The sequence below is a fragment of the Nomascus leucogenys genome, chromosome 7b (assembly GCF_006542625.1).
Source record: "Nomascus leucogenys isolate Asia chromosome 7b, Asia_NLE_v1, whole genome shotgun sequence".
Taxonomy (NCBI): domain Eukaryota; kingdom Metazoa; phylum Chordata; class Mammalia; order Primates; family Hylobatidae; genus Nomascus; species Nomascus leucogenys.
Genome location: NC_044387.1, coordinates 76,653,195 through 76,725,283, shown reverse-complemented (window position 1 = coordinate 76,725,283; position 72,089 = coordinate 76,653,195). Strand labels below are relative to the sequence as shown.

The window sequence follows — 72,089 nt, the reverse complement described above, 5'->3', positions numbered from 1 at the left end:
AGCTGGAGAAAATAAAATATTATTAAGAAAATTATAAGGAAATATATTTAATATTCATTAAATGGAAGTGGATCGTCATAAAGTTCTTCAACTTTGTTGTCTTCACATTGAGTAGGCTGAGGAGGAAGGGGAAGAGGAGGACTCTGTCTTGCTGTCTCAGGAGTGCAGAGGTAGAAGACAATCTGCACATAAGTGGACCCATATGGTTTAAACTTGTGCTGTTCAAGAATCAGTGGTTTATGGCATTATGGAAAAGACAAAATTATAAAGACAGTTAAATGATCAGTGGTTGCCAGGGGTTGATGTGGCCAAAGGATTAACAGGTGGGGCACAGAAGTTTCTCAGGGCAGTGAAAACACTGTGCAACACCCAAAGGGAACCCTGATGTAAACAATGTGCTTTGGGTATGTAGTCATTATGATGTGTTAATATAGGTTTATGAATTGTAACAGATGCACCACTCTGGTAGAGGATGTTGATAATGGGGGAGGCTATGAATTTAAGGGCAGAAGGCATATGGGGAACCGCTGTAATTTCCTTACAATTTTGGGGTGAATATAATGCTGCTCTAAAATAGTAATAAATTCTATCATCATCATCATCATCATCATCATCACCTGAAAGAAGGCAAGGGCGCCGTGGCTCACGCCTGTAAACCCAGCACTTTAGGAGGCTAAGGCAGGTGGATCACCTGAGGTCAGGAGTTTGAGACCAGGCTGGCCAACATGGTGAAACCCCGTCTCCACTAAAAATACAAAAATTAGCCAGGTGTGGTGGTGCATGCTTGTAATTTCAGGTACTTAGGAGACTGAGGCAGGAGGATCCCTAGAATCCGGGAGGTGGAGGCTGCAGTGAGCCAAGATCACGCCACCGCACTCCAGCCTGGGTGACAGAGCGAGACTCTGTCTCAAAAAAAAAAGAAAGAAAGAAAGAAATAGAAACTTTCATTTTTTATAAGAAAAAATTGATAACAGGGGAATGACTAATAAAGTGTTTTGGTGGATTTTGATATAGATATAAAATTTTTAATATATTTTTAATCAATAGTAAGTGGAAAAACATACAAAATTGTTGTTATCCTATAATTACAAATATAAAAGACTTGTGTATAAAAATAGAGACATGCGGCCGGGCACTGTGGCTCACGCCTGTAATCCCAGCACTTTGAGAGGCCGAGGTGGGCAGGTGACCACCTGAGGTCAGTACTTCAAGACCAGCCTGGCCAAGATGGTGAAACCCCATCTCTACTAAAAATACAAAAATTAGCCAGGCATGGTGGTGGGTGCCTGTAATCCCAGCTACTCTAGAGGCTGAGGCACGGAATTGCTTGAACCTGGAGGCAGAGGTTGCAGTGAGCCGAGGTCACACCACTGCACTCCAGCCTGGACAACACAGTGAGACTCCATATAAAAAAAGAGACATGCTGGAAATACAGAAAAATAGAGTTAATGTGTTAAAATTTTTCAGTTGAAATGCTTAGAAAAGCCTCACAAAAATTGATGTAAGAAATACTGAATGTTTAGGTTTGTGGTGAATAAGTAAATGTAAGACTTATGAGGCAAAATGCAAAATGGGGTGGCTGTTACCTCATGACAGTTGGTATCAAACAAAATATTTATGTAGGCCCTATATTAATTATGGGTTGCCAATTAGAAATCTTTGTCATAGAAAAATATAAATTGAAAGCAAAAGAAAACAAATCTACAAACACTTAACCAAAGCTTTATACAGCAGTTTCTCAGTTTGGCTGTAGACTGCTGATTCAATAATAAATGTAAGGTTTTACACAGCATCCATCCCTTTTTACCCCCTGCTTTCTGCCATGTGAGCACATAGCAATAAGGTACCATCATGGAAGCAAAGAGACAATAGCCCTCCCCAGAGCCAGGATCAAGGCTCTAGCAAATTCCATGCCCTAGAATTTGCTAGAGCCTTGATCCTGGACTTCCCAGCCTCCGCAATTGTGAGCAATAAATTTCTGTCATTTATATATATCTAGTTTAAGGTATTTTGTAATATCAGCATGAATAGACCAAGACACACCCAAACGCTAATCAATGGATTATGGATAAACAACTTGCAGTTTATGCAAACAACACATTACCAATCAGTCATAGAAAGGAATAAAGTACAAATCATGCTACAATGTGGATGAAACTTACCTTATGCTAAGTAAAAGAAGCCAGACACAAAACGTTACATATTGTATGATTCAATTTATGCAAAATATTTCTAGGAAGAAAAATTCATAAAAAGACTGTAGGCCAGGCACGGTGTCTCACACCTGTAATACCAGCACTTGAGATCAGGAGTTCGAGATCAGCCTGGTCAACATGGTGAAGTCCCATCTCCATTAAAAATACAAGAATTAGCTGGACATGGTCGTGCGCACATGTAATCCCAGCTACTCAGGAGGCTGAGACTTCTTGAACCCAGGAGGCAGAGGTTGCAGTGAGCCAAGATGGTGCCACTGCCCTCCAGCCTGGGCCACAGAGTAAGACTCTGTCAAAAACAAAACAAAACAAAACAAAACAAAAAAACAAGAGAAAGAACATAGATTAGTGGTGGTGAGAGCATTCTAGGATAGGGGAATGGGGAGTAACTGCTTAAAGGGCATGGGAACTGTTACATTAAGTTTACACTAAAGCTGCTTCCTTACATATTTTAAGTTCAGCCTATAGGTTTCTTCATACATACTGAACTGTAACCAAACAGGATGTGTAAACAGACTGTACCCCACTCTGACAATCATGGAGTTTCAGCCACTCACAGGTGGCCAATGATTCAAACCATGTTCAAATGAGGCAAATGCCAAATTTAACCAATTGGTTCTTTCTCTACCTGACTTCCAATTTCTAAAAGTTGCTTTTCTTTTTCTACCCATAAATCTTCTTTGACCATGAGGCAGTGCTGAAGACTCTCTGTATCTATTCTGGTTCAGGGAGGCTGGCTGATTTGCTAATTATTCTTTGTTCAGTTAAAATCTTTTAAATTTAATTTGTCCAAGGTTTTTCTTTTAACAGATCCCTTTCGGATGATGACCATAATGTGGAAGTGTAAAGAGATGGTGTTTATGCAACATTCTAAATATACTAAATATCACAGAATTGTTCACTTTAAAAGTGGCTAAATAAGTAAATTTTATCTCAATTAAAAAATAAACCTAAAAAAGTCATAGGAAAAACAAATATATTAGACTAATTGGTCAGAGACTTGCCAATGGAACTCAGAGTCTCATGGTCACAGGTACCATCTTGTAATTATTGTAAATCAATTTATTTTTTGCTTAAACTAATCCTAAAAAGTACCAGTTTTCTCATGAGATCTAAACCCCTACATTTATGAAATCTTTTTTTTATTATTATACTTTAAGTTTTAGGGTACATGTGCACAATGTGCAGGTTTGTTACATATGTATCCATGTGCCATGTTGGTGTGCTGCACGCATTAACTCGTCATTTAGCATTAGGTATATCTCCTAATGCTATCTCTCCCTCCTCCCCCCACCCCACAACAGTCCCCTGAGTGTGATGTTCCCCTTCCTGTGCCCATGTGTTCTCATTGTTCAATTCCCACCTATAAGTGAGAATATGCGGTGTTTGGTTTTTTGTCCTTGCGATAGTTTACTGAGAATGATGGTTTCCAGTTTTATCCATGTCCCTACAAAGACATTAACTCATCATTTTTATGGCTGCATAGTATTCCATGGTGTATATGTGCCACATTTTCTTAATCCAGTCTATCGTTGTTGGACATTGGGGTTGGTTCCAAGTTTTTGCTATTGTGAATAGTGCTGCAATAAACATACATGTGCATGTGTCTTTATAGCAGCATGATTTATAGTCCTTTGGGTGTATACCCAGTAATGGGATGGCTGGGTCAAATGGTATTTCTAGTTCTAGATCCCTGAGGAATCGCCACACTGTCTTCCACAATGGTTGAACTAGTTTACAGTCCCACCAACAGTGTAAAAGTGTTCCTATTTCTCCACATCCTCTCCAGCACCTGTTGTTTCCTGACTTTTTAATGATGGCCATTCTATCTGGTGTGAGATGGTATCTCATTGTGGTTTTGATTTGCATTTCTCTGATGGCCAGTGATGATGAGCATTTTTTCATGTGTTTTTTGGCTGCATAAATGTCTTCTTTTGAGAAGTGTCTTCACCCACTTTTTGATGGGGGGTTATTTGTTTTTTTCTTGTAAATTTGTTTGAGTTCATTGTAGATTCTGGATATTAGCCCTTTGTCAGTATACTACAAGGCTACAGTAACCAAAACAGCATGGTACTGGTACCAAAACAGAGACATAGATCAATGGAACAGAATAGAAACCTCAGAAATAATGCTGAATATCTACAGCTATCTGATCTTTGACAAACCTGACAAAATCAAGCAATGGGATAAGGATTCCCTATTTAATAAATGTGCTGGGAAAACTGGCTAGCCATATGTAGAAAGCTGAAACTGGATCCCTTCTTTACACCTTATACAAAAATTAATTCAAGATGGATTAAAGACTTACATGTTAGACCTAAAACCATAAAAACCCTAGAAGAAAACCTAGGCAATACAATTCAGGACATAGGCATGGGCAAAGACTTCATGTTTAAACACGAAAAGCAATGGCAACAAAAGCCAAAATTGACAAATGGGATCTAATTAAACTAAAGAGCTTCTGCACAGCAAAAGAAACTACCGTCAGAGTGAACAGGCAACCTACAAAATGAGAAAATTTTCGCAACCTACTCATCTGACAAAGGGCATTGATGAAATCTTAATACAATTTCATTTTTTTTAATTTTTTTTATTATTGTACTTTAAGTTTTAGGGTACATGTGCACAATGTGGAGTTTTTTTACATATGTATCCATGTGCCATGTTGGTGTGCTGCACCCATTAACTCCTCATTTAGCATTAGGTGTATCTCCTAATGCTATCCCTCCCCCCTCCCCCCATCCCATGACAGTCCCCAGAGTGTGATGTTCCCCTTCCTGTGTCCATGTGTTCTCATTGTTCAATTCCCACCTATGAGTAAGAACATGTGGTGTTTGGTTTTTTGTCCTTGCAATAGTTTACTGAGAATGATGATTTCCAGTTTCATCCTACAAAGGACATGAACTCATCATTTTTTATGGCTGCATAGTATTCCATGGTGTATATGTGCCACATTTTCTTAATCCAGTTAGACCTAAAACCATAAAAACCCTAGAAGAAAACCTAGGCGTTACCATTCAGGACATAGGCATGGGCAAGGACTTCATGTCTAAAACACCAAAAGCAATGGCAACGAAAGCCAAAATTGACGAATGGAATCTAATTAAACTAAAGAGCTTCTGCACAGCAAAAGAAACTACAATTTCATTTTAAGGGCTCATTCTGTTTGTCTGAAACTAGCAATAAACTTGTCCAAAAAAATGTTCACATCTTTGAGCTTAAATAATTCTTATTTTGTTTTATTTTTCCATGTTCTTCCATTACATAATAATGAATTAGGTGAGGGAAAAAACTGCTATAAGAATACAAAATGTTGGTTAGCCTATAGTCACTATGTCAGCTCATTTTTTATGATATTGCTGTTTCCTATGCCAACAAGGCTTTGCTGCAATTCACTAAAAGGCAGAAAAACTGTAACACTATAGCCTTTATGCAAAGACCTTTAAACAAATTTTTTTTAGTATTTTGTTTGTTTGTTTTTGAGACAGGATCTGGCTCTGTTGCCCAGGTTGGCTCTGCCACCCCCATCTCTGGGGCTCAAGCCATCTCCCACCTCAGCCTCCAGAGTAGCTGGGACTACAGGCATGCACCACCACACCTGGCTAATTTTTCTATTTTTCTTTTTTGTAGAGACAAGGTTTCACCATGTTGCCCAGGCTGGGCTGGTCTCCAACTCATGGCCTTGAGTGATCCACATGCCTTGGCCTTCCGAAGAGCTGAGATTACAGCATAAACCACGTCACTGGACCCAATAATAATTTTAAAGTGACAAAAACAACTAAGACAATAAATAATTTTTTCCTTTGCCAATTTAGTGAAGTGCATTAAAAACACACCCTAAATTGTCAGAATAGGTAACTTTTTGTTTTGTAATTGATAAATATGAAGAATAATCAACTTTAAACCTGCTATTTAATAGCTGCAATTATGTTATTTTTATTTTTTATTTTTTAGCAGACTTAGGACTCTCAAAGAATCAGGAAAAGAATAGTTTCCACTTGGCTATTTTATTCTTTTCACTGAGAGATCTCAAATCCACTTGACCTGCATTAATTCAACTTCACGAAACCAATTTTGAAGTTCTGTCAAGGTTAAAGCTTTTCTTAGCAGGGAACAAATTCCAGACACATTTATGAATTTTATCCCTGTTTAATTGTAAGAAGTAAAAGTTGGTTTAGCTAAGAGGTTATATGCTTTTAAATGATCAGTTTGGGGAAGATTAATATGAGGTAGCCCAAGGAACTAGACTTATTTATTTTTTATTTTTAAATTAATACTTAATATTTGTACATATTTACAGGATACATGTGACATTTTGATGCATGCATAGAATGTGTAATGATCAAGTCAGGATATTTAGGATATTTATCACCTTAAACATTTATAATTTCTTGTGTTGCTAACTTTCCAAATTCTCTCTTCTATCTATTTTGAAATATACACTGTTGTTAGCTATAGTCTCCCTACTGTATTATTGAACATTAGAATTTATTCCTTCTATCTAATTGTATGTTTGTACTAATTAACTTTTCTCTCTTCATCCTCAACTTCCTGTTCCATAAACGCACCCTTCCCAGCCTCTAGTAACCATCATTCTACTCTCCACCTCCATGAGACCAACTTTTTTAACTCCCACATATGACGGAGAACATGTGACATCTGTTTCTCAGTGTCCAGCCTACTTAACAGAATGACTTCCATCCGTGTTGCTGCAAATGACAGGATTTCATTTGTTTTAAGGCCAAATACTATTCCATTGTGTGTGTGTGTGTGTGTGTGTGTATACACACAATGAAATATATATATACTATATATATTTATATATAAATACTATATATATTTATATATAACATATGTAATTATATAATAGAAAATGTGGTATGTGTATATATATTATACACATATGTGTGTATACACACACATATGTGTGTATATACACACACACACACACACACACCACATTTTCTTTATTCATTCATCCATTGATGGACACTTAAGTTGATTCCCTATCTTTGCTATTGTGAATAGTGCTGCAGTGAACCTGATATACTGATTTCCTCATCTTTGGGTAAATACCCAGTAGTGAGACTGCTGGATCGTATGGTAGTTCTACTTTTAGTTTTTTGAGAAATCTCCATACTGTTTTCCATAATGGCTGTACTAATTTACATTCCTGTCAACAGTGTATGAGTTCTTTTTTCTCTCCATCCTCACCAGCATGTTACATTTTGTGGTTTTGATATCTTAAAACTGCTTGCTATCCAACTTCTACTGGGCCCTCCTGGAACCCTTTGTTTCCCTTTATTAATGTTCCATTCTTAAGTTTAAAATGCCAGCTGTTGCAAATCTTTTACTCAGACCTCCAAATTGCTCTGTTTCTCCCCCTCTTAAAACACTCTGGCCTCTACTTTGGCCAGTTTTCATTCTGAATATACACTTAGTCGAAAGATAACTGATCCTTGAACCTTCATTCCCACTGCAACATATACTTCTGATTTGTACATCTCAGTCTTTCTTCAGAGTCTTGTAAGATTTTCATCTTTGGGAGTCTCCTTACAAATACATTATCTTCAGTTTCATTGCATTTCTCTGACTTTTCCTTATTTAATAAGATTTTTATTGCAAAAGTTATACATGTTCATTGGGAAAAATATAAAACAAGTGAATAAAACAAAAATGTTAAAGCTATTAGTCAGAGATTACTACTGAGAATAGAAAAATAGAATAAATAAATGTCTTCTTTCAAACCCCAAATCCTGTTCTCAATTGTGTTCCACTCCAAAGAGGCCTCTGAAGAAACATATTCATAAGAGATAAAGAAAGGCTAAGAAAAACATCCTGTTGGGCTTTAATCTACTGTACTGGGTTGTTCTTGCATTGATATAAAGAAATATCTGAGACTGGGTAATTTATAAAGAAAGGAGATTTAATTGGCTCACAGTTCTGCAGGCTGTACAGTTGTGACGCTGACATCCTTCAGCTTCTCAGGAGGTCTCAGGGAGTTTTAACTCATGGCAGTAGGCAAAGTGGAAGCAGGTAAATCACATCATGAAAGCAGGAGCAGAGGGTGAGGAGGTGCCACCTTCTTTTAAATGGGCAGATCTTGCAAGAACTCACTATCACAAATACAGCACCAAGCCATGAGAGATCTGCCCCCATGCTCCAAACATCTCCCACCAGGACCTACCTTCAGCATTGGGGATTACAATTCAATATGAGATTAGGGCAGGGCAAATATATAAGCTATATCACCTACCCAAGCTCCAGGTATAGCTTGAATAGAGCAGGGCTAGAGGACTTTAGTTGCCTCAGCTATTGGCAGTTTTGGAATAGATGGACAAAAATCTAAAAAGATGCCTTGTAATAGTATCATGAGTCCTGTATCCCTTATGTTATCATCATTCTAAAACACCAGAGACTATTCAACACTCTGGTTGTATTGTAATTTAGTAAATCCCATTCTATTATTGTAAAACTAACTCTGTGGTGACATCCTAATGTCTAATGACATGACTAATAGGTGACACATGTACCTATTAGTCTTAGATTTTGGAATAAATTCCTAGAACTCGAGATTAAGGGCATGTACACATACTGGTTAAGACCCCTTCTGTTGCCAGTGAAAAACAAACCAACTCATTGGAAAATTGATTGGCTCATGTAACTCAACATTTTAGAGGTAGAATTGACTTTAGATGTGTCTTTATGCTGAGTTGAAACAATGCCACCAGAATCCAACTCAGCTTTGCCTATTCTGAGTTATTGGCTTAATTCTCAGTCTCCTTGTGGTAAACACCCCCTCCACTCCAACCACCTGAGTGGCTTCAGATTTACATTATGGCAACACCAAATCTAGCAGAATGGTTAGTTTCCTTGAGATTATAAAAGAAATCCTTAAATTAATCTCAACAGGTCTGACATAGGCTGTGCCTATCTCTGAATCAACCTCTTTCATCTTGTGGGCTGTTATCATTTCTTTTTTTTACTTTATTTTATTTTATTTTTTTGAGACGGAGTCTTGCTCCGTCTCCCAGGCTGGAGTGCAGTAGAGCCAGCTCAGCTCACTGCAACCTCCACCTCCCGGGTTTGAGCAATTCTCGTACCTCAGCCTCCCAAGTAGCTGGAACTACAGGTTGTGCCACCACGCCTGGCTAATTTTTGCATTTTTAGTAGAGACAGGGTTTCATCATGTTGGCCAAGCTGGTTTTGAACTCCTCACATCAAGTGATCCACCCACCTCGGCCTCCCAAAGTGCTGGGATTACAGGCATGAGCCACCATGCCGGGCCCGGGCTGTTATCTTTAAATTTATCAGCTGAGAGTGAGAGAAGGGTGATTTCCTAAAGGAAAATCAAGGGATAGTCCTTAGAAGGAGGAGTGAATTAATCTGTGGGACCCTAACAAATGTCCATGACAGGATTGCTTTGTGAGCTTTAGAAAACATTTGACACTAATATAAACTGAATTACAGTCAACATGGTAGTGAAAAAGAGAAACTTTAATTTTCATTGGCCCTGTATTTGAAGCATTGTCCTTATTTGAAGGGTTCGAATTTCTTTTTATCTAATTTTTTAATTACTTGCCCATTCCCGTCCTTTATTCCGCTATGGTTAAGGTGTTTGGGGTTTTGACTCTGTTTGGTTTTTGTCTCTGTTTGGTTTTTGTCCTGCTATTTCAGGCTTTGAGTGTTTTTTCTCATTCTCAGTATTAGGATGCTGTCTGATAATTGTCTAATTTTATTCATTTGTAGCATGCTTTTCTTTCTTTTTAACTTTTATTTCTGCCAAGAATCTCATAAGATTTGTTATTCTTGAAGTAAAAGTTTTTGTAAAGGTATGTCTAGTTTTTGTTTTGTTTTGTTTTTCGTTTCTTTTAACACTTTTCTCACCCCTATAATTGTACCTGGTACCTATTTAACTTTGTAGATCCGCAAATAGAAGTCAATATTCAAGATTCTCTCTCACATCCTGTCCTCAATCCACTGCTTATGTCTCTGAATATTTGTAATATTCCATTTTTTAATTTGTTTCTTAAGAAGACTCAATTAACCAATTAGGTATATAGTCAGTATTTCTGTTGTCTTCTCTCTACATAGAAATATATTTATTTTCATCTTTGTCTCTTCCCCTGAGTTCAGAGAAAATTTATCATTTTTGTCCTTCATATCACTCATTTAGTTTTTACAGGGTCGGTTCTGCCCTTTCCTGTTCTGGATGTATTTAAAAATCATAATTACTTTTTCTACTATAATAGATTTCTTCCTTATTCCATTTTAGGATTCGTTTATATTTCTGCCTATCTCCTTCTTACCTCCTATTTTATCACCCCTCTTGTAACATCATTTTTTTTTACTAATATAAGCCACATTTCCTTGAATTTCATCAAAAGCTAAAAGCATTGCCCACCTAAAATACTGTTCTCTTTTCTATACCTCCTTCTTTATCCTCCAGAACTCTTTACGCTTTTTTTTTTTTTTTTTTTTTTGAGACAGAGTCTTGCTCTGTTGTGCAGGCTGGAGTGCAGTGGCACGCTCTCAGCTCACTGCAACCTCCACCTTCTGGGTTTAAGCAATTCTCCTGTCTCAGCCTCCCAAGTAGTTGGGACCACAGGCGCACACCACCACCCCCAGCTAATTTTTGTATTTTTAGTAGAGTTGGGGCTTCACCGTATCCGTCAGGCTGGTCTTGAACTCCTGACCTCAGGTGATCCACCTGCCTCAGCCTCCCAATTGCTGGGATTACAGGTGTGAGCCACCACGTCTAGCCCACACTTTTTATTTAGGTTTTTTTTTTTTTGAGATGGAGTCTCGCTCTGTTGCCCAGGCTGGAGTGCAGTGGTGCGATCTCATCTCACTGCAAGCTCCGCCTCCTGGGTTCACGCCATTCTCCTGCCTCAGCCTCCCCAGCAGCTGGGACTACAGGTGCCCGCCACCACGCTTGGCTAATTTTATTTATGTTTTTTATCATTCATTTTATTTATTTAGCCTGAAACTATCCAAGCTAACGTTACCTTTCAAATCAGGATGAGTGGATTTTCTCAGATATTCTTATTTTCCATTTGGACAATTTTAGATATCTTATTTATGAATGTAACCTGAAGTAATTGTTATATAATTTTTTTTTTAAAGTACACTGAAAGGCATAAGGATTAAGCCAGGACAACAGGGAAAATAATGGACTGGGAAACACATTGCTCAGTTTTGTCTCTGTTGTGAGGCTGGACTCACTGCGTATGTAGAAGAGGCACTACTGTTTCATCTCATCTTTAAAAGGTATTCATCAGTGAGCACAGTTCACTGTGATAATCCCTGCTCCCGTAGGACCACTGCCTGATCCAGGGACTCGACCTCAGTACAATTAGGATTGATCATTACTTCTTCCACCAAAGACAGCTTTGTGAACTTGTAGAACAAACATTTTCAGAGATGTCACCATGACTATTGTAGATAAGTAATAAGTAAGCTTGTATTCTGAAGCTGACCGATAATAACATGCCTTATCATTTATAACATATATTAATAATGAATCAATTAAAGAAGATTCAAAAGATTTTCCTGCCCTTCTTCCAGGTTCTCACTCTAGCTTTTACCCCAAGAATGTATGTTATATGTGATATTCTTTACATATTTAGGGCTCAGAAAATGATACCCCCAAAATTTGGTGCTTTGACATACTGAACATTTTGAACTAAAATTGGAAGGCCTTAGACACTGCTTCAGAATCAAAGTTTCTCTCTGACCTTCCCCCACCCCCTAATCTCTCTGATCTTCTTTCTTTCCCAGAGCACCAGGAGGGATTCTCTCTGGAATTTTTTTATCTGACCGGAGAAACTTATTTCCAAAAGAAATGCAATTTTCTTAAGACTCCTTCCCTAGGGATCTCACCAACTAACCAGGAAAGATTAACCACTGTAGAAGAGAAGTGACTGGAAGTTGTCACCATGTGCAGACAGACTTTTCATGTATTCTTATGGGGGCAACTCTGAAACCTTACCTGGGAGACTTTATCTGTATAATAAGACAACTTTGTTCACAGTGAAGTTCTATTCTTCACCTTCCACCACCTCCCCCAGAGCTTAGAAGAACTTTATCCCGGGAAATTGTTCTTTGAGCTCATTTATTTCCTGTAAAAAATCATTTACTACCCTTCTAAAATTTCTTATAGCATCCCACTTCCCTCTCTCCTGTGAAGAAGGTATATATAAGTCTCAGTAATTTGGCCTTTGAGTCTCATATTTCTGTGACTCTCATGTCCACGTGCAGATTAACAAATTTCTATGCCTTTTTCTCCTACTGACCTATTGTCACTGATTTCAGTGAACCTCAGTGGGCAGAGAGGAAGCTCTTCCTTCCCCCCTACACATTCATGCCTCTCTAACATTATTGATCCAGATAAAAACAACTGGCAATATCTATGACATTTTACAATGGAATTTGTCTTGATTCACTGATTCTACCTCTAAGGACATACACATGGGTGCTTTGTTTACTCATTCTAATATTTTTATATCAACAAAGTCTCAGAAACACTCTGTTTATCAGTGGAGTACAGGTAGACTGATTAGGGTATATCCATGGAGAAGGAGCTGTTAAAAGGCACAAGGTCAAATATAAGAAAATGTAACCTTTATATAGTATTAAGAATTTTTAAGAGAGTTACAAAAAACAGAATATAATAAAATGATATGCATATAAACATATGAAACTGTCAAGTGCATCTGTGTGAAGAGACCACCAACAGGCTTTGTGTGAACAAGACGACTGATTATTTCACTTGAGTGCAAGTGGGCTGAGTCTGAAAAGAGAGTCAGCCAAAGGAGATAGGGATGAGGCAGTTCTATAGGACTGGGGTAAGCAGTGGAAAGTTACAGTTAAAGGTGGTTATCTATTGTCAGCAGAGGAGGGGGTCACAAGGGGCATGGTGGGGAGATCCTAAGACTCATTGTCCAGAAGAAGAATGTCACAAGGTTGATCGATCGATCAGTTGGGGCAGGGCAGGAACACATCATAATGGAATGTCATAAGGTTCATCAATCAGTTAGGACAGGAGCTGGCTGTTTCACTTCCTTTGTAGTTTTCGGTTGCCTCAGGCCATCTGGATGTATACGTGCAGGCTTAAGCTCAGAGGCCTGACAGAAACATCATAGATGTGCTCATATAAACCCTGAAAATATCTGAAAAATAAATGCCAAACTTGCCGCCAACTAGGAATGAATAATAGATAGGAAAGTTTGGGAGCATTTCCTCTTAATATCATACAATTCTGTTTTCTGATTTTTCTTTGCTTTCGTAAACTTACCAAAAAGATAGTATCTAGAAGTTAACATTATTCAAACTGGACTATATTCCTTACAATCTCTTATTGTCAGTTATTCTCACACCTGGTCTATTAGCCCATTCTCACACTCCTATAAAGAAATACCTGAAGCTGAGTAATTTGTAATGAAAAGAGGTTTAGTTGGCTCACTGTTCCACGCTGTGCAGCAAGCATGGCTGGGAGGCCTCCGAAAACTTACAATCACGGTGGAGGGCAGAGGGGAAGCAGGCATGTCTTCACATGGCTGGAGCAGGAGAGAGAAGAGAGCAGAGAAGGAAGTGCTACACGCTCTTAAACAACCAGATCTTGTGAGAACTGATTCACTATCACAAGAACAGCAAGGGGGAAATCTGACCCCATGATCCAATCACCTCCCACTAGGCCCCTCCTACAACACTGGGGACTACAATTCCACATGAGATTTGGGCGGGGACACAAATCCAAACCATATCACTTGGTTTCATGAATTCACTCAAGTTTTTCCCCTCCTTTATATGTCTTTCATTTGTCCAAATTCTATCCAAATCCCTTTCTTGTAACTCAGTTCAAATTTCGTATCTCTCAAGCAGTGTTTCCTAATAAGTAACTGCCCTTTATGAACTATTTAATCAAAACATTCACCCCACCGAGGATCCATAAAATGGACCTTATTCTAATAATATGACACTATAGGGAAAGAGAAATAATTTTCCCTCTATACTTCACAGTTCCTTTCACAGCTGTGTGAAAGGAAAGTAAATCTTGGCAAACCTACCTCCCTTTTTATTTCTAAGTAAGATAGCTACGAAGATTTAAAAAAAAAAAAAAGCTATGTACTTTCCTCACAATTTGTCCACAAGGAAATTTCTTGTGGGCTTCAAGATTTTTACCCTAAGGCAGTTCTGTTGAATTTCACCCTGGCAATGTAAATTGATAGCTTATCTTCACAGGTGCAGGACAAAGAACAAAACTCAGTCATCCCTGTACTCACCTGAGACAAATGTGTATCTGAGTGCTTCCTCCACCCTATTGCTTATGTAAAAATGCAGATTCACTGAGCCAGACTAAGGCATAAGCGACGATTCCTCTACCTGCCTCTCAAATGTAAATTGTGTATTCACTGAATGGCTGATCAAAGACCCGTGAATGGCTGATCAAAGACCCGAAAGAATGCAACCTTTTGTCTCTTATCCACCTATGACCTGGAAGCCCCCACTTCAGGTTGTTCCTCCTTTCTGGACCAAACCAATATACATCTTACACATATTGATTAAGGTCTCATGTCTCCCTAAAATGTAATATGCCAGGCTGTGCCCTGACCAACTTGGGCACATGTTGTCAGGATCTCTTGAGGCTGTGTCCCGGGTACAGCCTTACCTTTGGCAAAATAAACTTTCTAAATTGAGAACTGCCTCAGATAATTTTGGGTTCACAGCTGGCACTCCTGTAACAAAAAGACAGATTCACAAGAGAAAAATAAATAGAATTTTATTAGCATATATTCCTCATGTATGCATGGGAGATGTCCAGGGAAAATGAGTAACTCTCAGAGGTGGCTTAGAATTCAGGCTCAAATACCATCTTCAGTTAAAGACAAAAGAGAGAAGGAAGTGGAGGACAGTTACGGAAAGGTGTCCAGGAAAAGTACGCTAAACAGCAATAAGGTTTGTTATGCAGATTTGAATTGGTGCCTTCTCCACTGATTCCCTGCTGTATCTCCCGTAAGTTAGTCTTCCTTCTGTTTCTGGTAGAGAGAGAGAGAGAGAGAGACATCCTTACAAATGGAAATTTCTTTATAGACGTAAATTTCTCTTGCAGAAGGGTAACTTCCACTTTGTTTTCACAGCTTCTATGTCAATGTCTACAGACATAGTGTCTATGTCATAGATATATATATAGATATATAGACACAGTGTCTATGTCTGTTGGGTCTCAAAATAATCAGCTCAAAATCATCCTTATGCCAAAAAGCCATATTTGGGGTGATGTATCCTTGTCACAACATCTTATATTTCTCCCTACTGCTCTTTAGTTTTTCACCAGATATTAGTTGTCTAAAGAAAAATGCCTGGATCAAAGACTTCTCAGTTAACCCTTTGAATATCCACCACATCCTGTGTAGAGCAGGTACCCAGTAAATGTTGATTAACTAATAGCTTAGTAAGTAAAATCACTTTGACTTCACAAGTACTTTTGTATTTACAGGTTTGCTTTGTGTCCTGGTACTTTTTCATAGACAAAATGATGATCGGCCATCAATTTTTAATATTATTTTCTTTGTTCAAAATGAATGCTAAACTGGTAATTAGCTTCAAGAATTAAAGTAGATTTAGTGACGATTTTTATATACAAACTCTTCCTGTGGGCATTTCCCCCATTTTTATACATTACATTTACTATTAATAGAACTCATAGTATCTCTTTTCATGCGTTCAATGGCTTTTATGTCAGCCAGAGTATTGAAGTGGTTTCCTGCAGTACTGTCAAAGCTTTTCGACTTTTTTTTCTGGCCCGCTCATCTTTTTCCAGAAAGCAGTGTGATGGCCTCCTACAGTGCTGCTGTGTTTATTCCAACAGTCATACAAGAACAATCAGCTAGATAAAGGAAAGCACATCATACGAAATTTTGTTTTGAGTTTAAAGAGCACTCCTGGACATTCACACAAAGAGATGCTTTTCCCAAGAGAAAAATACATTTATTATCTTCTTTGTAAGGCTTTGCCTCTAACCTAAAATGGTGTTTGAGCAACAGCTGCTCATCTCTGTTACAATTTTGAGTCACTTAGTTTCCACAAATCCTAGCCTATGAAATACTAAGGAGGCTATTCATCTGGATCTAATATTTTGATATTCGTTTTGTGCATTTAGTTTTCACTGGAGGTAAGTAGTGTCAATGCAAATGAACACATTCAAAGTATAAAGGCTTGAAAGCTGAGACCTTATGCATTGAAATGGAGTGAGCCACAACTATTGGAGCAAAATATCTACCAATTCACCCTAGCTGCCTTTCACATAATCATTCCTTTATACTAACGCACATGAACTATAGGTAGGCTCAATAAAATTCATCAATTAATGGGGCCAAACAGATTAAAAGTTTTGCCAACTACCTTATACAATGTTGACATCAAAATATAATAAGTATATAATCTTAAACATTAAATGCTTATGTTCAGCCAATTTAACTTCAGAAAAAAATGATTTAATTTCTGCAGATGAGGTAACAGACTGATGAAAACTTCATACTGATCAGCAGTGGCTAGCAGACCAACATTAGAAAATCACTGATCTGGATCAAATCTTTTAGAGATTAAGAAACAAACCCAGCACTGTTGAATAACTTGTACTTAAGAAATTGTGGGATTAGTTAGTGTTTGGTGTGGAATGAAAGAGGTTTTCTTTGTTAGAGGCAAGGTCACGGGCATGCATGTTGATGTCCTTCTAATGGTAAGGTTCAGTTTATCTTCCATTCACAAAAGTACCTTTTTCTTTTCCTTTCTTTTTTTTTTTTGAGACGGAGTTTCGCCCTTGTTGCCCAGGCTGGAGTGCAATGGCATGATCTCAGCTCACGGCAACCTCCGCCTCCTGGATTCAAGCGATTCTCCTGCCTCAGCTTCCCAAGTAGCTGATTACAGGCATGCACCACCATGCCCGACTAATTTTGTATTTTTAATAGAGATGGGTTTCTCCATATTGGTCAGGCTGGTCTCCAACTCCCCACCTCAGGTGATCCGCCCTCCTCAGCCTCCCAAAGTGCTGGGATTACAGGCGTGAGCAACGGGGCCTGGCCTAAAAGTGCCCTTTTAATGGTCAAATGATTTTGATGGTTTAACGAATTTCCAGAAGTTGACTTTATTTCTAGAAAGCCTATGATTAAGGATAATACTGCCACTAAACGTTTCACCTTGGCAACAATAACAATCCTGACAGTTTTGGGAATTACCAAGGTCAATTACCCTCCTTATTTCCTGTGCAACCACGAATGACAATTATTTATCTAGATGTCACTTTGGAAAAGTCTTATAATTTAAAATCAAATGAATAGATCAGGAATAGGATGACTGTACAATTTATTATCACAAACCAGGACATTTTGAGAGTGAAAGGGATGCTATTAGTAATTATGCCAAGACAACAGAGGCCATCTGGATAGTCTCAGACAAACTGGGACTTATTGTCACACTGGTCACACTTTCCATGTAGTTTTAAGACAAAAATCCAAATTTGAGAAAATAAATGATTTTGAAATTTTCTGTGTCCCTGAAGATGGTAAAAATATGAGTTATCAATAAATCATTTTGTAATGTGAACAGCAAAAGCTATAGGAAGTCTTATAGAGTTATAAAATAAAAAACTAGAAATAATCTTTCAAAATTATTTTACTTACCTATATTGGGGCTGTTGTATCATGTATTTATTTCCTGACTGCAAAGAAAAAGCTTTATTTTATTTCCAAAACATGTGAACTCATCTAAAACATCAAACATTAGAATATTTAATGTGATTATGTATTTACCAAAAAAAACCTAGGCAATATATTATTTACTACAATCATATGTGAAATCCTATAATAATAATAAAGGCATCCCAGTGTCCTATCCAGGACATGTGGAATGATATGTGAGAAAAACAGAGGAAAGAAGGATATGAGATACATTCTTGAAAACATTTTTTAAAGAGCAGAGTGTCAAGAATGAAAACACATATGAACTTAGAATTCACTGAATCCAATTAAACACTAATTTTTGTTAATATACTTAAATGTTCCTTTTTTGGGTTTAAAAATTTTAATCAGGAGTTTGACAGTTTTTTGACTATGATATTATTGATAGAAAGAGTGACTTAACGAATATTTACCTTGATTTATGTGACCCTGGAGTCTATTGTACTCAGTCCTACATGTACTGTGATAGCCATAGAGAGAATTCGATGAATCCTTTTCCTTTCATTTTCTTTCCTCCCTTTCTTTTTTCATTCTTTTCTTCCTTTCTTTTTTTTTTTTTTAACCAAAAGTCAGTATATAAACAATTCTTTGTGTGAGATTGTCATGTCCTTAGTGCAGGAGGCAGTTTTCAGAATACTTGCTTGAGATGCTAGTCACATATCGTGGGGTCCCAATATTTGATGAAACCTTCTACTGTTAAATTACAGCTGAGATTTGAAATGCGACTCAAAGGCTCTGTATAATGAATTTTGAATGTCAATTTTGTGAGTCTTTCTGCAGTACACCACATGAATTTTTAAATTGCCTTTTAGGTCTATCAGAAACAAGCAAAACTAAAAAACCCAGCATTTTTAATCCTAGTACTAAATATCAGAGACTGATACAGACATTATTCATCATACTTAATAAATGCATTATGATTTCAAGTACTGTGTCACCATTAAGTACACAATCATCTCAAAGAACTAAATGTTTAACAAAAAATAAACATTGACCACATCAAATCAGTATTTTAAATAATTAGATAAGATTACCATTTAAAAATAGTGTTGAGCTATTTAATATTCAATATAACATCATTAGGTTCATGCTGATGCTCCTGTAATAAAAGACAAATTAACAAGAGAAAAGCGTAACATTTATTTAATCAAACTTTTACATGACATGGAATTCTTCAAAAATTAAGGTCCAAACACCCTGAGGCACTGTGTATTTTTATGCTATGTCTGATGAAAGAAGTGAATAATTGTAGAGAAATATGATTGGACAAAAAAGGAGATATGATCTAATTTAACAAACTGGGGGGCGGTGCCAGCAGTTGGGGGGTGAGCTCAACAAGGCCTGTTTATTCACATTCTTTTGGTTTCTTTGTGTAGTATTCATTTCTCCCGAGAATGGGGCAGGACACTTGTCACATGATGGTCTTACACCCTACTCTCAGAATAGGTAGGTCAGAGCGTAACCTTCCTAGGTTTGATGGTTTGCTTTGGGGAATAGGTGGAAGAAGGTCAGAGAGACTTTCTTGCTTTCTGAGGCCCATCTGTCTTCTTCAGCTTGGAAAAAAAAAAAAAAAAAAGCGTCACACTTTGGGTATCTGTTCTGAGCCCTGACAATACCAAAGGTTATATTCAAAGAAGCGTCACTTCCTTCATCCTTTCCATTATGTTTCCTTCCACCACACCAGCCCCACCCCCATCCCCACGTAGGTTAAAAGGTACATCCTAGCCAGGTGCAGTGGCTCATGCCTGTAATCCTAGCACTTTGGGAGGCCCAGGCGGGTGGATCACGAGCTCAGGAGTTCAAGACCACCCTGGCCAAGATGGTGAAACCCCGTCTCTACTAAAAATACAAAAATTAGCAGGGCATGGTGACACGTACCTGTAATCCCAGCTACTCAGGAGACTGAGGCAGAAGAATTGCTTGAATCCAGGAGGCGGAGGTTGCAGTGAGCCACTGCACTCTAGCCTGGGTGACAGAGTGAGATTCCATCTCAAAAAAAAAAAAAAAAGTGCATCCTTAGTTTCTGGTGTGTCCCCCTTCTGTTTCTTTTGACAAAAAGTAGCAGATATATGTTTATATTCTTATAGCCTCTTGTTTCTTTCACAAAAGTAGAATATTATGTAAACTCCATGTATTTTACTTTCTTAACTCATCAAAATATCCTGGAAATCTTTTCATATAAGTTCATAGAGATTGTTCTCAGTCTTTTTACAGCTAAATATATTCCGTTACAGCTAAGTAGATGTCCATTCAACTAATTGCAGGGTAGGAAACATCAACAGTGGAAATGTTGATTTTCATTTTCTGTTTTTTTTCTTACAGTAGCTTTGTATCATTGTAGCTACTTTTTTCTTTGCAATTTCTGGACAGTTTGACAGTTTGCAGTCATTACAATATTTCTGCTTTAAGAGTACTCACTTCTATCCGTATAGGGCGGTGCATTTTCTTTGATGGGTAACCTATTTTGGTGGTTGGGAGGGTTTGATGTGTGTTAGTGTTCTCTTTTGTTCTTGTGTGATTCTTATTTTCTACTTATTTCCCACTTTTTTCCTCCTCCTTCTTCTTCTTCTTCTTCTTCTTCTTCTTCTTCTTCTTCTTCTTCTTCTTCTTCTTCTCCTTCTCCTTCTCCTTCTCCTTCTCCTCCTCCTCCTCCTCCTCCTCCTCCTCCTCCTTCTCCTTCTCCTTCTTCTTTTTTTGAGACAGAGTTTCGCTCTTGTTGCCTAGGCTGGAGTGCAATGGCACGATCTCGGCTCACCACAACCTCCGCCTCCTGGGTTCAAAGGATTCTCCTGCCTCAGCCTCCTGAGTAGCAGGGATTACAGGCATGTGCAACCATGCCCGGCTAATTTTGTATTTTTAGTAGAGACGGGTTTTCTCCATGTTGGTCAGGCTTGTCTCGAACTCCCGACCTCAGGTGATCCGCCTGCCTTGGCCTCCCAAAGTGCTGGGATTACAGGTGTGAGCCCCCAAGCCCGGCCCTTTCCTTCTTCTTTACCATCATATCTCCAACAGTACCTCTCTCTTTCCATTTACTTACTCTCCTGGAACAAAATCTCTGAGACTGCCGCTTCAGAACTTTCCAGCTTCCTCCACACTTAGCAGATTTTCCTCAATAGCCATACTATGATCTGAACTATTCTAGACCACTTTTCAGTGTTTCATAAATAATGTTGGGTTTTCTCTTTTCTCCTCCTTTCTGTGCATTTTTCTCAAACTCCAACCGCTATGCTCTCATTCTTTTAAGTTAAGCTCTAGAGTTAGCTCTAATAAAATATTATATTTATTTCTTATTTGCAGGTAATAATTTGTGGATTTATTTTGCTCTCTTTATTGTCCTGTGGACAGATTCAGATGTATAAAGCTACCATTTTCCTAGAAAAATAGAGGTTCTTATCCTACAGCAACCAGAAAATTATTCCCTTCTAAGAAATATTTTTTGACTAGTATAAAAATAGGCAACCGTATTATGTGATACTTTTTTATTTTTTATTTTATTTTTTTTATTTTTTTGAGATGGAGTCTCGCTCTGTTGCCCAGGCTGGAGTACAATGGCGTGATCTCGACTCACAGCAAACTCTGCCTCCCAGTTTAAGTGATTCTCCCTGCCTCAACCTCCTAAGTAGCTGGGATTATAAGTGTCTGACACCACACCCAGCTAATTTTTGTGTTTTTAGTAGAGACAGGGTTTTACCATGTTGGCCAGCCTGGTCTCAAACTCCTGACCTCAGGAGATCCACCTGCCTCAGCCTCCTAAAGTGCTGGGTTTACAGGCGTGAGCTACCGCGCCTTGCCTTATTATGTGATATTTAAAATGTTGGTTAAACTATCGTCTGCCTCCTTGGAATTTTAGTCAAGCTCTCTTCGAAGAAGGAGGTTTAGGGAACTTAATGCACACTAAATGCTTCTTGTAGCTTCAGAAGTTATTATCATAAATTAATGTTGAATTTTTGAAGGCCTTTTCTGCTTCTAAAAAGATCATTTTTTGAAAAATAATCTGTTAAGTGCAATGAATTATATTTTCAGACTTCCTCATGTGGAGCCACTTTTTCAACCTGGATAAAGCCAACTTGATCATTCTGTATTGCTTTATTTGTATATGACTGCTTTTTTGCTAGTAGTGTATCACTGTCCAAAAAGTAGCAGTATCAGTGTTAACAAGGGAGTCTGGACTGTTTTCTTCTTTTCCCTCATAAACGGATGAATGTAATTATCACAGGAGTGGGTTTGTTGTTGTGAGAGTAGTTTGTTATAAAAGCAATTTCAGCTCTTAATTGCTCTCTCCCGCTCCTTGGCCTTCTTCCTTCTGCCACAGGATAATACAGCAAGAAAACCCTCACCAGGAGTGGGCCCCTCAGCCTTAGGCTTCCCGGCCTCCAGAGCTGTAGGAAGCAGCTATCTGTTTTTGTCTGTTTGTTTGTGTTATAAATTACTCAGTTTGTGGTATTCCATCACAGAAACACAAAATGAACTAAGACAGCTGTGGGTAGTCACACTGGCTGATAACTGTTCATAACATTAGCACAGACACTTAGACAGTACATGTCACTTTACAAATATTGGAATCTGCTTAATCTATTAATTCTTAAAGAGATGTATTAAACCCACTAGTTTAGTGAATTCATCTATTTCACCTTTTACTTCTGATAGTTTTTCATTTACCTATTTTGAAGTTACGTTATTAGGTGCACAAAGGTTTAGAGTCTTCCTGTTCCTATAGTGATTTTGTTTCATTACTGATTTACTCCAACTTCTAACGTTTTATTTCTAATTGTCTATATTTCTATGTTTCTCCCCACCTCTCTTACTTATATTCAGTTGAACTGATTTATTTTTTGTTTGTTCACTTCACTTTTACTACTCTGGAAGTTATACTCTTATTTCTGGTCTTTTACTAGATATTTTTTTTTTTTTTTTTTTATTATACTTTAGGGTTTTAGGGTACATGTGCACAATGTGCAGGTTTGTTACATATGTATCCATGAAGGCTAGAAATAACTAAAATCAGAGCAGAACTGAAGGAAATAGAGACACAAAAAACCCTTCAAAAAATTAATGAATCCAGGAGCTGGTTTTTTGAAAAGATCAACAAAATTGACGGACCGCTAGCAAGACTAATAAAGAAGAAAAGAGAGAAGAATCAAATAGATGCAATAAAAAACGAAAAAGGGGATATCACCACCGATCCCACAGAAATACAATCTACCATCAGAGAATACTACAAACACCTCTATGCAAATAAACTAGAAAATCTAGAAGAAATGGATAAATTCCTTGACAAATACACCCTCCCAAGACTAAACCAGGAAGAAATTGAATCTCTGAATAGACCAATAACAGGTTCTGAAATTGTGGCAATAATCAATAGCTTACCAACCAAAAAGAGTCCAGGACCTGATGGATTCACAGCTGAATTCTACCAGAGGTACAAGGAGGAACTGGTACCATTCCTTCTGAAACTATTCCAATCGATAGAAAAAGAGGGAATCCTCCCTAACACATTTTATGAAGCCAGCATCGTCCTGATACCAAAACCTGGCAGAGACATAACCAAAAAAGAGAATTTCAGACCAATATCCCTAATGAACATTGATGCAAAAATCCTCAATAAAATACTGGCAAACCGAATCCAGCAGCACATCAAAAAGCTTATCCACCATGATCAAGTGGGCTTCATCCCTGGGATGCAAGGCTGGTTCAACATATGCAAATCAATAAATGTAATCCAACATATAAACAGAACCAAAGACAAAAACCACATGATTATCTCAATAGATGCAGAAAAGGCCTTTGACAAAATTCAACAACCCTTCATGCTAAAAACTCTCAATAAATTAGGTATTGATGGGACGTATCTCAAAATAATAAGAGCTATCTACGACAAACCCACAGCCAATATCATACTGAATGGGCAAAAACTGGAAGCATTCCCTCTGAAAACTGGCACAAGACAGGGATGCCCTCTCTCACCGCTCCTGTTCAACATAGTGCTGGAAGTTCTGGCCAGAGCAATCAGGCAGGAGAAGGAAATAAAAGGTATTCAATTAGGAAAAGAGGAAGTCAAATTGTCCCTGTTTGCAGATGACATGATTGTATATCTAGAAAACCCCACTGTCTCAGCCCAAAATCTCCTTAAGCTGATTAGCAACTTCAGCGAAGTCTCAGGATACAAAATTAATGTACAAAAATCACAAGCATTCTTGTACACCAATAACAGACAAACAGAGAGCCAAATCATGAGTGAACTCCCATTCACAATTGCTTCAAAGAGAATAAAATACCTAGGAATCCAACTTACAAGGGATGTGAAGGACCTCTTCAAGGAGAACTACAAACCACTGCTCAATGAAATAAAAGAGGATACAAACAAATGGAAGAACATTCCATGCTCATGGGTTGGAAGAATCAATATCGTGAAAATGGCCATACTGCCCAAGGTAATTTATAGATTCAATGCATCCCATCAAGCTACCAATGACTTTCTTCACAGAATTGAAAAACTACTTTCAAGTTCATATGGAACAAAAAGAGCCGCATCGCAATCAATCAAGCAAAAAACAAAGCTGGAGGCATCACTACCTGACTTAAACTATATACAAGTACAGTAACCAAACAGCAGTACTGTACAAACAGAGACATAGATCAATGAAAAAAGAGCCTCAAAATAGCCATAGCTACAACTATCTGATCTTTGAAAAACCTGACAAAAACAAGAAATGGGGAAAGGATTCCCTATTTACTAGATATTTTATATATACTTTACTAGATATTTTTACACATTTTACTTAGGGAACTCCCAATTAATAATTGGCTTTATATTACTCTTCTCAAAGTACAGACTCAAATAAGTTCTAATTCTGCAATTTGTTGTTTATCTGTCTTTCATATCAGGGCTTTTTTGGTCAGGTGTTTGTGATTCTTGATTGCAATCACACACTGCGTGGATATTTTGTATCAGAATTTTTGAGGCTATTTTTAAAGTGAATTCATTTTAAATTCCTCACGTAGTAAGATACAGCAGATTTCCTAGAGCAAACGTGAGCTTCGAGTTTTTACTTCTCTATAGTTTTATTTACCCATCCTTTCTGCATTCTTATTTGTCTTACTTTTAATTACTATCAATGATTTTAAAATATTTTAAGTATCCTATACAGTATTTTTAAATGCACTGTACATCTAATTTGCTGCATTGATAGAAAAGGGAATCAATATATACACATGCTCTTGGAATTATGTGATTTGGTACCAATAAAGCCATCATAAGATGAAAAGATCCTCAGTTGAAAACAAGTTTAATACACCTAGACTACCAAACATTACAGCTTCCCCTAGCTTACCTTAAATGTGCTCAGAATGCTTACATTAGCCTACAGTTATGCAAACTCATTGAACATAAAGCTTATTTTATAATAAGGTTATTATTATAATAATAACCAAAATTCAAAATTTAAAGTATGGTTTCTACTGAATGCATATTGCTTTCATACCACTATAAAGTAAAAAAAAAACCTAAATTTAAACATTATAAGTTGAGGAATGTCTGTAATTCCTTTTCTGAAGCAGTCATTAAAGACTACAGAATGAGATACAAATAACTCAAAAGGATTTTTAAGCAAAATCTGTTGTTGTCTAAGAGACAATATTACATAATAGTATTGCCTACAGAGTTTTTTCTATCTTCTGCTGTTGAGATTTCTCTTTTGTTCCTGACATTTCAGCCAATGAAGAGCTCTACCATTTTAAAATGGGCAGACAAAAGGGAAGATTATTACCTAGCCAAGCTCTGATAGATAACTGCAAAAAGGATCCTTCTTATACAAACCAGACAATCAGTGGTTGTGAAACCCAATTGCTATTCTTTTCACATTCAAGGCACCGAAAGCCAACTTGCTGTTGTTTTCTCTTTCCTTTTCCCTGGAATAAAATGAAAATATAGGAAGTATACATCATTATATACGTTAAAATGTAGTGTTTTCTAAATTTTAGTGTTTATACACGTGTGTATATAAATATAGACAGAGACAGAGGGAGATGTTTTCTTCCATTTATTAAGTACATAAAAATTATCTTTTTAGCAGAATGGCTAGAGCCTTCAATGACCATATATCAAAAGCAATAGGACAAATAATGAATTCTCTTCTCAGGTGAAGAAAGAATTGGAATGGTGGAAAAATATCTAGATGCCTGTCAATCTGCAAGAAGATCATCCAGAAACAACCGTGCTTAAGATATTTCTACCTGAGCAACAGGAAACAATGCTTTCGCTTCCAATGGGATCATGGGTCCTAGTAAGGATGTTGCTGGAGTTGCTTGTGGAATTATTTTCTAGTCAGTGAGAGCAGCTCCTCGCAGACTGAAAATACCATGAAGAAGCCAAGCCAGAAAGTTGAAAAACAAAGACTAGGTGATACCGCTTATTTATCCATGCCTCAATATAGCACTTCATTCAATATTTAGTTCCACAAGGCAATATATTTCCTTCTCCTTTATTCTTATTTTTTCCTTTTGTTTCTGTTACTTTAAAACAAAATCAATCATGCTAACAAAATCTTCCTTTCATAGTCACCCAGCAAAAGGTTTATACACATTAATTTTTCTATATATAGCAAAATTTTATATATTATAAAATTCATAAATGTTAATTTTGTTATATATAACAATATTAATGTGTATAAACATAAGTTAACATTACAGATATCTACATGTATAAACACACATATACTAGTATATGTACATACAGTACACACATACATATCAAGCAGTCCTCCCACTTTGACCTCACAAAGTGCTGGGGTTACAGGCATGAGCTGCCATACCGGGGCTATATAATTTTGGATCTATCTTTTCATTTGTCATTATATCTTTTTAGGTCTATTCATACAAATCTAATTATTTTCAAAAGTAAAATGAAGACCATAATGTATTCAGTAGTTTCCTTCTTTACAAACTTTTAATTTCCTTCAGGTTTTTTATAGATTGCAAACCATGCTGAAAAACACTAAATATGGCATTGGTTTTAACAAGGTAGGTAAGTACTGGAGTTTACTCAGGAAAGAATTTGGCAATAAAGTAGAAGTAGAAGTTGATATCAGACTATGATAACTAGCTTCACCAGCTTAAGTAATTTACTAAGATTCCTTGATCCTTACTATAGTAACTTAAAATTAGATATTTAAACTATCAAATACAGTAAATAAGTTTCCAATCCTTTGCACTATTGGCTTATTGAAATACTGTATTAAGAGAGATTCTAAAGTCATATTTTTCTACAGCAGAAAATGTGTTATAAAATAAGAAAGAAGTGGCAAATGTGGCATATATGTGTCACCCAGTTCCAACTTAACATTTTATTACTGTAACTTAAAAGATGGTATGAGAACTGAAATGTTATATGAAAGTCGTTTAAAGAAACTATTGCTGTTCAGCTTAGGAAAAGAGAAAACTAGAAGAATATATTCTTTCAAATATTTGATTTGAGTTCCTTAACAGAAGAGAACTAGAATTACTTGTTGGAAATTGTGGTGAGATTTTGACTTCAAAAAGAAAAAAAATTCTAGTAATAAGAATGTCTGCTAATCAAACAAGATGCTTTTTTGTTGGATTTATTGGTGAGAAGCTAGCTCACTATAAAGGCTGCTCCAGAAATTACTTATATGAGAACAATAAAATAAAGAATATTTACTACATGTCAGACACTATGTTAATAATTTTCACATACATAAAATGATAGTAGGTGATTAGAATCAATTTTCACACATAACAGACACTCTGTATCCATCATGGTGGAGTAGAAGGGAAAAGTTATTGATCAGTCTGAGAAGACAATAGTTTTGAATGCATTTTCAAACTAATTTATCCCCATAAATAAGCCAACTTTAATTAATTCATGTACACTTTCAGTTAATGTTCTGACAGAATTTCTCTTACAAAGTTTCATCTCAAACCCTGTCTGACATATCAAGAAAGAGAAAAGCAAAGCTATGAGGTAAAACTGAGTCAACCAGCTGCCAACTTTAATACATTTCTTTTATTCTCAAATGGTCTTAGCTCACTTAGTGAAAAACTGCAGCAAAAGAAAAATAGTCCACTAGGGAAAAATAATGTTGCAAAGCATTAAAGTCTTCAAATTTCAAAGGAAAAAATAGTTATTTATATTAAATAGAAATACTGGTGTGTTTTTTGTCACAAATATGAGCTAATTTCTTTTTAAGCCTTTATTCTTTCTTTTTTGTTTTATTCTTAATTGACACATAAAAACTGTACATATTTATGGGATTTAGTATAATGTTTCAATACATGTATATAATATATGATATTAGGAAAATTAGCATATCAATCACCTCAAACTTAATAATTTTTTATGGTGAGAACATTTAAAATCCTCCCTTCAAGCTATTTTGAAATATACAATGGATTATTGTTAACTATAGTCACCCTACTGTGAAATAGAACCTTAGAACTTATTCCTCCTATCTAACTGTAACTCTGTACCCATTTCCCAACATCTCCACTCTTCCCCTACCCTTCCCATTCCCCGGTAGCCACAATTCTACTCTCTACTCCTATTGGATCAATGTTTGTAGATTTCACATGTGAGTAAGATTGTGCCATATTTGTCTTTCTGTGACTGGCTTCTTTCACGGTAAAATAATGTTCTCTAGGCTCATCTATGTTGCCAGAAATGACAGGATTTCATGCTTTATTATGGCTGAATGGTATTTAATTGTGTAAATATTCTATATTTCCTTTTTCTATTCATCTGTTGATAGGCACTTAAGGTTGATTCCATATCTTGGCTGATGTAAATAGTGCTTCAACTAACATAGGAGTACAGATGTCTCTTTGACATACTGATTTCATTTCCTTTAGATATGTACCCACTAGTTGGGGTGTCTGAATCATATAGTAGTTCTATTTGTAATTTTTTGAGAAATCTCACACTGTTGTCCATAATGGCTGAATTAATTTACATTCCTACCAACAGTATATACGTTCCCTTTTCTCTACATCCTCACCAGTATTTGTCATTTTTTGCCTTTTTGATAGTAGTCATTCTAACTGGGATGAGATGATATCTCATGGCGGTTTTGATTTGCATTCCCCAAATAATTGGTAATATTGAGGATTTTATATATATATATATATATATATACCTCTTTGCCATTTGTATGGTTTCTTTTGAGAAATGCCTATTCAAATCTTTTGCCCGTTTTTTCTTTTGGGGGGTTGGTACAAAATTTTTTTTATTTGAAGGAATGAAACAGATCAAAGAACTTAAGTGGATGTTTTGGTACAACTTACAAAAAAGGTAAAGGAAACCCCAGGGTGCGTGCACTCCCTTGGTGACCAGGGAGGTTACCCCATGGCTATGGGGAAATTAGCCTAAGGCTTAGCTCTCATTGTCACTGTCTCCCAGGGTGTGCTTGTCAAAGACATATTCTGCCAAGCCAGATTTGGGTACTCCCATGTTGTGCAAGATGGTCACTGTGGTCACCCAATTCTTTAATGGATTTCACCTGCTCCTTCAGGTGAAAATCCATCCAGGACACATTTGTCTCCATTAAGTCACACAAGTGGAGGTCATTTTTGTCAGTGGCCAGTTTGTGCAGTTCCAGTAGTGACTAATTTATGTTTTTCTCCAAATGTCATGCACACTCCATCTCATTCAGCCAGTTCTCCCAGTCATCGCAGTCTGGTTTCTTGATATCTTGAAGGAAGATTGGCCACCTCGTTGGTTGTGCAGCTTCATCAGTTCCTTGGCATGTGCCCTCTCCTAGTGAGATTGGTGAAGAAAGTATTTGGCAAAGTTATTCTAAGCCACATCATCGCGGTTGAAGTAGTAAGACATGGACAAGTAGACTTAGGAGGTGTAGAGTTCCAGGTTGATCTGGCGGTTGATGGCAGCCTCTGAGTCCTGGTGGTAGTTCTGGCACCTGCAAGAATGCCGATCCTCATGGCGGGGGCTAAGGAGAGGCGGCGGCCACAGAGGCTGCGCAGCGCTGGAGCCCGCGGGGCCCTTGGGGCGGTCCCAGCGCGGTGAGGAGGTGGTGGAAGGCTGGCGGTGAGCCACAGGCCAGGGTGAGGGACAAGCCCCGGTTCCTTCAAGCACTGTTGAAGCAGGAAACCGCGGAGACTCTACGTGAAGACAAAATCAATGGATTTTGTTTTCTTTGCTATTGAGTTGTTCGAGTTCCTTATATCTTCTGAGTATTAATCCCTTGTTGGATGGATCATGTGCAAATACTTTTTCCCATTTTGTAGGTTTTCTCTTCATTCTGGTGATTGTTTCTCTTGTGTGCAGAAGCTTTTTAGTTTGATGTAATCCTATTTGTCTACTTTTGCTTTTGTTGCCTGTGCTTTTGAGGTCTTATCCAAAAAATCCTTGTCCACACCAGTGTTATAAAGCATTTCCCCTGTTTCCTTCTAGTAGTTTTATAGTTCTGGATCTTACATTTAAGTCTTTAATCCATTTGAGTTGATTTTTGTATGTGGTGTGAAATGGGAGTTTAGTTTCATCATTCTGCATGTGAATGTCCAGTTTATCCAGTACCATTTATTGAAGAGATGGTCCCTTCCCCAATGTGTGTTCTTGGGACGTTTGCAAAAATTAATTGGATGTAAATGTATGAATTTGTTTCTGGTTCTGTATTCTATTTCATTGCTCTATGAGTCTGTTTTTACGCCAGTCCTTGATATTTTGGTTACTGTAGCTTTGTAGTATATTTTGAAATCAGATAGTGTGATGCCTCCAGCTTTGTTCTTTTTGCTAAAGATTGCTTTGGTTATTCAGGGTCTTTTTAGGTTCCATACAAATTTTAGGATTGTTTTTCTATATCTACGAAGAATGTCATTGATATTTTGATTGGTATTATACTGAATTTGTAGATCTCTTTGGGTAGTTTCATCATTTTAACAATATATTCCAATACATGAACATGGAATATCTTCCTATTTAATTGTGTCCTTTTCAATTTCTTTCAACTTTTTATAATTTTTATTGTAAATAGATTTCACTTCATTGATTAAATATATTCCTAGATAGTATTTTTGTAGCTATTGTAAATGGGATTGCTTTATTGATCTCTTTTTGAGATAGTTCACTATAGGCATCTAGAAACACTTCCTATATTTGTATGTTGATTTCATATACTGCAACTTTACTGAATTGGTTCATTAGTTCTAAAAGTTTTTTGACAGCACTTGTAGATTACACTGTCTGCAAACAGGGACAATTTGACTTCCTCCTTCACAATTTGGATGGCCTTTCTTTGTTTCTTTTGTCCAGTTGCTCTGGCTGGGACTTCCAGTGATATGTTAAATAAAAGTGGTGAAAGTGGGCATCTTTATCTTGTTCCATATCTCAAAGGAAAACTTTCAATTTTCTCTCATTCAATATGATGTTAACTGTTACCTATAGCCTTTATTGTGTGGAGGTTCATTCCTTCTATCCCTAGTTTGTTAAAAGCTTTTATCAGGAAGGAATATTGAATTTTATCAAATGCATTCTTTGCGTCTATTGAGATGATCATTTGGTTTTTGTCCTTCATTTTGTTAATGTGATGTAAGGTGTTTATTGATTTGCCTGTGTTAAACCATTCTTGCATCCCTGAGATGAATCCCACTTGATCATGGTGAATGATCTTTTTTAATGATCAAAAGATCAGTTTGCTAGTTTTTTTACTAGAGTCAGTTTACTAGTATTTTGTTAAGGATTTTGCATCTACATTTATGTAGGAATAAATTTAATTGATGAAGAGAAATGTATTTACAATAAAAATTATAAAACATTGATGAAAGAAATGGAAAAGGACACAATTAAATGGGAAGGTAGTCTATATTCATGTATTGGAATATATTGTTAAAAAGATGATACTACCCAATGTCAAAGATATTGGTTTATAGTTTTCTTTTTGTGTTGTGTTCTTGTCTAATTTTGGTATTAGGGTAGATTCTTAACTCTAAGAATTCAAACTCTAGAATGAGTTTGGAAGAATTCCCTCCACTTCAATTTTTTTGGAATTGTTTAAGAAGGCATGCTATTAGTTCTTTAAATGATTGGTAGAATTCAGCAGTGAAGTCATCAGGTCCTGGGCTTTTCTCTGATGGGAGGCATTTTTATTATTGTGTCAATCTTGTTACTTATTATTGGTCTTCTCAGGTTTTCTATTTCTTCATGATTCAATCTTAGCAAGTTGTATGTGTTCAGGAATTTGTCTGTTTCTTCTAGGTTTTCCAATTTGCTCGTGTATAATCATTTTTAGGGGCTCTAATGATTCTTTATTTTTCTGTGGTAGCAGCTATAATCAAGAGATTCAAAAGCCCAGGAAAGCAAACAAGAGACCAAAAATTGTAACCAAGTCGAGATATTTTAACAAGATGCAATAATCTCATCACATAAACTTAAATGAGTTTTCAGACCAGGTTTTAGGAGAGAAAAATTTAAATACTGTTATTCAGTTTAAAAATATGAGAATTTCAATACAGAAGAGTGACAAAAGAAAATATTGCTCTATTTCTAGCAATTTGGTCAGGTTAAGTCTGAATGATAGCGTTAGTACAGTATTTTTCTAGAAACAATTCTCACCCAGCCCCTATTTTCTCAGATGATTACAACTTCTTACAAATCTCACCACCACCTAATCCCCATCTAATTTACATACAGAAAAAAATAAGTTAACATTATTTTATTATATTGTTCTACTGTTTTAAAAACCTGGGTACCTCTTTATACTCTTGGGAGGATCAGCAATCTGTGAATCATGTGTGCAAAGGTGTTATGAGAGACTATTATAAATGGTAGAATGAAGACTTTCTCTGGACAATATTATGAAGTTCCCAGAGGTTATATCTTCATTCTATTACTCCCTTTCCCACAGTGTTCATTTTTTCTCTTCTGGGTTATTTTTCTCTTGCTCCAAGCGATTTTGAAGCAGCAATAATGAACGCTTATTTCAGCTCTGCCTTTCTCTGACCTACTATGCAGTGGGACTATGGCACTATGACCCTCAACAGTCAAGCATTGATTCCTTCTGGTGGGTTCATGGTCTTGCTGACTTCAAGAATGGAGCCGCGGACCTTCATGGTGAGTGTTACAGCTCTTAAAGATGGCATGGACCCAAAGAGTGAGCAGCAGCAAGATTTATTGTGAAGAGGGAACGAACAGAGCTTCCACAGCGTGGAGGGGGACCAGAGCAGGTTGCTGCTGCAAGCTGGGGTAGCTAGCTTTTATTCCCTTATTTGTTCCCTCCCATGTTCCGTTTCTGACCTATCAGAATGCCCTTTTCTCAATCCTCCCTGCGACTGGCTACTTTTAGGATCCTGCTGATTGGTGCGTTTTACAGAGTGCTGATTGGTGCATTTTACAATCCTCTTGCTAGCTACAGAGCACTGACTGGTACGTTTTTACAGACCACTGATTGGTGCATTTTACAATCCTCTTGCTAGCTACAGGGTGCTGATTGGTGCACTTTTACAGAGCACTGATTGGTGCATTTTACAATCCTCTTGCTAGCTACAGAGTGCTGATTGGCGCGTTTTACAATCCTCTTGTAAGACAGAAAAGTTCTCCAAGTCCCCACTCGACCCAGGAAGTCCAGCTGGCTTCGCCTCTCATTACTAGTTTTCTCATTTGTTTGGCAAGTTTTGGTTTTCAATTCATGTTTAAGAATGGACTTCTGGGTCATTATACCTAGTTAGCTGTGTGAATTTCCTTCTTTAGACCCTTCAAGAACTTACATTGTCTGAAAGCTCCATGTTTTGTTCAGCAGCTTCCTATCTGTGATAAACAGGTGGTAGGCAAAACTGTTTTTGGAAAAGCTCCATCAAAATGCTACATTTATCCCTTAATTTCTAGTGTCTCCTCTAGAAGCAATAGTTTTTTCCAGTGAAGTCGCCTTTTACTCCCTTTAAAGAAAACATTTCTAGAATTTGCTTGTTGCGGGGGTAAATGCCTGATTCCTAAGCTCTATGGATTTGGGGCTGCGGCAGTGCCAGGCAGCTTGTCTCATCCTCCTGTAATTTGCATATAGAAAAATCTTCTATTGACATTATTTTATCATATCCGTTGTTTTAAAAGCCATGATGCCTCTTTATATTATACTTTAAGTGTCAGCAATCTGCGTGGCAGGTATGCAAAGATGCCATAAAAGATTATTCTAGTCCGGGTGCAGTGGCTCACACCTGTAATCCCAGCACTTTGGGAGGCTGAGGCTGGCAGGTTGCACAATCAGGAGTTCAAGACCAGCCTGACCAACATGGTGAAACCCTGTCTCTACCAAAAATACAAAAATTATCAGGATGTGGTGGCCCACGACTGTAATCCCAGCTACTCTGGAGGCTGAAGAAGGAGAATCACTTGAACCCAGGAGGTGGAAGTTGCAGTGAGCCGAGATCGCGCCACTACACTCCACCCTGGATGACAGAGCAAGACTCTGTCTAAAAAAAAAAAAAAAAAAAATTATTTTAAATAGCAAAATGAAAGTTTACTCTGAACAATATTATGAATTTTTATCAATCATCTCTCTATCTTTTGGAAATTTATTAAATTATCATATCTTCCCCAATCTCTAATTTTCCTTTCTTTTATGCTTGTGTGATTTATTCTTTTAATGTCACTTTATTGGGGCACTAGGAGTAAGTGGAAACCAATGCCCAATAATGCTGAATAATGACTACTTATATTTATATTTACATTTACAAGTGTTACTATTTTTAGAAAAATGAGTTGAGAACATAAGTTTTCATTAAATTGCTCTAATGCCATTTCTTTTACCAAGAAATAAAATTAGAGTAAATACACTTTCTCACCATACAAGAGTCAATGTAAAATAGCTTTGAATTCACAGAAAACTTGATTTGAACTGTAGCCCAACCAAAAACTTACATATGTCTTTTGGGAAGATGTATGATCTCTGAAGCAATGCCTATTTCACAGGTATATACATGTATTAAAAAAAAACTTGAAGTATGTGTGATATACAAAAATGTCTGGAATAGAATAATAAGAGCTCAATAAATATTAATATAGACATAAGTATAGATGTTGATATACAGATATAGATATAGGCATAAATATAGATGATATAGATACAGATATATGTAGACATATACAGATGTACATTATAGATATAGACATATAGATATAGTTATATATAGATGATATATATGCATCTATATACACATGTATACACACACAAACACACTACACCCACACACACACATACACACACACACTGACTGCTAAATGCTTAGGGCTATACTAGATCCTGAGGATGGAATAGAGAGAAAGATAGACATGGTTCTTGTTTTCCAAAACCTTTCAGGTAATTAAACAAGCAATTGCAACGAAGTGTAGTAGCAAGATAGGAGAAGTGGAAGTTTGTTTTAAAATATTGTGATTGTATGTGGGTGAAAAGTTTTCCAAAAACATTTCCAGAAAATTCTTCCAATGCTTCTCAGCCATTCGAAAGACCTCAGACCTCAGACTGCCTATTTGTAGGCTGTAATACCGCATGGGGCTCATCAATTCAGCAGAGGCAGGCTGAATTATTTATTAGATTAGAGACCTAAAAAGAGAACACCCAGTGTGAGTCAGGGGGTGCTGTTGCTAACTCCAGGGGTGCCTGCTGGCTCTTTGAGGCTTTGCTGAACCCGCGCCCCGGTGTGGGAGGGCCAAGACAAAGGATACAGACGAGGGGGATATTCAAACACCACAATTCAATTCTCTTTCATTTTTAAGAGCCACAGTGTTGTTTTCTTCCTGCCTCAGGGTCAATCTGTAATGATGTTTCCTTCTACCACAGAGAATGTGATGCTAAATCAAGAAACTTAAGCAAAAGGAAACTGGAGCAGCTTCTCCTGTCTTTCCCATTGAATCTACCCTGAGGCATGAACAGGAGTCTCTCTCTCTGTCCTTCCTCTTTTCTCAGTGTTCCCTTTTGACACGTTTGTCCCCATCCCAGACTGCATCTCACTCTGACACTAGAACTTAGAATCCCTTCCTGAGAGATTGCGCTGAATAAAAAATCTTCTGCATGTTAAGCCAGTACAGAGAGCAGCTGGAGAAAAATCAATATAGTTAAAATGGAATCGGGAATTTAAATGATTCAGAAATGATACATTCTAAAACAGCATCGAGATAAGCACGTTTCTGGGATTGAAAATAGGGGGACTGGCTCTGTTGGATTAAATATTAAATAATGAAACTAAATAAATATAGCAACTGGTTTTTAAAAAAAATGCAGCATATGGCCAGGCCTTGTGGCTCACACCTGTAATCCCAACACTTTGGGAAGCTGAGATGGGTGGATCACTTGAGGTCAGGAGTTTGAGACCAGCCTGGCCAACATGGTGAAACCCCATCTTTACTAAAAAAGAAAAATACAAAATTATCCAGGCATGGTGGCATACACCTGTAATCCCAGCTACTCAGGAAGCTGAGGCAGGAGAAACTCTTGAACTCAGAAGGCGGAGGTTGAGGTGAACTAAGATCATGCCCACTGCTCTCCAGCCTGGGCAACAGAGTGAGAATTCGTCTCCAAAAGAAAAAAAAAAGCAGCATAAAATAATACAAGAAGAAACAAAGTCTAGTAAAATGTCAAATATGTCTGGAAATGACTTTCTGCAGATTGAAAAAGAAACCCACTCAAAATGTAGGTTTTGTTCCTAAACATGTACTGTCTTCTGTCTCTTTCAGCCCAGTATCCACAGGCCATCCCTCTAGCTGCACGTTAAAAAACCAGATGAAAGTGCTTTTCTACAATGTCAATCTAATAATGCCCTTCTAGATTCACTTTGCTAGGCTCAGTGCTTCTAATTTTTTTTTTTTTTTTTTTTTGAGATGGAGTCTCGCTCTGTTGCCCAGGCTGGAGTGCAGTGGCGCAATCTCAGCTCACTGCAAGCTCTGCCTCCGGGGTTCATGCCATTCTCCTGCCTCAGCCTCCGGAGTAGCTGGGACTACAGGCGCCCGCCACCGCGCCCAGCTAATTTTTTGTATTTTTTTAGTAGAGACGGGGTTTCACCATGGTCTCAGTCTCCTGACCTCGTGATCCACCCGCCTCGGCCTCCCAAAGTGCTGGCATTACAGGCGTGAGCCACTGCACCCAGCCAGTGCTTCTAATTTTTAAAAGAATATCCAAATTCAAAGGGATTTGGATATTTGTTATATTTTAAAATCAGTTACCAATGATTTTAATTGCTTTGTTTGTTTCAATAAAAATTTTATTCTTCAAGTATCAGGTGCTTTTTACAACACTTTTTTAAGAACAGAATATAATGGTGTCACCTATAAATAATAATTAAATTTAGCCTACTGAGTTTGCTGGCACTTGCCTTGGAAGGCACGAGGAGAACTCCTTACCATTCAGTTTTAAGTTTCTTTGAGGTTGTCTGGTGTCACAAGTAGGGCATGCAGCTTAGAACTACCCTTCAGAATGTGTTGCATCTTCGCTTCCCAGCAAAGTTTGCAGCTTTCATCAAATTAGCAAAAACAAAGTGTCCACATAAATAGACCTTGGAGACTCAGAGGATGGGAGGGTGGAAAGAGGGGTGAAGGATGAGAAATTACCTTATGAATACGACGCACACTATTCAGGTGATGGCTACACTAAAAGCCCAGACTTCACCACTGCAATTTATCCATGTAACAAAACTGCACTAGTATCCCGTAAATCTATAAAAATAAAATAAAAGACTTGGCAATTCTCTGGAGGACCTTGTTTACTCAGGTCAACCAAGACTAGACGTTTTATTGAATATTGGCAATATTTTTAGGCGTTATGAGTAATAGTTCAGTCTTATCAGTAAGATTTATTAATATATTACAGAGAAAATTTTATTCATCAGAGATCCAGGGTATCTGGCTTGGGCTGATCACTGTCAATAATGAGTAGCAGAAGTGGTCCGCATTGCTGGGAGGGTTCTACAAGGGCCTTCTGTCAGCAGCCAAGACTTTGGAAAGTGTTGGGGTATAAGCAAATTGAATTATCAAGACTACAAAAGACTATTCATGAAGTATGGTTATTCCTCCCCTCTGCCACCCTAAATCTTCAAAATGCTTGTGTGATCTAATGTTGGGGAGATAATGGAGGTTTAACATCTCAGTATGATGTGGGATGGGACTATATAGTCCACAATGTTTCTGAAGTGGAGACAAAGAAAAAGCAAGAGGAATGAGTCATGGGAATGAGGGTTTGACCTGCCCAGGACTGTGGACCTGGAGATCAAGATAGTCTCACTTCGATCACCAAGGGATGAGGTAACTCTCCGTCTACTACACAAGCTATGACTGCATGACAGAAATATACAATAGATCAGAAAATATTACTGGCTTAAAAAATGAAAAAATGCAAAAGAAGCATTGAAATAGTATGGTTTCCCTGCAAGACAAATGTCAACTCTATCCAAAACCCCAAGCTACAAAGCATTTCATGCATACTTTGCAATATGATTTAAAATAATATCCATGAGTAGTCCTTTCTTCACACTGAGCCAGGAGATAAAAATTAGTCATTCTAGCCTAAGAAAGAAGGAAAAAACATTCTGTTCCCATCCGTTGCTTGTGAATTACTATTTTATTATAAAATGTTCTTTCAAAAACTCAGTAGTACAAACGTGTACCATGGAGAATATAAGCAGTGACCAAGAGCAAGCCGAACTTGTGTATCAAAGAAGCTACAATCTAGATCCCTGTTAACACCTTTAGCTGCATCTCCTTCTATATGAGTTTTTATGCAGAGATAGAGCTACATTAAACAAAATAGCTTTGTCCTTATGCTTTAATTTCAAACATACACTCATGTGCACGCATGCGAGTGCCTGTGTGTGTGTGTGTGTGTGTGTAGCACAATATAGTCCCCATTTACAACAGAAGATGTTGGCAAATGCAAATCAAGTAAGAACCAGTTTTCTAATAGTGCATCTCCACACAAAATTTCTTCATTGACAAGGTTGGAATTTCTTCCTTTCATTAAAAGTGAAAATGGATCTTCCCATAAGGAGATTTTAGATAACATACTTGGTTGACATTAGGCTTGACATGAAGTTGTTGACAACCATTCATATATACTGTCCCTGATGTTCTGCCCTGCCATCCAGTTTAATGAAAGGCTCTACAGTTACTGGGAGTAAATACAGATGTTCTCACTTTGCATCTGCTACAACTATCAGCTTGTTTTCCTTGCACTGCCTTTAAATTATTCCCTAAGGTCACAGAAACATCAGACACATTTTTATTCAAAGTTAGGAGTGAAATAAGAAAATGTTTTGGGACAATTTAGCTGGGGGTAGTGGAGAGGAGACTTGCTTTTAATTACTAATTGGAGTGCTCTATAAAAATGAACCATTGAATGACTTGAGGAATTTTGTTTTTAACTTGAATATTTATACTTATATTGTCTACAACAAACACTTGGGGGAAAAAAGCCTTTGCTTTTGTGTAATAAAAATAATAGCTTTCTTGTCATCATTGAATGTAAATGACAATCTGATAGATTAGATATAGCAAATAAATTAATCACAATTTAATGTTAACCAAATGGATGTATATCCCAGATATGTGCCCTGTACTATTTTAAATTAAACAAAAAGCTCATCATAATAAATAGCATCACTACAAATCAGAAAGCCAGAAAGCTTTCTATGTGGCATGCTGTCTCACAGATCATTTTCATCATAAAAATATTAATTTGACTGGGGTCCAAGTCTTCATTACTCTTTGATACATAAAATTATACTTAATGTCATCTCCAAGTTCCTAGGTTAATGAAACAAGTTTAGGAAATGGCCACTGTAAAGTTGAAGGTTTGTATAAAGATTTCTAACGTTCTGAACAGCAAAAATAATGATTTTATGTCAGCAAATATTTTGTTACCTTTTGTATGAGATAATGAAGAAATTCAAATTGTACTTTCAGAAGATTACAATTTTCATTCAAAAAACAGAGAAGGCCTTAATGAGCTAAATGAGTTAATATGGCTATTTTTTTCAATTTCTATATATGCCTATTACGATCACTGTGTCCAAACCACACATCCTAACCAAATCACAGAAGTAACATACCAAAAAATACTTCTTCTGTTATAAGTTGTGGATGATGTAGTGTTATCAAATAGTCATCACTATAGCAGCTTAAAATAAATTCAAAGTTAACGGTGGTAAACCAGAGATTGCATCCTTATATAAACGACTTCATTTTTATTTGGAATTCTACACCTCTCCTTACAAATCAGAGACAAGAAAGAACAAAATCTCCATGGATGTAAGAGAAAGAGATTGGTGACTGGTGAGATAGAGAGAGAAAAATGGCTCACATTTGTGACGTTGTATATAGTGAAGAAAATGTTTTTGTTCCTGTTTTCAGAGAATCATGCACTGAGGTGCAGCTTTGTTGAATAAAAGCTGAAAGTGGGTGTGGTTGGTAGACAACAGTCAAAGTTCATCAGGGAAGCCAGATGAAACCGTAAGATTCATTTAACTGGCTAAGTAACTTTTTGTGTATCCAGAAGCCAATGGCAAATGTAGAGTGCCCAGTTGCAGTTCAACAACAGGTTACAGTCAGGCACTTGGTTTTAAATGCCCTCTTCACTATTTACTTGGTAGGTGACCTTGGGTACTTTATTTTCTATCTGAGTTTCAATTTCATCACCTGTCAATAGGAGATAATAACTAATCTAATACATTTAACCAGTAAGGAAATAATGTGTATGAAGTAGTCAATACATATTGGCTTTGAGATAAATGTTTTTTTTATTTTCTACCAAACCACAGATAAAGAAAACAAAATATATTCTCATGAGGAGGAATGTCAAAATGAGGCTGAACACTAAGCTGTTTAAAGCCGTACGTTATCAATATATCCTCTCCCATGTTAAATACATAGGGAATAAAATCACATGAAGGCAGCTTTCTTTTCCAATCGCCCAGCATAGATGGAAAACACACTGCAAACAGGATGAGTGGCGAGATTCGATAGAATTAAGCGATGCTGATTCTAAGTGCTGATTCTTCACATCACAAGAGGGACCATTCCTTTTATTCAGAATTTCATGTTTAAAACATAAAAATAAAACAAAGATATATCACAGCCATACTGCAGTGACTCATGCCAGATATTCCACTCCCCCATTATCTTTTATAGGGTGAGAGAAGAGAGAGAGGAAGTGGAGTACGATATAAAGCAGCCTATAGTACCTCTATTCTTGTCTTTTAACTGAGATGAGAAATCCAAATATAAAATAGAGGAATGAGGTTACAAGGCATAGTATTTATTCTAGCAAATACATATTAATGATTACGAGCTGGAAAAAAAAGGAAACATTCTTATTCTACCCTAAGAGTCAAATGAATAACACAAGCATGCTTTGTTATATTGCCTGTCGCTCAATTGTGCTTCAGATACTGCATTTTTACAAATTTAAGGTTTGTGACAACCCTGCATCGAGGAAGTCTATGAGCACCATTTTTTCCAACATGTGCTCACTTTGTGTCTCTGTCTCACGTTTTGATAACTCTTGCAATATTTCAAACTTTTTGATTATTATTAATATTAGATCTGTTATGATGATCTGTGATCGGTGATCTTTGTTGTTACTATTATGATAGTTTTGGGGTACCTAGAACCGCACCCGTATAAGATAGCAAACTTAAGCAATGAATGTTGTGTGTCTTCTAACTACTCTACCAACTGGTCATTCCCCCACCTCTCTCTCTCTTGGGCTCCCCCCACCCACACCTGAGACACAACAATATTTAAATTAGGCCAGTTAATAACCTTACAATGGCCTCTAAGTATTCAAGTAAAAGTTGCATCTCCCATTTTAAATCAAAAGCTAGAAATAATTAAGTTTAGCGAGGAAAGCATGTTGAAAGCTGAAATAGGCCAAAAACTAGTTCTCTTGCACCAAACCGTTAGCCAAGTTGTGAATGCAAAGAAGTTCTTGAAGGAAGTTAAAAGTGCTATTCCACGGAACACAAGAATGATAAGAAAGTGAAACAGCCTTACTGCTGATACGGAGAAAGTTTCAGTGGTCTGGATAGAAGATCAAACCAGTCACAATATTCCCTTAAGCCAAAACCTAATCCAGAGCAACGCTAACTCTTTTCAATTCTTTGAAGTCTGAGAAGATGAGGAAGCTTCAGAAGAAAAGTTTGAAACTAGCAGAGGTTGGTTCATGAAGTTTATGAAAAGAAGCTGTCTCCAAGTGTAAGATGAAGCACTAAGGGCTAATGTAGAAACCAAAGCAAGCTATGCTGATCTAGCTAAGCTCATTGATGAAGGTGGCTACACTGAAAAAAAAAGATTTTCACTGTAAACGAACCAGCCTTCTATTGGAAGAAGATGCCATTTGGACTTTCCTAGCTACACAGAAGTCAATGCCTGGCTTCAAAGCTTCAAAGGACAGGCTGACTCTCTTGTTAGTGGGTGATGCAACTGGTGACTTTGAGTTGAAACCAATGCTCATTTACTGCTCTGAAAATCCTAGGGTCCTTAAGAATTATGCTAAATCTACTCTGCCTGTGCTCTAGAAGTGGAACAACAAAGCCTGGATGAAAGCACATCTGTGTACATCATGGCTTACTGAATATTTGAAGCCCAATTTTGAGACCTACTGCTAGAAAAAAAAGATTCTTTCAAAATATTACTGCTTAGTGACAGTATATTTGTTCACCCAAGAGCTCGGATGCAGATGTACAAGGAGACTCATGTTGTTTTTATGCCTGCTAATAAACATCCATTCTGCAGCCCATCAGTCAAGAAGTAATTTTGACTTTCAAGTCTTATTATTAAAGAAATATATTTTGTAAGGTTATAGCTACCATAGATAGTGATTCCTCTGTTGGATCTGAATAAAGTAACTTTAAAACCTTGTAGAAGGAATTCACCATTCTAGATGCCATAAGAACATTTGTGATTCATGGCAGGAGGTCCAATTATCATTAGCAGGACTTGGGTACAAGTTGATCTAACTCTTATGGATGATTTTGTGGGGTTCAAGATTTTAGTAAAGGAAGGAACTGAGATATGGTGGAAGTAACAAGATAACTAGAATTAGAAGTGGGTCCTGAATATGTGACTGAATTGCTGCAATCTCATGAGAAACTTTGAATGGATGAGGAGTTGCTTCTTATAGATGAGAGGAAAAAAAGTTGTTTCTTTTGGACCTTACTCCTGGCAAAGATGCTATGAACAGTATTGAAATGACAACAAAAAATTTAGAATATTACATAAACTTAGTAGATAAAGCAGTGGCTGGGTTTTAGAATTTTGACTCCAATGTTGAAAGAAGTTCTACAGTGGATAAAATGCTATCAAACAGCATTGCATGCCAGAGTAAAATATTTCATGAAAGGAAGAGGCAATCGATGTAGCAAACTTCATTGTTGTCTTATTTTTAAAAATTGATACAGACATCCCAGCCTTCAGCAACCATCACCGTGATCAGTCAGCAGAATCAACATTGAGGTATGATTCTCTACTAGCAAAAAGATTATAGCTCACAGAAGCCTCGGATGCTTGTTAGCATTTTTCTTATAGCAATGAAGCATTTTTAATTAAAGTATGGACATTGTTTTTTAGACATAATGCTATTGCACACTTAATATAGTACACTATAGTGCAACATAACTTTTTTATGCCCTGGGAAACAAAAAAACATCATGTGACTTCTTTATTGTGATGGTCTGGAACTGAACCCACAATATTTCTGAGGTATGCCTATGTATAAAATGGCATAAAAGTGCTTCCACCTTGTTTATGAAGCAAATTGTTCCCTGTGAACCCTTTCCTAATGACAGCCTATCTCCATAGGGATTGAAAACTAACTATATTTTCTAAGCTCTCTGATCATTTTTTGTCTTCACACAAAATATTCAAATAAAAAGAGTGGCTCTTGGTACCAATATAACAAGTTTTCATATGTATGTTTTATGCCTTTTAATGCAATTGTTTGAAAAGTTTCAGCTGATTCCTAATGCCACAGGAGTTATTACTGTCACTAAATACATGGGTGAAAAGTGTAAAGCAATTATGCATGCTAAGAGTTTAAACAATAGTAAACATAGAAAAATATATAGATAAAGTATTATGACTTCTGACTTTAAAAATAAATACAAACTTCAAAATGCTGACAATAGTTGAATTTTTTGGCCAGCTTTGAATAATTTCTAACAAATGCTATTTTATTAATCTACATTCTTTTTCTTTATGCAAAATTGGAAGAGGTTCTTCAAATATCTTTCTTCAAGAAAAATATAATTTGAGTCCAGAAATAATGTTTCATTCTCTATTTAACACTTTGAGTAGGAATTACACGGGTATGGGACTTGTTTTATTTTTAAATTTGTGTCTTTATTCAGTTATCTTGTATCTTAAGAAAACTATATATATACATATATATATATTAGTTATAAACTTGTGCCTGCTAATATAAAGAGATTTTATAGTATAGAAGGAATATTATAAATTAGCTCTTAGGTATTACTAATAAGTATATTAAAAGAGATATTACAATATTAGTTCATTATATTACCTTGATTAGGAACCCAGTATTTATTTTATTAAATACATATTTTTTCATTAAATTTTAATAGCATTAGCCACATTCTTGGTTATGATTATTAGTAGTTACCTTATTTTTGTTCTTTTTGTCATTTGAAATTCAGTTAACTTAAATAGCTGTGGTGTTCTACTGTGAGTGATGAGTAGTCCATAACTCCTTAAATTTTCATACCAACACTGCAAAGGTAATACCTCTCTCCCTTGAAATGTTACTATTAAAAATCTATTGCAACACCTACTCACAAAATTTTTTAAAAGATAAAAATGAACCTGCATTTTCCATACTTTCAAAAGACTAATAAGCTAATATAATGTGGATTTAATAAGGCATCTATTTCCTTTGAGTTGCAACAGTTAAGTGGCATAGAGAATCCAAGGTTGATCTAATGACAATGTTATACAATGCATTGGTATTTTTCACTGTAGAAAACAAACTCCAAAAGACGTGATTCTGCTGTATTTTTCTAAAGAATATAGACATACAGCAAGAGAGTTCATGTGTGGATGGAAGCATATCTGGCCTCTTGCATTATTTTACAACGAAGGCATAAATAGCAAGAGGAGTGCAGCAATCCTTAGGTGTGCAAGGTATTTGGAACACAACAGGATATTTAACATCCGACTTTATGCACTATACTCAAATAGAGCCCTTTAGACACCAAGGAACACTGTAACCTTATAAGTAGTCCATCAGTACACTTGAAAATTTCATTCCAGACTATACACATTAATAGTTTGAGTTCCAATTTTAATTATGTTATTAAATTGTGGAATGTGTTTGACATTTGTGCTTCTGTTTCCCAATCTGTAAATCTGTACTGTCTATGCAATCCCTTACTTTATTTATATAACAGTAAAGTTAAAAAATGAAATATGTAAATTTTGTAAATAAATAGACCCCTATTCATAAACTTCATATTTTATCATTTGGGTAAAGTTCTGGTATAGATAATCAATGAAATAACAATAATAAATGTTACTTAGAGCAAAATAAGGATTGCTCTGCTTCTAAAACAACACCCACATTTACTTACACTTCTTATTTTTGTTTTAGGGCTGGAAATTTCTGACCTGCTACCAATATCATCTCGGTTTCACCACTGTCAACTATGAGTTATTCTATTAATTGACTAGGCAGAATCCTAGAATTACAGCCTTTCAGGGGCAGGAGAGTATTTAGAGATCATCTATTTCAAGTTTTTCATTAAAAAGTTGAAATAGTATGAGAGGTGAATAAATTAAAATGGCAAGTAATCTGGTTGGGAAAAAAGAGATTTTATAATAATAACATAATACAATAACCAGAGGAGCAACCAGAAGGGAGGCTTTGGAAAGGACTGAGTATTCCACCAGATATAATAGTTATGATGAGCCAAACACACTTTGAGTTAGCATATGAATTATATCACGTGGCTTCAAGAATCACCCTTGTCAGGAGAGTTTTCACCTACTGCATGAAAAGACAATGTTCCACGAAGTTTTGTTAGAATATTATCTAGCCAGAACTACCTGGCCATGGTGAGACCAGTGGGAATTTTATTTAAAATGTACATTCCTGGGCCTCAGGCTTTGGAGACATGCTTGGAAGCTAAGCTTTCAACAAACACTCCAGGAAATTCTCCTGTGCACTAGGGCTTAAGAAGCAGAGGACTGCGATTTTGGATTTATAAACTATTCATAATTTGTCCAGAACCATGACTTTTGTTTTCTTTTCACTACATATTTTGTTGCATAATAGTTAGCAGTAAAATATATTATATGTGTCTCTTGTTTATAAGACTGCATTCTAAATTCTGCTGTTATTCCTAAGGGGGGAAAAACTCATAAAAACAAAACAGAGGATGAATATTTTGAAAAAAAAAAGAATCCCCAATAACCTAGGAGAAGGAAAGGAGCAGTGACTTGATTACTGCCCAGGGCAGTAACTGAGAGGCCACGATCAGCAGGTGATACCCTCAGCCACTTCTTTGAGTAGTAGAATAGAATGATTTGAACTAGAACAGAAACTTGTAGGTCATCCTATTTCCTTTCTTATTTATATAGGGCTGGAATTCCACAGCTTCTCTTAGGAACTTAAAACACAACTTTAGTTACTTTGTACTATGTAGTTTCCTGCAAGAGCTGTGCCTCAGTTAGGGACTGAATGAGAAAGTCTGGAAAAATAGGCTGGGCGTGGTGGCTCACACCTGTAATCTCAGCACTTTGGGAGGCTGAGACAGGGGATCACTAGGTCAGGAGTTCGAGACCAGCCTGGCCAACATGGCGAAAACCCGTCTCTACTAAAAATACAAAAATTAGCTCCGTGCGGTGGGAGGCGCCTCTAGTCCCAGCTACTCAGGAGGCTGAGGCAGCCTGGGTGAAAGGGCAAGACTCTATCTCAAAAAAAAAAAAAAAAAATAAAAGCCCGGAAAAATAATATCAGAACTGAGCAACATGGTGAATTCAAGTTAAAATAGTTTTGTGAATTTGGAAAAACATATAAAACTTTACAAACCTTAAAACTCATCACTGGTAAAATTAAAGCGTTGAATAAGATGCTTTCCAGTTCTCATGTTTGGGTGGCTTGCTATATAAGGGAGTTGAAATAATCACTCTCTCCCATCCATCACGGTGAAATCTCAAGAAGGATATGTTTTGTTATCAAAGAGAATATGGGGTCCATAAGGACACAAAAATAGGTCACCCAAAGGAAGAGAGTTTACAAGAGAAGAAAGAAAAATATAAATAGAACCACGTGAGGTCAGTTGCTGTCTTATTTCCGATCTTTCCTTGCTTCTCCCTTTGTGTGTCTTTCCCACCTCCTTCTTCACTTCAGTGCAGCTAGTTTGGTAGGCCAGGGTCTGAAAGTGGCCCCTTTCTAATGTGTCTCCTTTGAACTAATCTGGGGAAAAGAAGCAATGATACTCGGGTCGTCTTTACACCTGACCTTGAGCTAAAATGTCCTTGATGTTTACACATGGCTCAGCACACTAATCTAAACTATGAGAACCAGGTTAGGATTTGAGGGCAATGATCTTAGTGATTAAAAACTGTTGTCTTTCTTGAACCTCTTGCATGTACATATACATAGGGACCCATTCAAAAGGGAGACCTAATGGTATTTGATTAATAAGGATACATACAGTTATCATTTCTCTCAGGATTAATAGCTTCTGAGTTCAATATTCACCATCAACAAAATAGAGCTAATGTTCTCTTTAGATTGTCTTGCAAACAATTAATTTGTTTCTATTTTTGTTAAGTAATTTCCTTTGGCTTAAACAATTTGTCACTAAAGATAGCCATTATAATTGAAATAAATTATAATCGGTCAGAAAACTTTTGTTCCAGTTTAGCACACAGACAGAAAGGGTTCCACATTCATGCAAGAAAATCAGGTGGAAAACTCGTGAATGATATGGTGTGAGCATTTAATACAATGGAAATATCACCAAAGTGCTACTAATTCCATATACTTTTCTTTAGAGTCTTTTGCACTTAATTATAATGATTTCATAAATATTAATAGAACTTTCAATAGATAAAATAATTTGTCCTTTTCAAAAAGGACAAGGTAGGCAGTTACTAAATCTAACGTATCTTAATGCACTAAAATATATTACATTTTCAGTAGTGTTTTTGTCAGATATCAGAATTAGAATACATTTTCAGAACTATATGAAATATATTTCTGCATATTTAAGAAAAATGATGAGCATTCACACACTGAAAACTCTGCTTAAAAGAAAAACTGCATAAGCAAGCATAACTCTTTAATTAAATAAACCAGGACATTAAAGTCTTCCATTAAACCTATATCTTAAAAAGTTTTTCTACGTCAAGTATTTGTTTCACATTCAGAATTACATTATGTCTGTGACCTCAGGGGGAAAAAGGTTTTCTGAAATAATCAGAAGGTACAAGCTATTTCAACACTCAAGAACCTTCTAGACTTTATTCTTTAAATTCCCAAATGCCATAGTGTTGATACAGACTCCTGTCCTTTGATGATGAACAATACAGGAAGAAGAAAAAGAAGTTTTTTTTCTGTTTGTTTTGTTTTACCCAAACAGTCCAAAGCTTAATGATTTAAACCCAATTTCAATACCGGATTATATAAATATAACACCTCAGGCCATGATAATAACAAATTTTCAGAATGATCAATAGAGTGACACATAGGTAACTCCAATACTCTTATGAAATGAGCACTTGCTACAGAAATTGAATCGAGACTATCAAGTAAATGGCCTTTATACATAAGGAAGCTAGGGAGCTATGGAATAAAGTTAGTAACTAGAGAAAAATTATTACTAATACAGACAGAGTCTTCATTTTCTAAAATACAGAGACCTACTATTGTAACAAAAATGTAATTTAATTTATAAAAATTCAATTTATAAATATATTATCCTGTGTAATTTTCAGCAGTTTATAGATATATCTGTGACAGTGAAAATGATTATTACATGGAACCACCATGCAACCCAGCAATTGTACTGTTAGGTATTTATCCCAGAGAACGAAGGCTTACAGTTACACAAAAACCTGTACACAAATGTTTATAGCAGTTTTACTCATAATAGCCCCAAGCTGGAAATGACACAAATGTCCTTCAATGAATGAGTTGTTAAAAAAAAAAAAAAACCTGTAGTATAGGGCACTACTCAGCAATAAAAATGAAAGAATTATTGATACACTACAATAAGGATGAATCTTCAGAGGAATATGCAGAGTGAATAAAGCCAATCCCAAAAGGTTACATACTACATGATTATATTTATATAATATTTATGAAATAATGAAAATGTAGAAATAAAGAACAGATTGGTGATTTCTCGGGGTTAAGTTTAGGGAAGGAGTGAGCTGGAGGGTAATGGATGTGACTACAAAAGGCAAATGAAGAAATCATTGTGGGGATAAAAATATTCTGTATCTTGACTGTGTCAATTTCAGTTTCCTGATTGTGATAATATACTGTAGTTTTACAAAATGTTATCACTGAGTTAAACTGACTAAAGCCTACATAGGGTCTCTCTGTACGATTTCCTTACAATGGCATGTGAATCTATAGTCACCTCAAAATAAAAAGTTTAACTCTAAAAAGGTGTTTATGAAAAACTTTAATTTTAAATTAAGGAATTCTTCTATTTTCTACATGAATTCTGAAGGAGTTACATATGTTTTATATAATTTTAAATTAAGAACATGTATGTATTATCATTAAATACTATTCATTCAACTTTCAAATGAACAGGTGCATGGAATTGTTACCATGGAATTGTACATGCTAGTTGAGCTTCTGATATATTTTTGTGTGGGGCCAAACAAATGATAAAGTTGTTCTAATTACTGAGTATTAGTAAATATTCTTTAAGTGGAAACATTTTAAGGCCAAATAGTACTTTTCTAAATGTCTCTCTAGTCCACGCAAACTTCTCTAGAATTGTTATCACTGAAAGGCATTTTTACTACTGCTACGTTGAATTTGCTGCTATATCAATAACTTTGTTCAGTGGGTGACATTGCAAGCTTGGACAAAAATTGGGAGACACTCTTGCCAGCAAAAGCATGCAAAGCATTCCTCGTTTCCTTCCTGGTAGAGGACACTAATTAGGCACATTGTAAGTTGGCAGCTAAGAAAGAATAGAACACGGGAACCAAGATATATAATTATGACACTTCAAAGACTCACTACAAGTCTCAGGTCCACACAAATGGATAAAAAACAATTCTGAAGTGAAGGGTAGAAAATACAGACATGAGAAGGGGAAGTAACCCTCTGAGTCAGGTCACTATGATGTAAAAATCGACAAAGGGCAATCTAGACCCAACCAGAGCAAAGCACATCTTTCAAGAACTCTGGCTAACAATGTATTATTATCTTTGCTTAATTAAGGTAAACTGAAAGTTTATGTCCAACTCCCATGTATATCGTGTGTGGTTGTCTATAAATCATGCATAAGTTATAGAAATTAATTGAATAAAATGTCTTATTTCTAAAATGAAGACTTTTTTCAAAACCCAAGTTCTTTGTAATGCACTTTATTCAGCATATGGTCATAAGCTCTATGGAGTTTTGATTTTAAGAAGAAAATGGAGAAACTAAAGAACATTAAAAGATCAGTGATGGGCTCCAAAACAAAATATTCTGCATAGGACATGATCAAAGAAAGTAGGGTGCTGGCCTAGGGAAGGGGTGACATCAGGGACTGGAGCTTTCAGACTTCAAATATCTGAATGTCTCTCAGGTGCAGTGAAAACTGTTGAATGGTCATGAAGTTGGCTCAACATAAAGTTCAAAATCTTCCCAATGAAGGAGCGGAGTTTCTTGGAAGGTAAGTTCTCAATTATTGTTGGTCCAAGCAAAGTCTAATCAATTATTGAGTAATTATATTGTATAATGTGTATGATTATATTGTATAATGTGCATTAGATAAAAACTTATATTACATGAAAGTAAGTGACCTAATAGTTTGCAGTAAACACAGTGTATGTTTGTTAATTACCACTTCAAGGAACTATGTCATACATTATTTATTACTTGCATAGTGTCTGTCTTTCACCGGAATATAAGATCCACTGGGAAAGGGGCCTTGCCATTCTTACTCCCCACTCTATTCCCATGCCTGGGAAATGATAGGTTCTCAATGAATGCTGATGTATGAACAATGGCATTTCATTTAACCATTAGTCAACCCTGTGAAGTAAACACTGCTAGCCCCATTCCACAAATGATGAAAATTAGATTCACTAAGGTTTAGTAAGTTGTCCACGTTTTCCAACCGGAACCAACCACCCCTGACTCTAAAACCCATGCTTGTTACACTACATTTGAAATTTTCAGGATGGACAGAAACCAAAGAAAAAGCAATAGGTAAATAATTCTGGTATGCTGCTGTATAGAATGTTTGTCTCTTTCCCTGCCTCACTTGTTGCCATGGTTTCTTTTATCAGCACACCCACCAATGCTAACCTAGCTATCAACCTAGCCACTGTACTGAAAATAGGTAACATTTCAAATAAATTAGAGTGAGATGGGTGATCTATTTATACCTCCAGTTATATTTCTTCACCACTCTCACTTTTGACGTGCAGAAAATGGAAATTAGGAAATAAATACAAGATTCTACTTCAAGGTATATGTGCCATGCTAGCAAATGTCAAAGTTTCAGTACCCCTGGCATGCAGTGCAATACTGGGCAAACAGTAATGCTTTATATTTAGATTTAGCTTATGTAACACAAATATTCCATACCTTTCTACATTTTTAGGGGGTTGAAGCGTGATATCAAGGCATTTATCTTCGGTTGTTATTTTCTTCATTCAATATGAGGCTTTAACTCAGTGGTTCAGAACCTTTAAATCGAATAATATAAAACTTTGTAAAATAGTAGAATATATGAGGAAAGAAAATATATTTTATATGCCTGTATCTTGGAAATTTTGTTTCTTTACCTTAAAACAAAATCATAATTTAATATTACAGAACATTAGATATAGAAGAACACATAAAATCATGAGTTCCAACTTGGTCATTTTGCAGTTGTGAAAGGTGAGGCTCAGTTTTAGTAATCTGCATTGCAGAGCAAGTCTGTGGCAGGTTAGAAACAAAACAGAAGTCCCTTGGCTTCCATTCTAGTGCTTTTCCCTCCAAAACACTTTGCTTCTTGTCTTCTAGAGGTGCCCCAATAATTTATTATAAAAGAACTGGAACATGTTAGTTCTCTTCAAAGCACAACTCGTGCCTAATGCAATGTTTAAAAGTAAATATTTTACATTTAAGCCAACATAAAGAAATCAACAGAAATAAAAATAAAACTTCTGCAAGTATAAGGAAAATACTTATATTTTGATACATTTACTACATTTAGATAGTTGGCTTCTGTATTTGACATTACTTTTATAGTTTGAAAGGTAGCTTCTCTACTAGTTAAAAATATATCTATCTCACACATGTACTTGAGTAGAATCTCTCTCTCTCACACACACACACACACATACACACACACGCACACATGAAAAAAGAGGTGCAAAGCAGAGCCATTATTAATTTTTTAATGAGAAATGGGAGCACAGAGGGCTTTGATCTTTGCATGCCATGCAGATGACCAACTGGTATTTAATGCAGTTCAGGAAAATAAAGCAAATCAAAGTAAAGCATTTTTAATTAGTGGTTTCACTATGTGATTAATGATGCCTTTTTAAAGAAAATGCCTGTACCAGTAAATGAAAACTGCATTCTTTCTAAAAGCTGGTTTCTTCTACTTAATGACTTCTTCTAATAGGCAGATAAATTAAACAACAACGTATGAAACCTATTAGCCTGAACATTTTCACAGGGAACTAAATTGAATGTTGTGTTGCAGGTTGTTGATCAACTAATCTGAAAGTAATGAAACAACAACATCATACAAAGGCTTCTGTTAAAAAGGCATGCAACTAGCTTTAAAACAAATACAAAACAGAGCTGAATCTTATTTGCATAACAAAATAAGCTGTACTAAAATAAAAAGCACATTACAAAAGAGCTTAAATTAGCCATTAAAAAACAATTCTGTTTGTGTTAATATGCTTTATTTATTTAAGGCAATTTTAACCCTATTTGACATGTCCAGAAAACAAAGCATATACCAAGAAATGTCAAGTAGGTTGTGAAATATCGGATTAATTTGTAAAATACTGTCAGTCTACAGAATTCAAAGTCAGAGACCTCTTAACATTCAGTAAAAAAAAAGTGACTTTGTCAGTTGAAATAGTAAACAAAGACTTGGCTGCTGGCAGAGCTTAGCAGTTTCACAGATGAATGTCCTTGATGTAGCCTGAACCTCACCAAGCCTCAGTTGACTCATCTATAAATTGAAGATCATAATATTACCTACTTCAGAGAGTTAAAGCGAAGTGTGAGATGATACAAGTAAAGCATTTAATACGTGTTAGCTATAGATAACGTTTTTATTAACCATCATTATTATACTATATGCCAATAAAATTTGGTTAATATCTTTACCAATTAATTATGCTTACCACCATGTAATAGGGCCAAAAAAGCAAGGATGATACACCTGCCCCTTTGAAAACTTGGTCAATTTCCCCTATGCTGTTTGTAGAAATAAATTTCCAAAATAAAACATAAATATGACAGCTGGCATTAGAGTCTTCCTGAGGCGGTTATATATCATCCATAAGTAGATGTAGAATTGGGTAAGTTCTAACTTAACATGCCTTAAATTTACTTTTTGGGGATGGGGTTACTTGCTTATTTAGAGAGTGTTTACTAAATATATTTTGATACACTATACAATAGCAAACGTTTCCTGAAAACTAATTATTCTCAGAATATAAAGTGTCAAAAGCTCTTATGTCCTTACTCATTACCTACTGATATCCTACTCATCCTTCAAGGCATAAATGCTAAAAAGATATATGCCAATGTCAAAGTCAAATTACATTGTTCTTTTCCATCTGGTAGAACAGTGAGTTCGTTTTATCTCTGTTTGGGCCCTTCTTTCATTGTGCTTCCTTTTACAATTGCTCCTTGTATAGATCCACAGGCTGTGATCTGAAATGACATCAGAGTGCATTTCGATCACCTTGCAGGGGTATCCAAACTTTTGGCTTACCTGGGCCACATTCAAAGAATTGTCTTGGTCTACAAACACTAACACTGACAGCTCACGAGCTAAAAGCAAAACAAAAAAGGGTCCATCCATAATTTTTGTGATATCTGCCACGAGAGATAAGCAAAAATGTCCTCACATTCAAAGGGTTAGAGATGGCTGCCAGAGGACTTAGGAGGGTTGACATGATCTGACTCATTTTCTTCTCTGTTCTCTCTCTGAACCAAGTGTCTATTGCTCAGACTCCAGCTCACTACCATTTGTGCCTGCATGTGTCTGGAAGGCTCTTTTTCTCGCTCTTCATGTGTCCTCATCCTTCTGGTTCCAGCTAAAAACTTAGTCCTTAAGAGAGACTTTCTCAGTCCACACTTTCAAAGTATCCAAGGCACCATCATTTCTTACCTGACCATAGCAGTAGCTTCATGTCTATTCTTCCAGTCTCCCCATACATTCTTGACACGCATCGTTGCTGGAGCAGCCAGTGATCATTTAAAAATTAGGAAGGGAAGGAAGAAGGTGACAGCTTCATGGTTTTGGAAGGTCCCTAACTCTCCCACAAAAACAAATAGAGCAAAAGAGAGGAGGAAAAAAAGCCCACAAATAAAATACATGTAGGAAACACAAATGACAAGGTATCTCCCAAGACTTCCAAAACACATGTGCCTGCAGTCAAGCCACCAGAAACAAAATGATCCACTGGTTATCAGTAACCATGTGAAAAAACGTAGGGGAACAGCCAATACACATAGAAGAGTTCTAGGACCTATGGGGAAAAAAAATCACAAATAGGTAGCAATCCTCAAATTTAGGGGTCTCCAATTAGTGTGGAAAGTTCAATTGGCTAATCTGAAAACTACAGCCAAATCTGCAATTAGGCTTCACTTATGGGATGTGCAAAGGAAACTCACAAAGTTTAGAGGAGCCTGGACCCTATAAACTAACCAATCTAAGCAAGATGCACTTAGGGAAAATAACCCCATAAAACAGCAAAGAAAGAAAAACAACATCAATGAAAAGAAAGAAGAAGAGAATGACTTGTAAGTTAAAAGTAGTAATGAATGAGTTTGAAAATAAAACAAAAACAGAAAATAGATAAATATATCTAACTCTGATTCTTCCAAAAAAAAAAAAAAAGAAAGAAAACCCAAACAGAAAAACCACCAGCCAATCTAATCAAGCAAAAATGAGGAAAACACAAGTACACAAAATCACAAGAAAACCGTGAAATTGAAGAAATGTATGAAATGATACTACTTTGTATTAGCTTATGCAAATGAATCAAATATGAAATATATGATTTTTTGGAAAACACATTCTTAAAACATTTATAATATACATGGCATAGTGGTATGCACCATTAGGTTCTTTATTCTATTACGGATGCACATAGGCATACACACACAAGGGCACACATGCACACATGTGCATACACACACACACACACACACACAAAATGGTGCAATCCTGAAGGTAGAAACCTGAATCTTTCATGTTTTCTGTAATGTATTCTTCATTAGGTGGAAAAAAATCAAACAATAATTTCTAGAGTGGTATGGGAAATTTTTCTTCCTACACAAGAAAGAAAATCTGTTTTTGATTGGAACTTTAAGCAGAAAGGGCCCCAGTTGCTTTAAGCTCCCCTTCTCATTACCACATAATAAAAAGAATTCTTATCTCTAGCAGAGAAAATGCAGTCACAAAAGAAAACACAGGAAGAGGGATGTTCAGGGTGTAGAAGGAGAAAGCTATAGAATCACTTAATCATAGTACTTTATAAGCAAAGGAGAGCAAATAAAAATCTTCCTCAGTAATCAAGAGACTCTCCTAACACAGAAGGACCCTGGCAAAGTTAAGGTAAAGGGGAGGAAAAAGACATTTTAGACAAATGGACACCAAAAATGAACAGGAGTAGCTATTCTTGTATCAGACCAAACTTTAAAGCAAAGCAACAGCAGTTAAAAAAGACAAAAAGGGACATTATATAATGATAAAAGGCCTTTTCCAACAGGAAAATATCACAACCGTAAGCATAAATGCGCCTAACACTGGAACTCCCAAATTTATAAAACAATTACTAATAGACCTAAGAAATGAGATAGACAGCAACACAATAATAGTGGGGAACTTCAGTACTCCACTGACAGCACTAGACAGATCAAGACAGAAAGTCAACAAAGAAGCAATGGATCTAAACTATATCCTGGGACAAATGGACTTAACAGTTATATACAGAATGTTCTATCCAACAACCACAGAATACACATTCTATTCAACAGCACATGGAACTTTCTCCAAGATAGACCATATGATAGGCCACGAAACGAGCTTCAATAAACTTAAGAATATTGAAATTATACCAAGCACTCCTCAGACCACAGTGGAACAAAACTGGAAATCAACTCCAAAAGGAACCTTCAAAAACATGAAAATACATGGAAACTAAATTACCTACTCCTGAATGATCATAGGGTCAAAAATGAAATCAAATGAAAGTCAGCGCCCGGCCAACTTTTTTATCCGTGTGGCTGTGGGCATGTCTTAGGGAAGACCCCTGTGCGATTTCCCTTATCTGTGCCAAAGGCTGTTCTTTTGTTTGAAAGAATCTAACTGAGGACCCACCCTAACTGTCTACCTGACTGGTTTGTTCCTTTCTCCTCTCCCATCAATATATTATTTGCTATATAACAAAATTAAATATATTTCACTTAAGTCTTACAAAATTTAAATAGTACAGAAATTAAGTTCTAAAGACTTCATGAAACTAAGTAAATCACCACATGAATTTTGTTCAAATACCATTATCTGATTCAATTTGTGAGCCTGGATATATTTTTCAAATAACACACTTTTTTTTCTTTTTTTGAGATGGAGTCTTGCTCTGTCATCCAAGCTGGAGATGGGGTTTCACCATATTAGCCAGGATGGTCTCCATCTCCCGACCTCATGATCCACTGGCCTTGGCCTCCCAAAGTGCTGGGATTATAGGCATGAGCCACCACACCCAACCACATGTTCTTTAATAAATAAAGCTTATATAGAACTTTAATGGTTGCAAAATGCTTTTATGAACTCTGAAAGGAAGACTGATGTTACTATTTAGGATTAGAAAACAAGTGACTTGCCCAATATATCTTGTCTAGTTTACATTTCCATTTATAAACGGACTGTTTTCTACATCTTTTCATGGTATGCCTGCTTTTTAAATTTAAGACAAGTTGATGTGTTATATGAGATTATTTCAGGTTATTCAGGCTATTTTATACCTGTGGCCCTTGCTACATAAGTGCCACTTGAGTTCCCCATCATTGAAGCAGCAACACAAGCACACGCCCATTTATCTAAAAAGCCCCTGGTGAAACCACCTTCACAAAAATTATAACAGAAAATTGTGACAGTGAACGAGATCAGACTTAACTGACTCCATCTTGCTTCTAGCCTTAAGCTCTCCTTGTTCATTCTTGGGTGTAGGCTAAACTAACCTTGGAAAGGAATTTAGTTTATGATTTGACTCTGAAACAAAACTGATAATAGCCCTTTCCCAAAAAGACCACCTTCTTGCCTGGGGACCAGTCTGCCTTTGCAGGACTAACAAATTAACTACAAGATTAGAAATTATGGTTTAGGGGTCATGCAGCCTTTGGCTGCAAGAGTCTGAACCTCCCCAAAATTATTCCTGGGGATAACATCACTATTGTAAAACCTGAAATCAGTGCTTGAGATATTTTGCATACCCTGGACTTGATGGATCAGCTGACACTACCCAGACTGGTAATCTGGTTCAACCAGTTCTGTGATCCCACCCATGGAAGAGAAGACAGCAAGAAAACCTCACTTTGACCCCACTATGATTCCATCTTCAATCCACCAATCAGCACTCCCCACCCCACTTCCCGAGCTTCTTCTCCCCAAATTATCTTGAAACATTCTGATCCCTGAATGCTCAGGGACACTAATTTGAGTAATAATAAAACTCCTCCGGTCTCCCGCACAGCTGGCTCTGTGTGAATTACTCTTTCTCCATTGCGTTTCCCCTATCTTGATAAATCGGCTCTGTCAAGGCAGCAGGCAAGGTGAACCCATTGAACAGTTATACTAGGAAGCATCTTGCTCGTAGCTGAGAGCCTCTGACTTATGGATTCTGGTACTCAACACAAGCTCTGAAAATTTGTTTTATATCTTTCTATAATAAGAGCTGAATTAATGAAGAGCTTAGTTCATGATTATTTGGTGATTAAAATTTTTAATTGTCAGCCAGGCACAGTGGCTGGCACCTGTAATTCCAGCATTTTGGGAGGCCCAGGCAGGAAGATCACCTGAGGTGAGGAGTTTGAGACCCACCTGGCCAACATGATGAAACCCTGTCTCTACTAAAAATATAAAAATTAGCCAGGCTTGGTGGTGGGCACCTGTAATCTCAGCTACTCAGGAGGCTGAGGCAGGAGAATCACTTGAATCTGGGAGAAAGAGGTTGCAGTGAGCTGAGATCAGGCCACTGTACTCCAGCCTGAGCAATAGAGGAAGACTCTGTCTCAAAAAAAAAAAAGAAAAAGAAAAAAGAAAAGGAATTAACTATTTGTCACTAGGGATAAAATTGACCAAAGAAAATGTAGCTAAGTGTCTTCTTTAAAACTGCATTTCAAAGGTGGTAAAATTCACATAGCCATAGACAATGATGTGACTTTTGAACAAAGCCTCCTTAATTATGAAACACTCCGATCATTTATTAACATTTAATCCATTTTTATTTAGAATAAAACATTTATATATCATAAATAAAATTAGGTTTATAAAAATATCTTAAAAATGGCTTTAAGTTTATCATTTTCATAATTAAAATTGTTTTTAATTTGCAAAACAGGATTTTCTGTCTTCTAATGTAGGGAAGTTTAAACTTTCCCTCTGAAGGAATAATGAGGTCTGCTGAAATAAAATAGCAATAAACAGATTAGCAGGAGAAAAAACATGTTAGTTACATGCATGCACACAGGAACCTCACAGAAGAATGAGAGACTCAAAGGACCAGAGGGTTGAAGTTTCTAAGCATAAAGGAATAGCGGCCTGAGCTTTGGAGGGAGGTGGCAATAAGTTGCGGGAGGAAAAGGGGAGGCACTGCAGGGGAACACAGGTCATCTTACTCTGCAAATAAAGTCTCTCAGGTAATAAAAGTTGTTTGGGGGTAGCCTCCAGGAGAATAAGTGATAGCCAGTCTGGGTGCAGGGATGACTTTTCATCTCCTCTCTGTGATTAATATTCCCTGGTTGTTGGATGAGATTCTTAGGGAGGGGTTCCAGACAATTGCATTCCTTTTGGAAGAACTTCCCTGAGTCAGATAATAGAACTTCAGAGAAAGCCCCTCCCACACTTGTGGAGGAGAAACAAGAGAAAAGTCAGAGAGACCTTGATTCTGAGGCAGTTTCTAAGGCCTTCCAGTTTCCTTTAATTCAAAGCACTCGGAATGCCAAAGCAACATACCTTAGGGTATCATTTTCTGAGCCCCAACACTATTGACTAACTAAACACTAGTCATATGTTTTGACCTATGGGATCTTGGCTAATTAACTTTCATAAGGAGCTACTGAGTTTATATAAGAATAGCATCTTATATAATATTTCAGAATCAGAAAATTGTAAGACATTTACAGGAATAATATTTACTTTTTCTTCATATTTAAGAAATGGTACCATCTCAACTTAGCATTATAAGAAATGCTAAAGGATTCTGATTGCTTCAAGCTGGGTTTTATGGGAAGCTGATAATTGTTCAGGATGTTTACTAGAGGAGTGTTCTTGACATTGGCACCTGTAGAAGAGGGGAAAAAGAAGCCAGATTAGGCAGAGAAGTTGAGCTGAAATGCAGACAAAACAAAAGCCACAGTTGACTTTATATGGAGCTTTAGGACTAAGAAGGATTTTCAAAGAATCCATGTGTAGATCAGTCATGGAATGCAGAATGTCCCTGGAAGTACTTAAGACCCGGGACAAGGCAGTGTTCTTCAACTGAAGCGTATGCGGAGGATTGATGCCTCGTGGGCACCTTTAGTCTGCACTCCTATCTGCTTAGGGAATAAACCCTTCACCCCTGAAGGGAGAAATACTTGAACAGCAGATAACCTTATTAATTACTGTGGACTTCTAATGTTTGATGTGGCTGAAGATTCCAATGCATTGTCTAGCCATATGCCTCACCTCTCTTTCAGGTTTGCCAGCAGAGGCTTCAGTCTGGTGGAGTTTGTTATTCTAACCCCTCACTTTCCAAGACAGTGCCATTATATTTGCTATTATTGCTGTCAGAGCTGTCTGTGCATGCTCATATCCCTCAGGCCTTGCTATTTCAGTGTGCCCAATCCCCAAAAGCCTAGATTTCCATCTGCTAATAATTGCATGTGCTTGTTAAACAGCTTTCTCCAAAACGTTTGACAAGCACTCTGTCTGTGCATTGTGGCGTCTAGAAGTGCCAGGGAAATACAATTCACCCTTTTCCCTGAATCTTTGTCCTCAACCACAGACTACCTCGGAATGTCAATGTCATAGCTCTCTCACCCCCAGATGGCACATGTTTTACCCTTACTCACAGTTCCCTAGATGGAGTAAGCTCCAATCACCTGCAATGATAGTTGTCTGAATAACACATAACACTAGCAGCCTTTTCTTTCTGGCTTAATTCTCCATCCTCCAACTGTTATTTATTGCACTTCCAAAAACCACTATTTTCACTCATATCTTTGTCTCAAGGTCTTCAGGGGGAATCCAAACTATCTTTTTATTCTGCGGTTTTCTAAAACAGCTTAAAGTTCTTGGATGGATCCTGGAATCAGATCACCCTGCAGGGTTTCAAATTCAGATCTCAAATTCTCCACATGTTAGAAGATTTGGAGCAAACTACTAAAAAATCTAAGACTTCGTTTTCTATCCAGAGTTAGCATAACTCAAGGTTAAAGGCACAGTTCTCCAACTGTCAAATTTGTCTAAGATGCCAACTCAATGAGACTGTCCAACTGTGAAATTTAAGAGAACTGTCCCCACAATATCACCTTCAGTTCAGACACTAACTGACAGTTTGGGAGTTTCCAGAGCCACCCTCACTTCAGACCAGCTGGCTACACATTTGGGGATTCCCACAACCACCCTCAGGTTCAAATGTTCACTAAAACAAGTCATAGAACTCAGGAAAGTGCTGTATTTACAATTACAGTTTTATTATAGCAAAGGATACAAATTAGAACCAGCTAAAGAAAAAAATGCATAGGATGGAAACTGGGAGGATCCCAAAACTTGAATCTCTCTTTGCATCAGGCGTGCATTAAGCTCTACAAATAGATAGATGTGTGACAATATGCAGAGTATTGGCAACCCAGAAAGCTCATCAGAGTCTCCAGGGGCTAGTGATTTTATTGGGGTTTCATTACATAGTCAGGATTAATGGACTCATCATCCACACGGTTGATCTCGATCTCTAGCACCCCAATCCTGGGACATAAGGCTGATATCACCTGTCCCCAAACTCCAAAACTAGATAAAATCTACGATCATACGTTTTGTCTTTCTGGCATGGCTTGCTCCCTTCTGAGTCATCTCATTGGCATTAATTATCAGATGTGGTACCAGGGGATTACCATGAATAACAAAGACATTGCAATCACTCTCAAAATTCCAAGGGTTTAGAAGTTACCTCCAAGTAACTAAAAACCAAGACCAGACCTCTCTTTGAGCTGTTGTTGTTATTATTATTATTATTACTGTTACTATGTTTTCTTTTCCTGCACATCCTATTTCATTTACTGCTTTGACAACCGCATGTAAAGGCTTTCATAGTACAATTCTCAAAATAAAGTCTTGGTAGTACATATTTGCAAATGGAATACAGAGGCATTCTAGAGATCACTTTTAAGACTTGACAAAATTCAGTTCTATTTGTTTTTCATGAAGACAATTTTAATGTGAAAACAAAATATCAAATAGTAATTTGTGGTACTGAGTGAGTATGTTATGGGTAGAACATCACCTGAAACAAACATTTAGAAAAATATGGAGTGCCAGGTACAGTGATGTATTCCTATAGTCCCAGCTACTCGGGAGGCTGACGTATCAGGATTGCTTAAGCCCAGGAGTGCAAGGTTGCAGCGAGCTATAATTCTGCCACTTCACTACAGCCTCAGCAACAGAGCGAGACCCTGTCTCTGAAAAAAAAAAAAAAGAGGGAGGGAAGTATTTCAGAAAGTGATTGTTAGGTTCAAATATAGACAAAATGAAATTAAAATAAAGCTTTTTCTACTTTAATTTTTTTCAAGTTGTTGAGGAAAAACCATTTTATTTGCTTGTTTTCTTATACTGCATGAAGACATCTGGAAAATAAGTAATATGTCCAGTTATTATAGATCACAAGACATATTTAAACTGCGAGTCTGAGAAAAGTAACTATTAATTGTGTCAACTTGTCCTACATGCAACACCTGTGCTGTGAGAAAATATGTGAAGAGTAAAATAAATATATGAAGGCTATTAAAATCACAGATTAAACTAGTCCAACAAATTCTCATCAACATCTAGATGAAAATGCTCTGTGAAACCAATTTGTATGCTGTCAGGATTGCATGCTTTATATTCTCTTCATAACTTTAATTTGTTTGCTATCTTTTCCCTATAATCCCTGATATTAACATTAAAAAAATACATCACAATTATACATTTAAACCTTGACTCTATCTGGCTGTTGGTCACCTTTGGCCAAAGTATATAATAATTCATAGTGAATGAATTATAAAAGTCATTTTTATATTTCTATTTGTTTTGCATGTAATTGGTATATCTATTAATTTTCCCAGGGATTTTAAATAATGAATGTTTCATTGATGGGTCACATAATGGAAAATACCTTAAAATGCTTTATCTTATGACTGCACATTATCACAGAATACAACAAAATCATTAATTTTCAACACCAATCTACACAGTAGCCAGAGTCTGGCTCTGGAATTATGTGGACACATGAATTTGCAAATTTATCTCTTTTATGTTTTAATATACGTATGTTCATTTCACATAAATGAATATTGAAAGAACTGGTCTGTGGTATATGCTGACAAGTAGGATTGCAGGGAAATAAGGTGCATTCATCATCTATTGCTTTGTAACAAATTACCTCAAAAGTCAGCAGCTTAAACCACATTTATTATCTGAAAATTTCTGTGAGTCAGGAATCTAGGAGCAGCTTATTTGGGTGGTTTCTGGCTCAAGGTTTCCCATAAGGTTGCCATCAAGGTTGTCCTTCCAGGCTGCAATCATCTCAAAAACTGGAGGATCTACTTCCAAGCTCAGTCATGTGGCTTTTGTAAGGAAGCTTCTATCTTTCACCATGCAGACTTGTCCATAGGGCCATTTTCATGATATTACAGTTGACTTCCTCCCAAACAAGTGATCTGAGAGAGAGAAAAGGAGAGGAGGAGGAGGAGGAGGAGGAGGAAACACAGAGCCCAAGATGAAAGCCACAGTGTCTTATGATCTAATGACATATATATGTCATATAATCTAATGACATTATATATGTGTATATATGTATATGTGTGTGTATGTGTGTGTGTGTATATATATAAAACCACTTGTATTTTATGGTATTAGGCACCACCCTGATACCATAGGAGAGGTTATTTCACTTGGGTGTGAATGCCAGGAAGCCTGTGTCATTGGTAGCCATCGTGAACACTGGCTACCACATAAAATGTGTACCTTTTTAAATGAATTAGACATTGCTAAATTACTCTTCAAAGTGGTTATAACATTTTGCACATTTATCACTGAAGGATAAATATTTTAACCTTCTCAAAAGCTCAACAGCACTTGGTATTATGAAACTTTAAAAAAAATCAAACTCTATTTTAATTTGTTTCTTTATGATATATGTTGAGTTAACTAACAATTTGGGTTTTCTCTTCTATAAATTGTCTTTTGCTATTCTTTAATAATTCTCCTGAGCTGGGTGTGTGTTTCTTCTTGATTTGTTACAGTAATTTATATATTCTGGATATTAATTCTTGTTGGCGATATACATTGCGAATATCCTCAATTGAGACATTTTCCTTTTACCTTTGTTTTTTATCTCAGTTGGCATATGAGACTTACATTTAATACAAATTAATCCTTTAATTTTTTGAAAATCTGTGCTTATTTTTGTACTTTGTGTGTGTATTTTCTTCCAACTTTGTTTTAAGTTTTGCTTTTGACATTTAGATTTTTAAGATATTTATGATGAACTTAAAGGGAGGTAATGTGAGATCTGGATAAACTTTTATTTTTATTGATTATTTTTATATTATATATACATGTATGCGTTAATGTGCGTGTGTGTGTGTGTGTGTGTGTGTGTGTGTGTAGTTCTAGCATTTTACTGATTACATCTTCCTTTACCCACTGATTCATAATTTCTTCTCTCTAGGTCTTATTTCCCACATATGTATCTATCTGTCTCTAATGTCCCTTGCTTCACTTTACAACACACAAAAATGGTAATACAGGAATCTGATGCCCTTTATCTGGGTTCATATATTGCCTCCAGAGTTTAACGCTTTGATGTTGGTGAAATTATTTTTCTGTGCCCTAATTTCTTCACCTGTAAAACTGGCCTAGGAGATTCTACCTCATGAGGTTTTAAAATTTAAATATTTGTCTGCATATAAAACACATACAGCATTTCATGGCACATAGAAGCACTCAAAACGTTAGATGTTTTTAACATTATCACCATTATCAGCCTTATTATCTATTCCTTCACGAGAGCCACACTGATGTAGTCACTGTAATTTTTTTTTTTTTTTTTGAGTCAGAGTCTTACTCTGTCACCCAGGCTGGAGTGCAGTGGTGCGATCTCGGCTCACTGCAACCTCTGCCACCCATGTTCAAGCGATGCTGCCTCAGCCTCCTGAGTAGCTGGGATTACAGGCACCTGCCACTGTGCCCGGCTAATTTTTGTAGTTTTAGTAGAGACTGGGTTTCACTATCTTGGCCAAGCTGGTCTTGAACTCCTGACCTTGTGATTCACCCGCCTCAGTCTCCCAAAGTGCTGGGATTACAGGGTTGTCCTACACAGGGCAAGTCCGACACATTTTCCTTCTTCAAAATGTTATTGACCCCTCTTGAGCTTTTCTTCTCTATTAATTTTAGACTTAACAATTTATCAAAATAGACTTAACAATTTCAAATTTTAAAAAACTTTCTTCATTGCAAATACAGTGAATTTTTACTTATTTGAGAAATTTGACATGTTTATGATATTGACATATTTTATAAAATCTCTCTCTGTATATTAATATTATATTATTTTCGTTTTTTCTTCTCCTGATAAGGAGAATTATAATTAATAGATTTTTCAAACATTAAAACTTCCTTGAATTAGTAGAATAAAACCTACTTAGTCATTGTCAAGATTTTCATATTTATATTTTTAAGATTGGTCAAGAAATTTATTCTCATACCATCCTTGTCCAGTTTGGAAATCACAGCTCAAAAAATTAGTTAGAAAATGTTTATTCTTTTTGTTCTCTGAAATTGTTTATTTATTTCAGGATTATCTGTCATTTGACATTTGGCAAACCTGCTTTTAAAACTTTTTAGACCTGGTCTTATTTCAGCAGCTAATTGAAGAATTCTTATAGGTCTGTTCAGTTTCTTTCTTCCTTTTTTTAAAAGTTAATTTCGATGATTTCTAATTTCCTAGAAAATTGCCTGTTTTGGCAGATGTCAACTTGTGTGCCTTAATAATAACATCTTAACACTGAATTCTCTCATATGTTCTATCTTTGCTATTTCTATATTTTTGTCTCCCTTTTTCATCCAAAATAGTTTCTACTTACATATTCTTTTTTGTTCTTGGTCAAAATTGCTAGAGTTACTATCTTATTAGACTTAAACATTGTGTTTGGTTTTGTTGATCCTCCCTAAAATTTCTTGTTTTCAATTTCATCAATTTCTGGTCATTTACTTCTATTTGTTATTTCTACAAACTTTACAAAAAATTTATTTAAGGCAACTAATCTTGCAGTTTTGATATTTATTGTGCTTCAAAAGTTTTATAATACTGTATTCTTATGTCTTTGACTCACTGACACTCTGTTTTGTTACACTTTTGGTTATTCATTTCTCATTTTATTTCACTGTGAGAAAAGAAAGCATTTAAATTTTACAGATTTGTTAGTTATGTTTGGAGACTACCTTTATGTTTAATACATGGTCAAAATGTGCCAAAAAAAGACAAATTATCTAATTGGATGCAAAATTGCATATATACTCATTATGTTAAGGTTGCTAATCTTGTTGTTTAAATATTTTATTTTTTAAATAATGTTTTTTGCTTCTTGACTTACTTTTGAAAGAGGTATGTAAAAAGCTGTCACCATGATTGTAGATTGATCAATTTCTTTTTGTATTTCTGTCAGTTTTGGTTTTATATATTTTAAAGCTATATTCTAAAGTCTAAAGACTTTAGAAATTAAAATTTATATACAATATTTTGAACTCTAAAGTTAACTGATATCTTGTCAAACTCACAAATGATGCAAGGAGCTCAGAAAATTTAATTTTGATCTTTACATTATGCTTATCATGCTTTTAGCTTTATTTTCCTTTTCAACTCTGATATTGTTTTATATACTCAATGTTTGTTTAAATATGTCCTTATATTAACAACTTTGCTTGATCATTGCTTCTTGCATATTAAACTTCTCAAGTAGGATTACTTTTACAGTGGGGAGAGGCTGAAATGTACTCTCTACTTAAGGTCTTCTTGCCCCAAATATCTTAGTTTTTGTTTATCTGAAAATGCTGTTAGTTTGCTCTCATCTCTAAAAGATGGGTTTGTTGATTATGCAGTTCTATGTTGATGGTTATTTTCTCTCAGAATTTTGAAATATTCCACCGCCTTCTGGTTTCTATTGAGAAATTAGCTGATCGTTCGATTGTTAGTTCTTTAATTATAATCAGTCAATTTGTTGTGGTTGCTTTTAACAACACTGTGTCTTTGGTGACCTGCAGTTTCACTATAATGTGTCTGGGTATATAAAATCGTTAGAATAGGCTAGATCAGAGGTTGCCAACCTTGGCACTGATGACATCTTATGGGCTGAAAAAGTCTTTTTTGTGGGGCTGTCTTATATCTTGTAGGATGTTTAGTAGAGTTCCTGGCCACTGTCCTCTAGATGTCAGTAGCACCACAACCTCCAGTTGTGCTAACCAAAAAGGTCTCCAGACATTAACATGTCCCCTGAGAGGCAAAATCTCTGTCTATTGAGAACTGCTCTCTAGTTTAAAATACATTAACAAAAAACCTCTCAAATACATATCAATAAATAGAGCAACAAATGTTTATGTCTCCTCTATGCCACACATCGATTATGAGTTACCCATGGCTTTGCACCATGTTCCATTGATCTGAGATCTAGGCTGACCAATGAGCCTTAATTTAGGGCATTTCTAGTAATCATGGCAGAAGAAAAAGAAAGAATGACAAAACATGCTAGCTCCTAAGCCTCTAATTAGAAGAGACATGTGCTGCTTCTGCTTTTATTTCATTAACTAATGCAAGTTACGTTACCACACCCAATATCTACTGGGTAGACAAATATTTTCCTCTGCAGGAAGGAGTAGCAAGTATTTGAGAATAATAATACAGTCTTACACAATGTAGGTATGCTTTTAAGTATTTGACTTCTTGAATTTATAAATTATAATCTCTTATCAACTCTAGAATAGTCTCAGTATGTTTTCAAATATTTTCTCTTTTTATTGTTCTATTCCTCTGGAACTTCAATTAGTGATTTCTTAAACTTTCTAAATCTTTGTGTCTTAAACTCTCTTTAACTTTTACATATGCTTATTTTTTAGTGCATTCTAAACAATATCATTAGATTTTCCTTTCAGGTCACTCACCTTCACTCTAACTCTATATAAGATCCTATTCTTTTGTTACCCTTAAAATTTTAATGTGCATACTTGACTTAATAAAGGTGTATGATAATATTTCTGTTTTACTCTTAAACAACAAAAGGGTTTTAGAATGCTTTGACCCACATATCTTGGTAATTTTTGCCTAGTATATTAGTTTCCCTTTGTACTCAAAATTCCATATGTGTCTTTATCACTGTTAAATTATTATATTTTACACAAATATTTATGTAAATATATCTTCTTTAAAAAAACTATAGAACAGGCACACTGTTTCACGCCTGTAATCCCAGCACTTTGGGAGGCCAAGGCTGGAGGATCATGAGGTCATGAGATTGAGAGAATTCTAGCCAACATGGTGAAACCCCATCTCTACTAAAAATACAAAAATTAGCTGGGTGTGGTGGCACATGCCTGTACTCCCAGCTACTCAGGATGTTGAGGCAGGAGAATTGCTTGAACCCTGGAGGCAGAGGTTGCAGTGAGCTGAGATCAGGCCACTGCACTCCAGCCTGACGACAGAGCAAGACTTCATCTAAAAGAAAAAAAAACTGTAGCTCTCTTCTGGGATGAGTTTTTTTCTTAATAAGTGTCATCATCTAATGATTCTTTCAGATAAATTCTATGAGTGATAAGAATCCACCATTGTGTTAAATATCTTTATTTTAGCCTCATTATTAAATGACACTTTGTTTTGATAGTCATTTTCTCTCAGTATTTTCAAGGTTTTCTTTTCTACAATCAGTTTTTGCTCATGTAAAATGTGCTTCAGACAAATTATAATTCTTGTGAATCATTGCTTATAATTTATGGTTCATCACTGCTTCTTTTAATATTTTTACCTTCATCTTGGTTTCTCTGCAGTTTTTCTATTTATTGTTCAAGACTCATGTTTCTTCTATCTCTATCTGAGGAAGTGTTTATTTATCAGTCTGGAAAAATCACATATTATTCCTTTTAATTTAGTTTCTTCTCTTTTCATTGTCTTTTCTTGTACAACTTCTACTAGATAAATATTACACCTCTTAGTCTATCTTTGATGCCTAAACCTCTTTATATTTTAAATTTCTTTTTTTTTTCTGTACCTGACCAATTGGAAGGGGAAAGACAGATTTTTATACAGTATACAGGACATTTTAAAAGATTTTATAAGCAGGTGTAAATAAATATAATACAACTGACCACTTAAATATATAGAAAAGTTTTCTGTATCATAGAAATTGTAAAAAATTTTTCCAAGGCAAGGGACACAAAAACCAGACAGTCTTCTAGGTAACAAATATAAAAACAAAAATTTCCATATGTTAAATACAAAACACTTTGAGGTTGAAGCAGATAAGTGCTCTTTTGCTTAAAAAAATACATTCCATGTGATTTTTCTTTTAGTTTACTAAGAAAAATCGGAATTAACATTGTAATGGTTAACCATATTACGCATTTTTATAAAAAGAGAAAGTGCTCTAGGAATACTTCTAACTATGCAGTTTTCTACAAGCTTTGTGACCTCCTCCCATCCTCTAATCATATATCCTGAAATAAAAAGGAAAAGCAACAAAAACAATTTTTGAAAGATGTTTTATTGATCCCTTCCTTCAATAATCACTATGATCCCAAACTTGGAGATACCAGACAAACTTAACTAAATGTCCATTTGATTGTTTTCTTTACAGCTATGCCATTTCATTCCTTCTTCTCTTTGACCAGAACTTCTCATGAGATCAGCACCAGCTGCATTGCAATAGAATTGCTTTCCTAGTAATTTTCAATGGAAAACATAAACAAGTTTAAACCTTTGACCGTTAGACCTGAAAAATAGTAAAAAACAAGAAAATATGTCTCTAAATCAAAAGAACTGAAATCATTAGTGGCTAATGTCACCTACAAGAGATGAAGATACAATTGATCAGAAGGAGGTCAAACTTAGAAAATTCAGTTTCGCTAAAAGAAAACAAAGGTCAAAATATTTTATGTGGATAAATAACCCTGACAACTGTAGAGGATTTTCTACTTCATATGGAATGGTTTCCTAACAAAAAAGTCTGGGCCAGGCATGGTGGCTCACGTTTATAATCCCAGGGGAGGCCGAGGCGAGTGGATCACAAGGTCAGGGGATCGAGACCATCCTGGCCAACATGATGAAACCCTGTCTCTACTAAAATTAGCTGGGCGTGGTGGCAAGTGCCTGTAATCCTAGCTACTCAGAAAGCTGAGGCAGGAGAATTTTTTGAACACAAGAGGTGGAGGTTGCAGTGAGCCGAGATCATGCCACTGCACTCCAGCCTGATGATAGAACGAGACTCTGTCAAAAAAAAAAAAAAAGAGTGTGAATGCTCACTAAAATATATGGTATCAAGCTTTCCAAGTATCTCTACAATTAATTATTCTCCAGACACACAAGGAAGTGCCACACTTAAAACCATTAGCTCTCCTGAGGACTCCCTCACTATTACAAGAACGGCATGGGGGAACCGCCCCCATGATCCAATCACCTTCCACCAGGACCCTCCCCCGACACATGGGGATTACAATTTGAGATGAGATTTGGGTGAGGACATAGAGCCAAACCATATCACTAGCTATAGATTTCTTCTGGGTTTACAGCAGCAATATCATTAAAGAAAAAAAGAGAGAGAGAGAGAGCTACACTTCCATATAGTGGACCACACTATTAATGTTTACAGATAGTATACAGAAGTAGCCTGAAAAAAATTTCTTCACCCTCCTATAATGTCAAACAGACACTTCCAGCTAAATGAAAATTTTTCTGTCCTTTGATTTGACAATGGGAAAGGTGACTTTGAAAGCAAATAAATGATCCATTTGTTCAGGATTGGATATCAAGATATCCTCTTTACATTTAGATTGCTTTTATTTGTGCAGACTTGGTAATAGGCATGTCACTGCAGCACTGAAAAGGAAGATATAGACATCATTTAAAATCATCTTATATTAAAAAGTTGTCTTGCATTCCTTGGCCATTTGCAAACTCCAGATCCTTCTTCTCACTTAAGTTGCTATAGAAATCACTATCTCTAATCCTACCCCTGTATTTCTGCAAGGGAAGTGCAGATAGTTTCTATGGAAGATGGGGATAAATCTAACTAACGTACCCTAAGTATCAGAGATGACTCAAATACAAGCCTGGAGCCAGCTACTGCATCATCTCCATGCTTCCCTGACTCACAGAGAAGCAGTCTTACTGCTTCTGGCTTGCCCTTTGTCCTCCTGCCAACTGACAGCTGTGGTGAGAAAGATTCTGTACTGACCCTTCCTCCCATAGTCTCCCTGATCATTAGTACAAATTGTGAGAATATAAAAAACAAGAATCCCATTCCACAGTCTCAGTCATGTTAAGCAGCATTGTGTAGGGAGAAGCAAAACAGAACTTCAACAAATAGTCCTTTACTAGGCAAAAGCTATCCTGAGGTAACCCCATTCTAAATTGCTCAGTTACACTAATACAGGAATTTAAGAGAAATGAAAACATTAACACTGATTACAGCATCTCTAGAATATGTAACAAATTGTATATTGAAGATCCCCTGAAGAATGCCATCTCTCTCATGGATACAGACGGGTCTGTAAAATAGCTGTGGCATTTTAATGCTAGTGCATTCTAAAGTTCCAGATGACAGCTGCATAGCCAACATTTTAAAGTGATCAGAAAATTCACACTACACAATGGTCACAGCTGGACCCATCGATCAAATTGTTTTTGCTCAAATGAGACTCAGTAGTTGTTAGATAATTAAACACTGCATGTTCTGGACTTCAAGATTTTCGTCATGGGAGCTAGATTTGGAAGGAAACAAAATGTAAAGCTTTCCCTGTTGCTTTAGCCTGAGATAAAGATTCTTAAAGCCCTGCATGATTCTAGGACATTTAACAGTGTCTCCTTGCAGAGCTGTGCCCTATAATTGTTGGCTATATTGGTCATTAAAATTGAGAACATTTAACTGTTGAGGATTGAATTAAAATACTAATATCCATTCTTGTGAAAGCAGAGTGTTCAGTATGATTAAGAGGTTTTTCTCCATAGTCATGCAGGCTCCAAACTGAA

General features: G+C 36.4%; 1 pseudogene; it reads right to left on the bottom strand.

The window, feature by feature from the left end:
• Positions 1-29,336: 29,336 nt before the first annotated feature.
• Positions 29,337-51,806, bottom strand: LOC100581993 (annotated as a pseudogene).
• Positions 51,807-72,089: the final 20,283 nt, after the last annotated feature.